Genomic DNA, 71,844 nt, shown 5'->3' on the forward strand with positions numbered 1-71,844 from the left:
AGAAGTTTTTCTTTAATTTCCCACGCCGGTTGTTAAGCTGCCTTTCTGAGGCCTCAGGCTTCACTGATTGATGCAGCTCATTTTTTGCGCGGATCCTCGCGTCCCGCCGGCTCCGAGCTCTCTGTTAATCGCGAGCCAGCACTGCTGAAAAGTGTGTTCGGAGTGCCGACCTCCACCCCTCATTAAAACACGAGACCTGAGGGGCACAGGCCACGCAAGTCCCCAGCTGACGTCCCTGAAGTGTCCCACATTCAGCACCATCGGAGTCCTGGAGTCGTAGAACACTGCCGCACAGAAACAGGCCCTTCGGCCCATCTAACACCTGCCCACCCGGACCACAGCCCTCCATATCCCTCCCACCCACGTCCCTCTCCAAACTTCTCTTCAACGTTGAAGTCTGGGTGTCGAAGCTTCCCCTCCTGTTCCCCTTGAACAGTTTACCTTTCACCCTCAACCCACGGCCTCTCGTCCTAGCCCCACCTCGGATCTGCGGAAGTGAATAAACACTCGGCATTTCAGGCCGAGACCCTCCTTAAAGGACTGAAAAGGAAGTGGGGGGAACAGTACTGCATGAAAAGATTTCTCTCTAGTCTTCCTTTTGAATTAGATTTAGTCATAGTCATACTTTATTGACCCCCGGGGGGAAATGGTTTTTGTTACAGTTGCACCATAAATAGTTAAATAATAATATGTAAATTATGCCAGATGGAAATAAGTCCAGGACCAGCCTATTGGCTCAGGGTGTCTGACCCTCCAAGGGAGGAGTTGTAAAGTTTGATGGCCACAGGCAGGAATGACTTCCTATGATGCTCTGTGTTGCATCTCGGTGGAATGAGTCTCTGGCTGAATGTACTCCTGTTCCCACCCAGTCCATTATGTAGTGGATGGGAGACATTGTCCAAGATGGCATGCGACTTGGACAGCATCCTCTTTTCAGACACCACCGTCAGAGAGTCCAGTTCCATCCCCACAACATCACTGGCCTTACGAATGAGTTTGTTGATTCTGCTGGTGTCTGCTACCCTCAGCCTGCTGCCCCAGCACACAACAGCAAACATGATAGCACTGGCCACCACAGACTCGTAGAACATCCTCAGCATCGTCCGGCAGATGTGGTGTGTGGTTAGGGAACATACCCTCACCAAGAGATGGGTTTTCATCTGCAAAGCCTCTTCTCCCTGACACATTTGTGTTGGGCATGTGGCCAAGTGGTTAAGGCGTTTGTCTAGTGATCTGAAGGTCGCTAGTTCGAGCCTCAGCTGTGGCAGCGTGTTTGTGCCCTTGAGCAAGGCACTTAACCACACATTGCTCCAGTCTGTGCAAGGAGTGGCGCCCCACACAGACTTCCAATCTGTGCCTTGTAAGGCATGAAAATGCCTGATGCAGGCCTCTCATGGTCTGAGTCGACATTCCCATCCCCACCGACACATATTCCCTCCAACAATAGAGCGAGGCATCAAATTAAAGTTTCAAAATTGAGATGCTTGGATTTTTGTTAGCCGGAGAGGTTAGGGGTTATGAATCAGAATCAGAATTATGGTGGGAAAAGACTGTTTGCATTTACCCTATCTATACCCCTCATAATCTTGTGTACCCCTCTCAAATCTCCCCTCGTTCTCCTACACTTTCAGGGAACTAAGTCCGAACCTGTCCAACCTTTCCTGCTAACCCAGGTCCTCCAGTCACGGCAACGCTCTTGTAAAGTTTCCCCGCACTCTCCCAGTCTCGTTGAAGGCAGTCTCGAGTCATGGGGGGCTCTCAGCTCAGTTCAGGTCGAGAGGGTCTTCATTAAAAAAAATCCCAGGGATCAATAAACCTGTTGCGAATGTGATGGTGTCTACAGATCCCAGTCTGAATCCTCTGTCGAGTAGAGAGAGAGAGAGAGAGAGAGAGAGAAGGAGAGGGGATAGAGAGTGGGAGAAAAAGAGGGACTGAGTGGGGGTGAGGGAGAGAGAGAGCGAGCGAGAGCCGGAGGGCGGGGACTGAGTGAGAGGGAGAATGAGACAGAAAGAGAGGGAGAGAGAGAAAATGAGTGAGTGAAGGAGAGGGGGAGGGAGAGGGGTTAGTGAGAAGGAGACAGAGAGAGGGGGAAGAGAGAGGGACTGTGGAAGGAAGAGGGAGAATGAGAGAGAGTGAATGAGCGAGGGGAAGAGAGAGTGAGTGGAAAGAGAAAGGCGATAGAGAGGGAGAGAGGGAGCAGGTAATTGAGAGGGGTAGAGAGAGTGTGAGTGAGAGAGAAGAGATAGACAAGGGGAGAAAGACAGACTCTGAGAGTGAGTGAGAGAGACAGAGAGGGGATAGAGAGGAGGAAAGACAGGGATAAAGGGAGTGAGAAGGGACTGAGTGAGAGAGAGAGAAGGGATAGAAAAGGGGAGAGAGAGGCTTAGTAGAAGGAAAAGAGTGAGAATGAGAGGGGGGATGGAGAGGTAGAGAGAGAGAAAGAGGGGGATTGAGAGAGGAGGGGAGAGAGAGAGAAGGGATAGGCGAGAGGAGAGAGAGGGACTGAGAGTGGAAGAGAGAGTGAGAAAGAAAGAGAGAGAGATGGGTTGGGGGGAACAACGGAAATTTTTGAGGAAGGTGGGATTAACACAGAAGAGGTGGGGAACAGGAGATGTGGATGAGGCAACAGGAAATATATGTGGTGGAGACTAACAGGGCTGAATGTCTTCGACTTCCCTGTGTAGTCATGTTGGAAACTTTTTCACGTTGGGAAGGAGGTGCAGGAGCCTCAGGTCCCACACCACCAGGTTCAGGAACAGTTATTACCCCTCAACCATCAGGAAGGAGGTACAGGAGCCTCAGGACCCACACCACCAGGTTCAGGAACAGTTATTACCCCTCAACCATCAGGAAGAAGGTACAGGACCCTCAGGACCCACACCACCAGGTTCAGGAACAGTTATTACCCCTCAACCATCCGGAAGAAGGTACAGGAGCCTTAGGACCAGGTTCAGGAACAGTTATTACCCCTGAAGCATCAAGATAGAAGTCGGGGTGAGAGAGGGTGTGAGAGAGAAAGAGAGACGGGGGTGGAGGTCTCAGTGTGTCCAGTCTCCTCACAGATGAGGCTGGAATCCAGAGCATCCAGGGGAGAATGCACACATCCAACGGTGAGGGGAGAGGGGGGAGAAAATGGGAGAGAGAGAGATGGAGATAGAGATGTGGGGAAAGAGGGAGAGAGCGAGATAGTGGGGGAGGGAGAGAGACAGGGTGGTGGGTGGGACAGCGAGGGAGTGAGAAGGAGAGAGAGAGGGGGTGGTGTGGGTACCGGACCCCTCACAGATGATGCTGGAATCGCACGCAGAGGAGAGGGAGTGATCGAGATCGAGGTGGGGGGAGAATGGGAGTGAGAGGGGGAGAGAGGGAGGGAGTGTGAGGGAGAGAGGGAGGGAGTGTGAGGGAGAGAGGGAGGGAGTGAGAGGGAGAGAGGGAGGGAGTGTGAGGGAGAGAGGGAGGGAGTGTGAGGGAGAGAGGGAGGGAGTGTGAGGGAGAGAGGGAGGGAGTGTGAGGGAGAGAGGGAGGGAGTGTGAGGGAGAGAGGGAGGGAGTGTGAGGGAGAGAGGGAGGGAGTGTGAGGGAGAGAGGGAGGGAGTGAGAGGGAGAGAGGGAGGGAGTGAGGCGAGAGAGAGGGAGGGAGTGAGGGGGGAGAGAGGGAGGGAGTGAGAGGGGAAGAGAGGGAGTGAGTGAGGGGAGAGAGGGAGGGAATAAGGGGGCAGAGAGGGAGGGAGTGAGAGGGAGAGAGAGGGAGGGAGTGAGAGGGGAGAGAGGGTGCGAGAGGGAGAAGGGGGAGTGGGTGGGGGAGAGGCAACAGATTCCTCCCAGAGATACTGGGATCTGCAGCACCCGGTGAGGGGAGACGGGGGAGAGAGGGGGAGAGATGGAGACAGAGCTCCCAATGCCCTGAGCTGCCATCACACCACGCTAATGGCTGCGTTGCCGTGGTGACCATGGTTAGGCCGCTAACAATCCAACACAAGCACCCTTAATGTCAGCACTAATTTCCGTAAACAGGGTGTCCCTGCTCTCTGCAGCTTGGACCCCATCCACGGCACCAGGGTGCTGGATATAAAATATGGCCATGTTATCAGTAAGTTATAATAACAGCAGTAAGCCTTCATAATACCCGGGCACCTCTGATCCATCGCGGTCCCCCTCACATACATCATGCGCAGGGTACGCTCTGGTTTGAGACTGATGGATGAGGGAATGCCATCGTCTTGTCAGGATCTTCAAGACGTGCTTGTAAACAGACAGAGCGGCGAAAGGCAACAGATAAAAGCACCTGCAAAACTACAAGTATTTATCAGCCATTTTCCACCTGGCAACCTGGTTAGGAAAACATACACGGAGACACAGACACACAGACACACACACACACACACACACACACACACACACACACACACACACACACAATGCTGGATGAACAGCAGGTCGGGCAGCATCTATGGAGAGGAATAAACAGTTTTGTGCTGAGACATTCTTTGGGACGGGGGTGGTGGGTGGAGAAAGCAGGGTAGTGAGTTTGGGGGAGGGGGGATTCTAGTCGGACATAAGAAGCTGGGAGGTGGTAGGTGGCAAAAGTAAAATGGCGAGAGATAAGGAATCTGATTCGAGGGGAGAGCGGACCATAGGAGAGAGGGAAGGAGGAGGGACACCAGGGGGAGGTGATGGGTGGGAAAGGTAAAGGGCTGGAGAGGAAGGAATCTGATCGGAGAGGAGAGTGGACCGTGGGAGAAAGGGAAGGAGGAGGGACACCAGGGGGAGGTGATGGGTGGGAAAGGTAAAGGGCTGGAGAGGAAGGAATCTGATCGGAGAGGAGAGTGGACCGTGGGAGAAAGGGAAGGAGGAGGGACACCGGGGGGAGGTGTTGGGCGGGAAAGGTAAAGGGCTGGAGAGGAAGGAATCTGATCGGAGAGGAGAGCGGACCGTGGGAGAAAGGGAAGGAAGAGGGACACCAGGGGGAGGTGATGGGTGAGAAAGGTAAAGGGCTGGAGAGGAAGGAATCTGATCGGAGAGTAGAGCGGACCGTGGGAGAAAGGGAAGGAGGAGGGACACCAGGGGGAGGTGATGGGTGGGAAAGGTAAAGGGCTGGAGAGGAAGGAATCTGATCGGAGAGGAGAGTGGACCGTGGGAGAAAGGGAAGGAGGAGGGACACCAGGGGGATGTGATGGGTGGGAAAGGTAAAGGGCTGGAGAGGAAGGAATCTGATCGGAGAGTAGAGCGGACCGTGGGAGAAAGGGAAGGAGGAGGGACACCAGGGGGAGGTGATGGGTGGGAAAGGTAAAGGGCTGGAGAGGAAGGAATCTGATCGGAGAGGAGAGTGGACCGTGGGAGAAAGGGAAGGAGGAGGGACACCAGGGGGAGGTGATGGGCGGGAAAGGTAAAGGGCTGGAGAGGAAGGAATGTGATCGGAGAGGAGAGTGGACCGTGGGAGAAAGGGAAGGAGGAGGGACACCAGGGGGAGGTGATGAGCGGGAAAGGTAAAGGGCTGGAGAGGAAGGAATCTGATCGGAGAGGAGAGAGGGAAGGAGGAGGGACACCAGGGGGAGGTGATGGGTGGGAGAGGTAAAGGACTGGAGAGGAAGGAATGTGATCGGAGAGGAGAGTGGACCATGGGAGAAAGGGAAGGAGGAGAGACACCGGGGGGAGGTGATAGGCAGGATGAGAAGAGGTAAGAGGCCAGAGTGGGGAATGGAAGAAAAAGGGAGGAGTGGGGTAAAAGAGCAATAGAAAAATAAAAAGAAAATCATTACCAGGAGAAATTGATGTTCCTGACATCAGTTTGGAGGTTTTGGCTACCCAGGAGTAATCGGCGGCCCGTCACTTAGCAACCTGGCCACTGCGGTGCTTTGACAGTGTAGTTTTCTGACGAGCCTGCCTTCGACTTGGGGGTGCTTTTGTCCTCCCCGTTAACGGCGGGAGGCCTCCCCTCCCCCCCACCCCGCAGCGGGGAGCCGGCAGTCGAGAGAGAACCCGGGGGGGGGGGTGGTGTCTGGCCAACGACCCCGGTGAGACCAGCACCAATGACGATCCCCACCTGAGCCCGGTAGATTACCAACATCGAGTGTAATTAGCCAGCGTCTGCAGTGCACCGTGCCTGGGACCCGGAGGCTCTCGATTTCCCCTGTCGTGTGGCTGCTGCCCTGGCCCAGAGCTGTCAGGGAGCATCATTCCAAACTCCATGGCAATCTGCTTGTTCCTTTCTTTCCCAGATATTCATTCCAGTTCTGAGCTATATATATTGCTGGGACCACCTGTCTGGTCAAGTCACTTAGGTCACATTTCTTCCCCATTCTGATGTTTGGTCAGAACAACAGCTTACTTGGAACTTTGGACTTGAACCTCTTGACCGTGTCGACATGCTTTTATGCATTGAGTTGCTGCCACGTGACTGGCTGATTAGCTGGTTCCATTGACGAGCATTCTTCTAGGGTGCATCACAACCTGGTATGGAAGTTGTCCTGTCCAAGACCGGAAGAAGCTGCAGAAGATCGTGAACATGGCGCAGCACATCACACAAACCAATCTTCCGTCCGTGGACTCACTTTACACCGCACGCTGTCGGAGCAGTGCTGCCAGGATAATCAAGGACACGACCCACCCAGCCAACACACTTTTCGTCCCTCTTCCCTCTGGGAGAAGGCTCAGGAGCTTGAAGACTCGTACGGCCAGATTTGGGAACAGCTTCTTTCCAACTGTGATGAGACTGCTGAATGGATCCTGACCCGGATCCGGACCGTACCCTCCAAATATCCGGACCTGCCTCTCAGTTTTTTTTGCACTACCTTACTTTCCATTTTTCTATTTTCTATTTATGATTTATAATTTAAATTTTTAATACACACTATCGATTTGTAATCCAGGGAGCAGGAAGCGCAGAATCAAATATCGCTGTGATGATTGTACGTTCTAGTATCAATTGTTTGGCGACAATAAAGTATGAAGTATAAAGCACATGGGTGTACCTAGCAACATGGCCACAGACTGTATAACTGTGTAGGTCTATGTATACTGTGTGTGCACATATGTATCTGTGTGGGGGGTTGTGTGTCATTTTTTTATTGTGGCAACAGTACGGTGCAATACACAAAATTAGTACAGTACTGTGTAAAAGTCTCAGACACACACACACATATATATATATATATATATATATATATATATATATATATATATATATATAGCCAGGGTGCCTAAGACTTTTGCACAGTGCTGCAGTAATTTTATGTATTGCACCATACTGCTGCCGCAAAAATAAAACAAGTTTCATGACACATGTGAGTGATGATAAACCTGATTCTGATATGGGTCTCTATTGTGGATCTATCTCTATTATTCCCTGGTCTATATCAAAGAAGTGAAAAGCGAGCCAAAACAGGAGCAGAGGCTGGCGAGTGGAGGGGGAGAGGAGCCAAAAATAAAGATGGCCCGTATGTTCAGCTCTCTTTTTACATAAGAAACATTCCTTTCAAATTTGTAGACAAGAGTCAAATTTGTAGACAAGAGTCAACCAATCAGATAGCCCCTATGCAAATGAGACTGCGCCAGAGAAGCCTCCAGGGCTTTCTAGAATCATGTAAGTGTGAGCACTGAACAACTTCATATACAGTCTGTGACTACTAGGAAGCATACTGAGCAAGTACGTGGATGTGGGAGCCATGCATCTATTTTCTGTCTGTATTTGTATTTTGTGTGTGGCTTTTTTATCGTGGGTGATCTGTCACGTGGGTTGGCACGTGGTAGATGTGAAGAATATAGTTACATATTCACGCTTTGCCTGTAGTTCAGTTTTTAGTCTGGTTGGAGTTAGCAGCTACCAGGAATTCTAATTTTTTTTTGTTTTTGCTTTGGTTATGCTTCATTTATCGTTTTAATACATTTCAGAAGGCTTGGCCTGAGTGTGTTTTGAAGGCTCTAGGACCACCTATTTCGTTGTGTTGCTAGCTTTATTAGCTTTTATCGTTGCAAGGTAGTTCGGCCTCTCTATAAAGGATCGAACGTTCGGACTCTTAGAAACTTTGTTATTTGGAGAGCGCGTCACGCGGTGTCAGTTTCCCGTGCTTGTCTCTGAGCGGCTGTGGCTGTCAAACATTCTGGTTCCGTCGGCGGCGTAAGTCTAGGGAAAGACGATCTCCGGCCCTGCCAAACGTGTGAGATCGAGGCGCGAGCCCAACCCCCGAAACCCCCTTGTTTGTGTGGAAGCTGCGTGATTGTATATAAGTGCCACAAAACAACAGACTAAAAATTAGACTACGCAACAACAGGAATTCTGCAGATGCTGGAAATTCAAGCAACACACATCAAGGTTGCTGGTGAACGCAGCAGGCCAGGCAGCATCTCTAGGACGAGGTACAGTCGACATTTCGGGCCGAGACCCTTCGTCAGGACTAACTGAAAGAAGATCTAGTAAGGGATTTGAAAGTGGGAGGGGGAGGGGGAGATCGGAAATGATAGGAGAAGACGGGAGGGGGAGGGATGGAACCAAGAGCTGGACAGGTGATTGGCAAAAGGGATATGAGAGGATCATGAGACAGGAGGCCCAAGCAGAAAGAAAAGGGGGAGGGGGGAAAACCCAGAGGATGGGCAAGGGGTATAGTCAGAGGGACAGAGGGAGAAAAAGGAGAGTGAGAGAAAGAATGTGTGTATAAAAATAAATAACGGATGGGGTACGAGGGGGAGGTGGGGCATTAGCGGAAGTTAGAGAAGTCGATGTTCATGCCATCAGGTTGGAGGCTACCCAGACGGAATATAAGGTGTTGTTCCTCCAACCTGAGTGTGGCTTCATCTTTATAGTAGAGGAGGCCGTGGATAGACATGTCAGAATGGGAATGGGATGTGGAATTAAAATGTGTGGCCACTGGGAGATCCTGCTTTCCCTGGCGGACAGAGCGTAGGTGTTCAGCAAAGCGGTCTCCCAGTCTGCGTCGGGTCTCACCAATATATAAAAGGCCACATCGGGAGCACCGGACGCAGGTGCTCCCGATTTCACGCACATCTGCTCTCACTCCATCCTCCCGCCACCCCACTAGGAATAGGGTTCCCCTGGTCCTCACCTACAACCACACCAGCCTCCGGGTCCAACATATTATTCTCTGTAACTTCCGCCACCTCCAACAGGATCCCACCACTAAGCACATCTTTCCCTCCCCCACTCTCTCTGCTTTCCGCAGGGATACACCCTACACGACTCCCTTGTCCATTCGTCCCCCCATCCCTCCCCACTGATCTCCCTCCTGGCACTTATCCTTGTAAGCGGAACAAGTGCTACACATGTCCTCACACTTCCTCCCTTACCACCATTCAGGGCCCCAGACAGTCCTTCCAGGTGAGGCGACACTTCACCTGTGAGTCGGCTGGGTTGATATACTGCGTCCGGTGCTCCCGATGTGGCCTTCTATATATTGGTGAGACCCGACGCAGACTGGGAGACCTTGTGCAGTAGTACCCCCCCCACACCTCCCCCAAATAGACAGTGATGCAGCCATTCAGAATGTTCTCCATGGTACATCTGAAAAAGTTCAGGTAATATTGTAGATATATTGTTTGATTAAGCATCCGTATTCATTTAAATTATTCATTACGAGTGAGATGTAAAACTACGTGAATTGCACACGTTATCACACTACCAGGCCACAGGCACGCGCCTCACTTAAACACGGCATTGATGGATTTCAGTCGCCCTGGTATCTTTTCTCCATGACCGCAAAGTCCTGGTGAAACTTTTCACTGTGCTCGTCACTGAAAGCACCAAGATTTGCAGGGAAGAAGTCTAAATGGGAATGCAGGCAATGATTCTAGAGTGACATGTTGCACTTCATGATCTTGTGTGCTCGAAGCATGCTGCCAACCAGCTACATGTAGTTTGGTGCTCTGCAGTTGCCAAGAAAAATTTCAACTACATCCTTGAATGCTTTCCATGTGATTTTCTCCGGTCCCACTAGAAGCTCTTCGAACTACCTGTTTGATTTGTGGACCAACACCACTCTCCTGGATGGTAGCATAGTGGTTAGCACAAAGCTTTACAGTACCGGCAACCCGGGTTCAATTCTGGCCGCTGTCCATAAGGAGTTTGTACGTTCTCCCCCGTGAACGCGTGGGTTTCCTCCGGGTGTTTCAGTTTCCTCCCACAGTCAAAAGATGAATGGATTGGTGATGGAAAGATGAATGGGTTGGTCTTTCAACCCATGGGAAAGATGAATGGAAAGATGAATGGGTTGGTCTTTCAACCCATGGGAAAGATGAATGGGTTGGTGATGGAAAGATGAATGGGTTGGTCTTTCAACCCATGGGAAAGATGAATGGAAAGATGAATGGGTTGGTCTTTCAACCCATGGGAAAGATGAATGGAAAGATGAATGGGTTGGTCTTTCAACCCATGGGAAAGATGAATGGAAAGATGAATGGGTTGGTCTTTCAACCCATGGGAAAGATGAATGGAAAGATGAATGGGTTGGTCTTTCAACCCATGGGAAAGATGAATGGGTTGGTGATGGAAAGATGAATGGGTTGGTGATGGAAAGATGAATGGGTTGGTGATGGAAAGATGAATGGGTTGGTCTTTCAAAGACGTACGGGTTGGTGGGGTAATTGGCCATTGTAATTTGTCCCGTGATTGGGCATCAGTTATTCTGACCTGAATTGTGAATTGAAATAGCAAATATAGGCAATTTCAAAAACAATAGTGTGTGATCGGGAAATTTCATGGTGGTCTTCATGATCAGCAGCCAAAGGTACTCAGTAAGCTATACCTTTGTTGTCCAGTGTTATTACTGAGGGGTAATCCCTGTAACAGCTTGAACCCACGACTTGCCAGATCAGTGGTCGAAAACTGTTTTGAGAAATTGCCGTCTTTGTTCTTTCCGTTCAGGACTACAACTCCTTTGGATGGTGGGTTGGTGAGCTGGACGGAACCATAGGGATCGTACCAAAGGATTATCTGATGGCTGCCTTTGACATCTGAAGGACCGGTCAGTATTCCCAAGCGCATTCTCAGCTGTTCTCATCAAGTCTAATTGTCAATAAACCACACACAAAAGTACAGCCGAACGGAACAGCATTCCTCTGGGGCCACATTGGAGATGACAGCGCCAGCAGTCACACACCGAACATGTGGCACCCATAGTCATGGTAGCAGACAATCACCGTGCGTTTGTTCGTTATGTTCAGATGAGGTGGGCCGTCCCTAACCTTAACCGTGACCATGATTGCTCATGGCAAATTTTTCTGCAGAAGTGGTTTGCCATCGCCTTCTTCTGGGCAGTGACTTTACAAGATGGGTGACCCCCCCCGCCCCAGCCGTTATCAATACTCTTCAGAGACTGTCTGCCTGGTGTCAGTGGTCACATCACCGGGACTTGTGATCGGTACCGGCTGCTCGTACGACCGTCCACCACCTGATCCCATGGTTTCACCTGACCCTGATCGGGGAGCTAAGCAGGTGCTACACCTTGCCCGAGGGTGACCCACAGGCTAAAGGAGGGAAGGAGCGTCTCACACCTCCTTTGGTAGAGACATATCTCCACCCTGCCACCCATAATGCCACAAGGGATTCAAAAGAACGTTCTCTGGAAGCCTGGGGAACGTGGGACTTACCCCCACAGGGAGGGGTAGAGGTGGGCTTCACAGGAGCGAGAGGGGAGTGAGGGAGGAGGTGGAGGGGAGGAAGGAGAGGGGAGTGAGGGAGGAGGGGGAAGGGAGTGAGGGAGGAGGGGGAGGGGAGTGAGGGAGGAGGGGGAGGGGAGTGAGGGAGGAGGTGGAGGGGAGGAAGGAGAGGGGAGTGAGGGAGGAGGGGGAAGGGAGTGAGGGAGGAGGGGGAGGGGAGTGAGGGAGGAGGGGGAGGGGAGTGAGGGAGGAGGGGTTCTGTTGTGCCTCTATTAACCATCATTTCTGCTCTACCCTCTTCTCCAGCTGCCTTTGTGAGCCAGCGACCCTCCAGAATCAGGGGGCGGCCTCGGAAGCAGACCACTGGCGCGAGGAGGCTCCTGTGAGACCCCGAACCCGCTCGGCGGAGGGTGCGCGACCGCCTGCCCCGGCTGAAGTTGCACAGCCGGGAATTCTCGCTTTCGCTCAGTCATTAAAGACGTGCTTCAGCCCAAGCCGTGGATCACTGCAATTGTTTTCGTGCATTCGCGGAGAGAGACAGAACGCTACACCGAGCCTCCCAGCCATCCACCGATTTAACCCTAGACAACAACACAGAACATCAGACAGTGCAGCACAGGAACAGGCCATTCGGCCCACAATGTTGTGCTGACCCGGCTAAAGAGCAAATCAAAAACACCCAAACACTACACCACGTCCACATCCCTCCATCTTCCTCACATCCACGTGCCTAACTGAACATCTCTTAAAAGTCTCTAATGTGTTTACCTCTACCACCATCATACCAGGAAGTGCATACCAGGCATCCACCACTCTCTGAGTGAAAAAACTTACCCCTCTCACCTTCAATGCCTGTCCTCTGGTGTTAGACATTTCAACCCTGGGAAACAGACTCCAGTGTGAGATATCCCAGAGACGCAGCGGGAGCCCCTTGTTCTACTCTCAGGTTTATCGAACGCCCTCACTCCCAACCACCGCCCATCCCCGTCCCCGTCCCCGACCCCAACCCATGCATTCTCCCCGTTTACAGCTAAACCAGAGAGGGCTGGAAACACACAGCAGGTCAGCCCGCATCTGCGGGAGAGAAACAGGATCTCTGGGCTGAGATGTTGTCTCCATTCATCTTCTCACAGGCACAGACTGATACACTCATTACTTCCAGCATTTTCTTCCAGTTTGGTTCTAGATTTCCAGTATCTGCAGGTTTTTATTTTGATTTTCACAGTCTCCCAGAGCTAGCTGTGTATAAGACTGTGTGTGTGCGTGTGTGTGTGTGCACGCGTGCATGTGTGTATACGTGTCTGTGTGTGTGTGTCTGCGAGAGAGCGTGTCAGTGCGTGTGTGTCTGAGTGTGTGTGAGTGAGTGTCTGTGTGTGTATGTGTCAGTCTGTGTGTGTTAGTGTGTTTGTGTGTGAGTGTCTGTCTGTGGTGTGTGTATGTGTATGTCCCTGTGTGTCTATGTGTGTGAGTGTGTGTGTGAGTGTGAGTGTGTGTGTCTGTGTGTGTATGTACAAGTGTGCGTGTGTGTGTGTGTGTATGTCTGTGGTCTGTGTGTGCGTCTGTGGTGTGTGTGTGTGTGAGTGTCTGTGTCTGAGTGTGTGTGTGTGTGTGTGTCTGTGTATGTGTGTGTGTGAGTGTGTGTGTGTCTGTGTATGTGTGTGTGTGAGTGTGTGTGTGTATCTGTGTGTGTCTGTGTGAGTGAGTGTGTGTGTGTGTCTGTGTGTGTATGTGTGTGTGTATGAGTGTGTGTGTGTATCTGTGTGTGTGTGTGAGTGTGTGTGTGTATCTGTGTGTGTGAGTGTGTGTGTGAGAGTGTTTGTGTAAGAGTGTCTGTGTGTGTCTCTGTGTGAGTGTGTGTGTGTGTGTGTGAGTGTGTGTGTGTGTATCTCTGTGTGTGTGTGAGTGTGTGTGTGTGTGTATCTGTGTGTGTGTGTGTGAGAGTGCGTGAGTGTGTGTGTGAGAATGTTTGTGTAAGAGTGTCTGTGTGTGTCTCTGTGTGAGTGTGTGTGTGTATATATATCTGTGTGTGTATGTGTGTGCGTGAGAGTGTGTGAGTGTGTGTGTGAGAGTGTTTGTGTAAGAGTGTCTGTGTGTGTCTCTGTGTGAGTGTGTGTGTGTATCTGTGTGTGTGTGTGAGTGTGTGTGTGTGTATCTGTGTGTGTGTGAGAGTGTGTGAGTGTGTGTGTGAGAGTGTTTGTGTAAGAGTGTCTGTGTGTGTCTCTGTGAGTGTGTGTGTGTGTGTGTGTATATGTGTATCTGTGTGTGTGTGTGAGTGTGTGTGTGTGTGTATCTGTGTCTGTGTATGTGTGTGTGTGAGAGTGTTTGTGTAAGAGTGTCTGTGTGTGTCTCCGTGTGAGTGTGTGTGTGTGTGTGAGTGTGTGTGTGTGTATCTGTGTGTGTGTGTGTGAGTGTGTGTGTGTATGTGTGTGTGAGAGTGCGTGAGTGTGTGTGTGAGAGTGTTTGTGTAAGAGTGTCTGTGTGTGTCTCCGTGTGAGTGTGTGTGTGTGTGTGAGTGTGTGTGTGTGTATCTGTGTGTGTGTGTGTGTGAGTGTGTGTGTGTATGTGTGTGTGAGAGTGCGTGAGTGTGTGTGTGAGAATGTTTGTGTAAGAGTGTCTGTGTGTGTCTCTGTGTGAGTGTGTGTGTGTGTGTGTCTGTGTGTGTATGTGTGTGTGTGAGAGTGTGTGAGTGTGTGTGTGAGAGTGTTTGTGTAAGAGTGTCTGTGTGTGTCTCTGTATGAGTGTGTGTGTGTATCTGTGTGTGTGTGTGTGTATGTGTGTGTGTGAGAGAGTGTTTGTGTAAGAGTGTCTGTGTGTGTCTCTGTGTGAGTGTGTGTGTGTGTGTATATGTGTATCTGTGTGTGTGTGTGTGAGTGTGTGTGTGTGTGTATCTGTGTCTGTGTATGTGTGTGTGTGAGAGTGTTTGTGTAAGAGTGTCTGTGTGTGTCTCCGTGTGAGTGTGTGCGTGTGTGTGAGTGTGTGTGTGTGTATCTGTGTGTGTGTGTGTGAGTGTGTGTGTGTATGTGTGTGTGAGAGTGCGTGAGTGTGTGTGTGAGAGTGTTTGTGTAAGAGTGTCTGTGTGTGTCTCCGTGTGAGTGTGTGTGTGTGTGTGTGTGTGTGTGTATCTGTGTGTGTGTGTGTGAGTGTGTGTGTGTATGTGTGTGTGAGAGTGCGTGAGTGTGTGTGTGAGAATGTTTGTGTAAGAGTGTCTGTGTGTGTCTCTGTGTGAGTGTGTGTGTGTGTGTCTGTGTGTGTATGTGTGTGTGTGAGAGTGTGTGAGTGTGTGTGTGAGAGTGTTTGTGTAAGAGTGTCTGTGTGTGTCTCTGTATGAGTGTGTGTGTGTATCTGTGTGTGTGTGTGTGTATGTGTGTGTGTGAGAGAGTGTTTGTGTAAGAGTGTCTGTGTGTGTCTCTGTATGAGTGTGTGTGTGTGTATCTGTGTGTGTGTGAGTGTGTGTGTGTATCTGTGTGTGTGTATGTGTGTGTGTGAGAGTGTGTGAGTGTGTGTGTGAGAGTGTTTGTGTAAGAGTGTGTGTGTCTCTGTGTGAGTGTGTGTGTGTGTATGTGTATCTGTGTGTGTGTGTGTGTATCTGTGTGTGTGTGTGAGTGTGTGTGTGTATCTGTGTGTGTGTATCTGTGTGTGTGTGAGTGTGTGTGTGTATCTGTGTGTGTATGTGTGTGTGAGAGTGTGAGTGTGTGTGTGAGAGTGTTTGTGTAAGAGTGTCTGTGTGTGTCTCTGTGTGAGTGTGTGTGTGTATGTGTATCTGTGTGTGTGTGTGTGCATCTCTGTGTGTGTGTGTGAGAGAGTGTGTGTGTGAGAGAGTGTGTGTGTGTATCTGTGTGTGTATGTGTGTGTGTGAGAGTGTTTGTGTAAGAGTGTCTGTGTGTGTCTCTGTGTGAGTGTGTGTGTGTGTGTGTGTGTGAGAGAGAGTGTGTGTGTGTATCTGTGTGTGTGTATGTGTGTGTGTGAGAGTGTGTGTGTGTGTGAGAGTGTTTGTGTAAGAGTGTCTGTGTGTGTCTCTGTGTGAGTGTGTGTGTGTGTATCTGTGTGTGTGTATGTGTGTGTGAGAGTGTGTGTGTGTGTGAGAGTGTTTGTGTAAGAGTGTCTGTGTGTGTCTCTGTGTGAGTGTGTGTGTGTGTGTGTGTGTCTCTGTGTGAGAGTGTCTGTGTGTGTGTGTGAGTGTGTGGATGTGTGGTTGTCTCTTGCTGGTCAATGGCCGTGTATTCAGGAAAGGATTACAGAGAAATAAGTGGGCAGTGAGACTGATGGGAGCACAGTGAGCTAGCACAAACTCAATGGGCTGAATGGTCTCCTTGACTGTTATGAGAGATTTTGGAACCTGAGGTCACCCATCGATGCCCGGGCTCTGACCTGCTCCAGCTCTGGCACAGCCTTGAGTGGGCAAGCTGTCTCTGAGGATTGGACCGGAGGGCGCTGGGTAGACACGGGTCCTCTTCGGCTGCGCGGTCTCCTTCTCCACTCTACCTGTGCCGCGAGCTGGCTGGCTAGACGTCTGCGCCGACCAGCGGGTTTGCGGGTGGTGCCTCGTAAAGATGCGGCAGAACGCAGAGCTTCGAACGGGACAGTGCCCCTCCCCCAGGACGGGGATGATTCTGGGGGTGGGGGCGGGGTACAGCGAAGTGCCAGAAAGAACATATAATATCAAACAATATCAGGGTGGTGTTCTGGGACCGGTGGGCACCACAGCGGATAATCGCCCCCCAAGATTAGGATGGAAAAACTTTAAATTACTTGTTTTAGAGATACAGACACAGACAATGAGGGGAAAATCTACAATGACCAATTCACCACAAAGACCATAAGCCTCAGGACCAGAATTAGGCCATGTGGCCCGTCGAGTCTGCTCAGCCATTCAATCATGGCTGATACTTTATTTCCCCCGCTCTCCCCAGCCTTCTCCTTTGATAGAAACAGAGAAAACCTACAGCACAATACAGGCCCTTCGGCCTGCAAAGCTGTACCGAACATGTCCTTACCTTTAGAAATTACCTAGGCTTACCCGTAGCCCTCCGTTTTTCTAAGCTCAATGTACCTGTCCAGGAGTCTCTTAAAAGACCCTATCATATCCACCTCCATCACCGTCACCGGCAGCCCATTCCACACACTCACCACTCTCTGAGTGAAAAACTTACCCCTGACATCTCCTCTGTACCCACTCCCCAGCACCTTAAAACTATGCCCTCTTGTGTTCACCATTTCAGCCCTGGAAAAAGCCTCTGACTATCCACACGATCAATGCCTCTCATCATCTTGTACACCTCTATCAGGTCACCTCTCATCCTCCGTCGCTCCAAGGAGAAAAGACCGAGTTCACTCAACCTATTCTCATAAGGCACGCTCCCCAATCCAGGCAACATCCTTGTAAATCTCCTCTGCACCCTTTCTATGGTTTCCACATCCTTCCTATGGTGAGGCGACCAGAACTGAGCACAGTACTCCAAGTGGGGTCTGACCAGGGTCCCATATAGCTGCAACATTACCTCTTGGCTCTTAAACTCAATCCCACGATTGATGAAGGCCAATACACCGTACGCCTCCTTAAACACAGAGTCAACCTGCGCAGCTGCTTTGAGTGTCCTATAGACTCGGACCCCAAGATCCCTCTGATCCTCCACACTGCCAGGAGCCTTACCATTAATATCATATTCATGTCATCGTACTTGCCCTACCAAAATGAACCGCCTCACACTTATCTGGGTTGAAATCCTTCTGCCACTTCTCAGCCCAGTTTTGCATCTTGATGCCGTGTCCAGTCAAGAACCTATCAATCTCTGCCTTAAATCACCCAACGACCTGACCTCCACAGCTCCCTGTGGTCACAAATTCCACAAATTCACCACCCCCTGGCTAAAGAAAATCATCCGTGTCTCTGCTTTAAATAGATGCCCCTCTATCCTAAGGCTGTGCCCTCTTGTCCTAGACTCCCCCACCATGGGAATCGTCCTTTCCACATCTACTCTGTCTAGCCTTTCAACAATTGCAAGGTTTCAATGAGATAAACTTACTAATCAGTACATCTTTCGACTGTGTGAGGAACCCCTCGCATTCAGGGAAGGACGTACGAACACGCTTACAGAGGATGCCGGAATTGAACGCCAAACTTCGATGGGCCAAGCTGTGAATGCGTAGGTCGAACAGCTCCACGACCATGGGGCACCAACTATGTGCGTTACTGTGGGTCATTGTTATAGAAACATAGAAAATAGGTGCAGGAGTAGGCCATTCGGCCCTTCGAGCCTGCACCGCCATTTATTATGATCATGGCTGATCATCCAACTCAGAACCCCGCCCCAGCCTTCCCTCCATACCCCCTGACCCCTGTAGCCACAAGGGCCATATCTAACTCCCTCTTAAACATAGCCAATGAACTGGCCTCAACAGTTTCCTGTGGCAGAGAATTCCACAGATTCACCACTCTCTGTGTGAAGAAGTTTTTCCTAATCTCGGTCCTAAAAGGCTTCCCCTCTATCCTTAAACTGTGACCCCTCATTCTGGACTTCCCCAACATCGGGAACAATCTTCCTGCATCTAGCCTGTCCAATCCCTTTAGGATCTTATACGTTTCAATCAGATCCCCCCTCTATCTTCTAAATTCCAACGAGTACAAGCCCAATTCATCCAGTCTTTCTTCATATGAAAGTCCTGCCATCCCAGGAATCAATCTGGTGAACCTTCTTTGTACTCCCTCTATGGCAAAGATGTCTTTCCTCAGATTAGGGGACCAAAACTGCACACAATACTCCAGGTGTGGTCTCACCAAGGCCTTGTACAACTGCAGTAGTACCTCCCTGCTCCTGTACTCGAATCCTCTCGCTATAAATGCCAGCATACCATTCGCCTTTTTCACCGCCTGCTGTACCTGCATGCCCACTTTCAATGACTGGTGTATAATGACACCCAGGTCTCGTTGCACCTCCCCTTTTCCTAATCGGCCACCATTCAGATAATAACCTGTTTTCCTATTTTTGCCACCAAAGTGGATAACTTCACATTTATCCACATTAAATTGCATCTGCCATGAGTTTGCCCACTCACCCAACCTATCCAAGTCACCCTGCATCCTCTTAGCATCCTCCTCACTGCTAACACTGCCACCCAGCTTTGTGTCATCCGCAAACTTGGAGATGCTGCATTTAATTCCCTCATCCAAGTCATTAATATATATTGTAAACAACTGGGGTCCCAGCACTGAGCCTTGCGGTACCCCACTAGTCACCGCCTGCCATTCTGAAAAGGTCCCGTTTATTCCCACTCTTTGCTTCCTGTCTGCTAACCAATTCTCCACCCACACCAATACCTTACCCCCAATACCGTGTGCTTTAAGTTTGCACACTAATCTCCTGTGTGGGACCTTGTCAAAAGCCTTTTGAAAATCCAAATATACCACATCCACTGGTTCTCCCCATCCACTCTACTAGTTACATCCTCAAAAAATTCTATGAGATTCGTCAGACATGATTTTCCTTTCACAAATCCATGCTGAATTTGTCCGATCATTTCACCGCTTTCCAAATGTTATTGTTGCTGTGTCTTCCTGGAGCCTTGTAGAATCCTAACTAGCAATAAACCAACTATTGAAATTTTAGAAAGGAACGGCAACAGCAGAGGGGACAGGCAAGGTGCCATTCTCTCTGCATTGTCCCATCACTCTCATACAGGAATGCAGAGGGACTGCCACAGACTGAATCTCCCTCTACACCGTCCCATCACTCTCAGTATAGAAACATGGGGGGTCAGAGACAGGGTGAATCTCCCTCTACACCATCCCATCACTCTCAGTATAGAAACATGGGGGGTCAGAGACAGGGTGAATCTCCCTCTACACCATCCCGTCACTCTCAGTATAGAAACATGGGACTGACACAGACTGAAGCTCCCTCTACACCGTCCCATCACTCACAGTACAGAAACATGGGGGGACAGAGACAGGATGAATCTCCCTCTACACCGTCCCATCACTCTCAGTATAGAAACATGGGACTGACACAGACTGAAGCTCCCTCTACACCGTCCCATCACTCTCAGTATAGAAACATGGGGGGTCAGAGACAGGGTGAATCTCCCTCTACACCGTCCCATCACTCTCAGTATAGAAACATGGGACTGACACAGACTGAAGCTCCCTCTACACCGTCCCATCACTCTCAGTATAGAAACATGGGGGGACAGAGACAGGGTGAATCTCCCTCTACACCGTCCCATCACTCTCAGTATAGAAACGTGGGACGGAGACAGGGTGAAGCTCCCTCTACACCATCCCATCACTCTCAGTGTAGAAATATGGGGGACAGAGACAGGGTGAAACTCCCTCTGCACCGTCCCATCACTCTCAGTATAGAAACATGGGGGGACAGAGACAGGGTGAATCTCCCTCTACACCGTCCCATCACTCTCAGTATAGAAACGTGGGACGGAGACAGGGTGAAGCTCCCTCTACACCATCCCATCACTCTCAGTGTAGAAATATGGGGGACAGAGACAGGGTGAAACTCCCTCTGCACCGTCCCATCACTCTCAGTATAGAAACATGGGGGGACAGAGACAGGGTGAATCTCCCTCTACACCGTCCCATCACTCTCAGTATAGAAACATGGGACAGAGACAGGGTGAAGCTCCCTCTGCACCGTCCCATCACTCTCAGTGCAGAAACATGGGGGACAGAGACACGGCGAAACTCCCTCTGCACCGTCCTATCACCTTCAGTACAGGAACAGGGTGGGACTGAGAGAGGGTGAAGTTCCCTCTACACTGCCCCATCACTCTCAGTATAGAAACATGGGGGACAGAGACAGGGCGAAACTCCCTCTACACCGTCCCATCACTCTCAGTATAGAAACATGGGGGGACAGAGACAGAGTGAAACTCCCTCTGCACCATCCCATCACTCTCAGTATAGAAACGTGGGACGGAGACAGGGTGAAGCTCCCTCTACACCATCCCATCACTCTCAGTGTAGAAATATGGGGGACAGAGACAGGGTGAAACTCCCTCTGCACCGTCCCATCACTCTCAGTATAGAAACATGGGGGGACAGAGACAGGGTGAATCTCCCTCTACACCGTCCCATCACTCTCAGTATAGAAACGTGGAACGGAGACAGGGTGAAGCTCCCTCTACACCATCCCATCACTCTCAGTGTAGAAATATGGGGGACAGAGACAGGGTGAAACTCCCTCTGCACCGTCCCATCACTCTCAGTATAGAAACATGGGGGGACAGAGACAGGGTGAATCTCCCTCTACACCGTCCCATCACTCTCAGTATAGAAACATGGGACAGAGACAGGGTGAAGCTCCCTCTGCACCGTCCCATCACTCTCAGTGCAGAAACATGGGGGACAGAGACACGGCGAAACTCCCTCTGCACCGTCCCATCACCTTCAGTACAGGAACAGGGTGGGACTGAGAGAGGGTGAAGTTCCCTCTACACTGTCCCATCACTCTCAGTATAGAAACATGGGGGCACAGAGACAGGGCGAATCTCCCTCTACACTATCCCATCACTCTCAGTATAGAAACATGGGACAGAGACAGGGTGAAGCTCCCTCTACACCATCCCATCACTCTCAGTGTGGAAACATGGGGGACAGAGACAGGGCGAAACTCCCTCTACACCGTCCCATCACTCTCAGTATAGAAACATGGGGGACAGAGACAGGGTGAAACTCCTTCTACACCGTCCCATCACTCTCAGTATAGAAACATGGGGGGAGAGAGACAGGGTGAATCTCCCTCTACACTGTCCCATCACTCTTAGTGTAGAAACATGGGGGAACAGAGACAGTGTGAAACTCCCTCTACACCGTCCCATCACTCTCAGTGTAGAAACATGGGGGGACGGAGACAGGGTGAATCTCCCTCTACACCATCCCATCACTCTCAGTATAGAAACATGGGACAGAGACAAGGTGAATCTCCCTCTGCACCGTCCCGTCACTCTCTGTACAGGAATAGAGCAGGACACTCTGAGAGAAGCTCCCTCTGCACCGTCTGTCGCTCACAGTACATGAATAGTGTGGGAGACGCGGAGTGCAGCTCCCTCTGCACGGTCCTTTCAGTGCAGGAAGAGGGTAGGACAGATACAGGGTGAAGTTCCCTCTGCACTGTCCTCTCACTCTCAGGACGAGACAGGTACTGAGTGAAGATCCCTCTGCATCATCCCCTCGCCCCCACAACACAGGAATAATGTCTGATAGGCGCAGGGTGGACGTCAAACAAGGGAAAAATCCGCAGCCGCAGGAAACCCGAGCAACACGCGAAAAATGCTGGCAGAACTCAGCGGGACGGCAGCCCGGTCGGAGAAGAGTCAACAGTCGACGTTTCAGGCCGAGACCCTTCATCAGGACTGGAGAAAAGGAAGATGAGGAGTCAGGGTTAGAAGGTGGGGGGAGGGGAGGAAGAAGCACAAGGAAACTGGGAGGGGTAAGGGGAAAGTAAGGAGCTGGGAAGTCGATTGGTGAAAGAGATACAGGGCTGGAGAAGGGGGATCTGATGGGAGAGGACAGAAGGAAGATGCAACAGAGAGAAGCAATGGCCAGGTGAGGAGATGAGGTGAGAGAGCGGAACAAGGGCCACGCCCGCCCCTACACCCCCTCCCTCACTACCATTCAGGGCTCCAAACCGTCCTGCCAGGTGAGGCGACACTTTACCCCTGAGTCTGTTGGGGTCATCCACTGTGTTCTGGTGCTCCCGGTCTGGCCTCCCATCAGTGAGACCCAACGTAGATTGGGAGACCGCTTCGCTGGTCACCTACGCTCCGTCCGCAAGAACAAGCGTGATCTCCCAGAGGCCGGCCATTTTAATTCCACTTCCCATTCCCATTCCGACATGCCGACATTAAGAGGGAGTTAGATATGGCCCTTGTGGCTACGGGGGTCAGGGGGTATGGAGGGAAGGCTGGGGTGGGTTCTGAGTTGGATGATCAGCCATGATCATAATAAATGGCGGTGCAGGCTCGAAGGGCCGAATGGCCTACTCCTGCACCTATTTTCTATGTTTCTATGTCAGTCCACGGCCTCCTCGACTGCCGCGATGAGGCCACACTCAGGTTGGAGGAGCAACACCTTATATTCCGTCTGGGTAGCCTTCAACCCAATGGCATGAACATTAACTTCTCAAACTTCCAGTAATAATGCCCCCTCCCCCACTTCACCATTCCCCACCCCCTTTTCCCTCTCTCACTTTATCTCCTTGCTCACCCATCACCTCCCTCTGGTGCTCCTCCCCCCTTTCTTCCATGGTCTGCTGTCCTGGCCTACCCTCCCCACACCTTCTTACCTTTTTCCAGTCCTGATGAAGGGTCTCGGCCAGAAACGTCGACTGTGCTCTTTTCCGTGGATGCTACCTGGCCTGCTGAGTTCCGTCAGCATTTTGTGCGTGTTACAGGGTGAGGCTCCCTCTGCACCGTCCCATAGATGGTGGATGTAACTTGAACGTAAGGAAGGACAAGCCAGGGATTGGGTACACACGCAGACAGAGCAAAGAGTTAAATTGAACCACACGGGGGCAAAAAAGGAAGGACTAATAGCGCTGTATTTAAATGCACGTAGCATTCGGAGTTGGGTGGACGAACTCGCGGCACAATTAGAGACTGGTCGGTCTGACATTGTGGCATCACTGAGTCGTGGCTGAAAGAAGATCACAGTTGGGAGCCTAACATCAAAGGATATACTTTGTATTGAAAGGACAGGCAGGAAGGCATAGGTGGTGGTGTGGTCCTGTTGGTAAGAGATGGAATTACATCTTTAGAAAGAGGTGCCATCGGGTCTGAGAATGGTGAATCTTTGTGGGTGGAGTTAAGAAACTACAAGGGTAAAAAAAGAGCATTATGGGAATCATATACAGGCCTCCAAATAGTAGTCAAGGTGTGGGGTTGGGATTGCAAAGGGGGCTGGAAAGGGCATGTAATAAGGGTAATGACATAATTGTAATGGGGGACTTCAACATGCAAGGGGTTTGGGAAAATCAGGTTGGTGTCGGATCGCAAGAGAGGGAATTTGTTAAATGTCTACAACAAGATAATTTATTAGGGCAGCTTGTGCTTGCGCCTACTCAGGAACTGGCTATCTTAGATTGGGTGTTGTGTAATACCCCAGACCTTATTAGGGAGCTTAGTGTAAAGGAACCCTTAGGAGGCAGTGATCATAATATGATTGAATTCATGCTGCAATTTGGGAGGGAGAAGCAGAACTCACGTGTATCAGTATCGCAATGGAATAAAGGGAATTGCAGAGGCATGAGAGAGGAGCTTGCCCAGGTGGAGTGGAGGAGGATACTGGCAGGGATGACGGCAGAGCAGAGATGGCTGAAGTTCCTGGGAATAGTTCACAAAGTGCAGGATAGATACTTCCCACCGAGGAAGAAACTCTCAAATGGCAGGGGTAGACAACCTTGGCTGACAAGGGAAGTTAAGGACTGCATAAAAGTCAAGGAAAGGGCATATAAGGTAGCAAAAGTGAGTGGGAGGTTGGATGATTGGGAAGCCTTTAATATCCAACAAAAGGCAACTAAAAAAGTTATAAGGGAAAAGATGAAATGCAAGGGCAAACTAGCCAATAATATAAAGCTGGATACTAAAAGTTTTTTCAGTTTTATAAAGAGTAAAAGGGAGCTGAGAGTTGATATTGGACCACTGGAAAATTATGCCTGTGAGGTAGTCATGGGGACAAGGAAATGGCAGATGAATTTAATGGGTACCTTACATCTGTCTTCACTGTGGAAGGCACTAGCAGTGTGCCGGAGGTCTGTGAGTGTCTGGGAGCAGGAGTGAATGCCATTGCTTTTACAAAGGAAAAAGTGCTACACAAACTCAGAAGTCACCTGGACCAGATGGACTACATCCCAGAGTCCAGTGGAAGATTGCTGAAGAGATAACAGATGCATTAGTCATGATCTTTCACGAATCACTTGATCCTGGCATGGTCCTGGAGGGCTGGAAGGTTGCAAATGTCACTCCAGGAAGGCAAAAGAAAGGAAATTATAGGCCAGTAAGCCTAACCTCAGTGGTTGGGAAAGTGTCGGAGACTATTATTAAGGATGAGGTTTCGGGGTACTTGGAGACCAATGATAAGATAAGTCGAAGTCAGCATGGTTTCTGTAAAGGGAAATCTCGCCTGACAAATCTGTTAGAGTTCTTCGAGGAAGTAACAAGCAGGGTGGACAAAGGAGAGACAGTGGATATCATTTACTTGGATTTTCAGAAGGTGTTTGATAAGGTGCCACACATGAGGCTGCTTAACAAGATAAAATCCTGTGGCGTTACAGGGAAGATACTGACATGGATAGCGGAATGGGTGACAGACAGGTAACAGTGAGTGGGAATAAAGGGGGCTTTTTCTGGTTGGCTGCCAATGACTAGTGGTGTTCCTCAGGGGTCAGTACTGGGACTGCAACCTTTCACATTGTTTGTCAATGATTTGGATAATGGAATTGATGGCTTTGTGGCAAAGTTTGCGGATGATACGAAGATAGGTGGAGGAGTAGGTAGTGTTGAGGAAGCAATGAAATTACAGCAGGACTTAGACAAATTGGAAGAATGGGCAAAAAATTGGCAGATGGAATACAGTGTTGTGAAATGTACGATAATGCATTTTGGTAAAAGGAAAAAACATAGAAACATAGAAAATAGGTGCAGGAGTAGGCCATTCGGCCCTTCGAGCCTGCACCGCCATTCAGTGCGATCATGGCTGATCATCCAACTCAGAACCCTGTACCTGCCTTCTCTCCATACCCCCTGATCCCTTTAGCCACAAGGGCCATATCTAACTCCCTCTTAAATATAGCCAATGAACTGGCCTCAACTGTTTCCTGTGGCAGAGAATTCCACAGATTCACCACTCTCTGTGTGAAGAAGTTTTTCCTAATCTCGGTCCTAAAAGGCTTCCCCTCTATCCTCAAACTGTGGCCCCTCGTTCTGGACTTCCCCGACATCGGGAACAATCTTCCTGCATCTAGCCTGTCCAATCCCTTTAGGATTTTATACGTTTCAATAAGCTCCCCCCTCAATCTTCTAAATTCCAACAAGTATAAGCCTAGTCGATCCAGTCTTTCATCATATGAAAGTCCTGCCATCGCAGGAATCAACCTGGTGAACCTTCTTTGTACTCCCTCTATGGTAAGGATGTCTTTCCTCAGATTAGGGGACCAAAACTGCACACAATACTCCAGGTGTGGTCTCACCAAGGCCTTGTACAACTGCAGTAGAACCTCCCTGCTCCTGTACTCAAATCAATCGGAACAATAATGTGGACTATTATCTAAATGGGGAGAAACATCAGAGATGTGGAGGGACTTAGGAGTCCTCGTGAAGGTTAATTTACAGGTTGAGTCTGTGGTAAAGAAAGCAAATGCAGTGTTGGCATTTATTTCAAGGGGAATAGAATATAAAAGCAAGGAAATAATGCTGAGGCTTTATAAGACACTAGTCAGGCCGCACTTGGAGTACTGTCAACAGTTTTGGGCCCCATATCTCGGAAAGGATGTGTGCCATTGGAGAGAGTCCAGAGGAGGTTCACGAAGATGATTCTGGGAATGAAGGGGTTACCATATGAGGGATATTTGGCAGTTTCATGCCTGTACTCGCTGGAATTTAGAAGGATGCGTGGAGATGTCATTGAAACCTGCCAAATGTTGAAGGGGCTAGATCAGGTGGATGCGGAGAGGATGTTTCCTCTGGTGTGGGAGTATCCAGAACTAGAGGGCACAGTCTCAAGATTACAGAACGGAGGTAAGGAGGAAATTTTTAGCCAGAGAGCAGTAAATCTGTGGAATGCTCTGCCGCAGACTGCGGTGGAGGCCAAGTCAAACCGTATATTTAAGGCGGAGGTTGATCATGTTCTGATCGGTCGGGACATCAAAGGATACGGCGAGAAGGCAGGTGTATGGGGTTGAGTGGGAGCCAGGATCAGGCATGATGGAACAGACTCGATGGGCTGAATAGCCTAATTCTGCTCCTATGTCTTATGGTCTTAGACGCCCAGTATAGAAACAGGGTGGGACTGTTACAGGGTGATGTTTCACTCTCAGTACAGCAGAAGTGTGGGACTGATCAAGAAAGAATTCCCTCTGCACTGTCCCATCATTCTCGGAACAGGAATTGGGTGGGAGGGTTACGAAAGGAAGCTCCCGTCACTCTCAGTAGAGAAACATACATATATATAAAAGCCCTTAACTCCGAGTGGAGTCATCGGGATGCCATCATTTTTACGGCTTTTTTTTAGCAGGCTTTCTTATTTTGATGAGGCCAAGTTGCTAGCTCGACGCTCAACCCAGCACGGATGGCAGTTTTGGTCCCCTAATCTGAGGAAAGACATCCTTGCCATAGAGGGAGTACAAAGAAGGTTCACCAGATTGATTCCTGGGATGGCAGGACTTTCATATGATGAAAGACTGGATCGACTAGGCTTATACTCGCTGGAATTTAGAAGATTGAGGGGGGATCTTATTGAAACCTATAAAATCCTAAAGGGATTGGACAGGCTAGATGTAGGAAGATTGTTCCCGAAGTTGGGGAAGTCCAGAACGAGGGGTCACAGTTTGAGGATAAAGGGGAAGCCTTTTAGGACCGAGGTGAGGAAAAACTTCTTCACACAGAGAGTGGTGAATCTGTGGAATTCTCTGCCACAGGAAACAGTTGAGGCCAGTTCATTGGCTATATTTAAGAGGGAGTTAGATATGGCCCTTGTGGCTACGGGGATCAGGGGGTATGGAGGGAAGGCTGGTACAGGGTCCTGAGTTGGATGATCAGCCATGATCGTACTGAATGGTGGTGCAGGCTCGAAGGGACGAATGGCCTACTCCTGCACCTATTTTCTATGTTTCTATGTTTCTATGAAAGCAAGGGAGTCGGCTGGATTCGAACTCAGGAGCCTTCGCTCCGAAGTCCGGCGCTGATGCCATTACGCAACATGGTGGGACTGATACACAGTGAAGGTCACTCTGCCCAATACTGTCGCTCTGAATACAGGAATTGAGCGGGACCGACACAGGGTGAGGCTCCCCCGTCACGGTCCTGTCACTCTCAGCTAGGAACAGGGTGCGACTGATACGAAGCAAAGCTGTCTCTACGTTCCCGAGATAGGGTGGGAGAAAGACAGTGAGGCTCCCTCTGGACTGTCAGTACAGGAATAATGTGGGACTGGTACCGAGCAGATCTCCCTCTGCACCGTCCCGTCACTCTCAGTACGGGGGTAGGGTGGGACAGGTACTGAGTGAAGCTCCCTCTGCACCGTCCCGTCACTCTCAGTACGGGGGTAGGGTGGGGCTAATAAGGGTGAAGCTCCCTCTGCACCGTCCCGTCACTCTGAGTACTGGACAAGGGTGGAACAGCTACTGAGTGAAGCTCCCTCTGCAATGTCTCCTCGCTCTCAAACGGGGATAGGGTGGCGCTCGGTGCAGGAAAAGGTTAGATTTTTCTTAGATTAGATTATGAGGACATGCGGTCCTCTTTTATTGTCATTTAGTAATGCATGCATTAAGAAATGATAAAATGTTTTTCCAGAATGATATCACAGAAACACATGACAATCCGACTTAAAAACTAACAAAAACCACATAATTATAACATATAGTTACAACAGTGCAAAGCAATACCATAATTTGATAAAAACAGACCATGGCATGGTAAAAGTCTCAAAGTCTCTCGAAAGTCTCATCATCTCACGCAGACGGTGAACTTCCAGTGCCGCCAACTTGCTGATGCAGCATCCTGGAAGCATCCGACCACAGTCCGACTCCGAGTCCGTCCGAAAGCTCCGAGCCTCCGACCAGCTCTCTGACACCGAGCACCTAGCACCATCTCTGCCGAGCGCTTCGACCCCGGCCCCGGCAATAGGCAAAGCACAACACAAAGTGAAACTCCCTCTGCACTGCCCCGTTACTCTCAGTACCAAAACAGGAATGGGAGAGATGCAGGGTGGAACTCATTCTACACCAGGGTTTCTGAACCGGGGATTTCCAAGGGTTCTGCAAGAGGTTGGCAGGGGTTCTACGGGAGATTGTGATTTTAAAAAAAACATAGTTGTTTTAACTGAGCTCGCAGTGGTGGGGAGTCACCGAGCACCCCTGACAGCAATCTCACTCGAGGTCTCTCAGCCCAGAATGGCCGTGCGCGGTAGGACCACGTTTATTTGGTTGAGTCCATTCTCACTCAGCTTCCGACGCGAGATAGGGGAAGGCGGTTGATAACTGGTGAGCGCTGTGCTGCACGGAGGACAGGACAGTCTGAGAACTTGGCTTTGAGAGAGAAGAGGAAGGACTTTGTGAGCTGTAGTCTGATCGTGCACTGAAGATGAGATTTACCTTCCTGCCCCCGGGACAAGTTCTGGATTTCTGTGAAAAAAAGAGCATCCTGCCATTCACAAGAAAGCAATGAACATTCTACTGCACTTTTCAACTTCTTACGTGGGTGAGCAAGCTTTTCCTTGTTTAACAAGCATCCTGAGCAAGGATAGGGAACGCCTCATTTCAGTTGAAGGCAAAATCCGGGGGTCCTCATCTCAAGTTCAAACCAGACCCGAGTATTTGTGCAGCAAAACACAAGCACAGCTTTCACATGCAAGGCCTATATTTGAGCCTGATCGTGTCACTTAGTAAGAAAATGTTTTTTCAAAGTCTTGTATAAAATTGTCTTCCGCTATATTTTCATTCAAATTGCTTTTGCTGGTGGTTTTTAGTAACTTTACTATTCAACATTGTCAATAAATTCTCATGTTGTAAATAGCATTAATTAAAATTAATTTACAGGCTTTATTTAAATTAAATCTTCCGAGCCGACCTTTAGAAAAATTAAATCCCATCGCGTCTGAAGCCAGTTATTTAACAGAAATTTATTAAGTTTGCCTTATGAGTTTTTAAAATTTATGAAAGGGAAAGAAAGAAATTAACTTCAAGGAAGGTAAGCATAGCATTACAACCATCTTTTCAAGAAAGGTTGGCTAAAAATTCATTCTCTGCCGAAAAGATCGTTAACAATTATTTCTGGATTATTATGTCTACAACTTACTGATCACACTAATGTAGCATCAGCTGCAGAGATAATATTTTTTACGCAGCGGTTCCTTGAGACCTGAAAAATTAATTCAAGGATTTATCCAGGGCAAAAAGGTTGAGAAAGACTGAACTACGCAGTCCCATCACACTCATTACCAAAAAAGGGGAAACAGACGGGGTAAAGCTCCCGTGACACTGTCCCATCACTCTCAGTGTAGAAACATGGGGGGACAGAGACAGGGTGAATCTCCCTCTACACTGTCCCATTACTCTCAGTATAGAAACATGGGGGACAGAGACAGGGTGAAACTCCCTCTACACTGTCCCATCACCCTCAGTGTAGAAACATGGGGGGACAGAGACAGGGTGTATCTCCCTCTACACCATCCCATCACTCTCAGTATAGAAACATGGGGGGACAGAGACAGGGTGAAACCCCCTCTACACCATCCCATCACTCTCAGTATAGAAACATGGGGGGACAGAGACAGGGTGAATCTCCCTCTACACTGTCCCATCACTCTCAGTATAGAAACATGGGGGACAGAGATAGGGTGAACCTCCATCTACACTGTCCTATCACTCTCAGTATAGAAACATGGGGGGACAGAGGCAGGGTGAAACTCCCTCCACACCGTCCCATCACTCTCAGTATAGAAACATGGGGGGACAGAGACAGGGTGAATCTCCCTCTACACTGTCCCATCACTCTCAGTATAGAAACATGGGGGACAGAGACAGGGTGAACCTCCCTCTACACTGTCCCATCACTCTCAGTATAGAAACATGGGGGACAGAGACAGAGTGAAACTCCCTCTACACTGTCCCATCACTCTCAGTATAGAAACATGGGGGGACAGAGACAGGGTGAAACCCCCTCTACACCATCCCATCACCCTCAGTGTAGAAACATGGGACAGAGACAGGGTGAATCTCCCTCTACACCATCCCATCACTCTCAGTATAAAAACATGGGGGGACAGAGACAGGGTGAATCTCCCTCTACACTGTCCCATCACTCTCAGTATAGAAACATGGGGGACAGAGATAGGGTGAACCTCCATCTACACTGTCCTATCACTCTCAGTATAGAAACATGGGGGGACAGAGGCAGGGTGAAACTCCCTCCACACCGTCCCATCACTCTCAGTGTAGAAACATGGGGGGACAGAGACAAGGTGAAACTCCATCTACACCGTCCTATCACTCTCAGTATAGAAACATGGGGGACAGAGACAGGGTGAATCTCTCTCTACACCGTCCCCTCACTCTCATGGTAAAAACAAGGTGAGACTGATATTGAGTGAAGCTCCTTCTGCACTCCCCCGTCACTCTCAGACAGGAGCAGGGTGGGACAGATGCAAGGGGAGGCTCCTTCTCCACTGTCAGTTCGCTTTCAGTACAGTGCAGGGTGGGACAGACACTGAGTAATTGCCCTCTGCCCTGTCCCGTTAGCATGCCACGGTGATATTGGGGTTTGCATGATGCTCTTACAGATCGCGTCATCGAAGTCCGGAGGTCAGTGCCAGGTGATTCTGGAGTTTGGATTTCAGTTCTGTCACCTGAAAGGACTTTGCACCAGCTCACCGCGACCCCTTGCGTGTTTCCCTCTGGGTCTCCAGTACCTTCCCACAATCTTTCAACGAATGTGACTGTCGGTCAGTTGGTTACTTGGGTGTATTATTTGGGCCGCATTGGGCCAGAGTGACCAGTTACTGGGTTAGTTGGTTATTAGAAACATAGAAAACTTATGGCACAATACAGGCCCTTTGGCCCACAAGGCTGTGCCAACCATGCCCTTACCTTAGAATTACCTGGGCTTTACCCATAGCCTGCTACTTTTCTGAGGTCCATGTACCTGTCCAGGAGTCTCTTAAAAGACCCTATCGTTTCCGCCTCCCACCACCATCACCGGCAGCCCATTCCACACATTCACCACTCTGTGCATAAAAAACTTACCCCTGACATCTCTTCTGTACCTACTTCCAAGCACCTTAAAACTGTGCCCTCTCATGTAAGCCATTTCAGCCCTGGGAAAAAGCCTCTGACTATCCACACGATCAATGCCCCTCATCATCTTGTACACCTCTATCAGGTCACCTCTCATCCTCCGTCGCTCCAAGGAGAAAAGGCCGAGTTCACTCAACCTATTCTCATAAGACATGCTCCCCAATCCAGGCAACATCCTTGTAAATCTCCTCTGCACCCCTTCTATGGTTTCCACATCCTTCCTGTAGCAAGGCGACCAGAACTGAGCACAGTACTCCAATTGGGGTCTGACCAGGGTCCTATATAGCTGCAACATTCCCTCTCGGCTCTTAAACTCAATGCCACGATTGATGAAGGCCAATGCACCGTATTGTAAACTGCCCTTCGATTCGGACGGTGTTAAACAAGAGGACCACAGCCTTGTCGTTGGGTTCGGAAGCTCCCAGAGAACCATGTTGGCCGGGGGGTGTCAGGGCTTCAGGCTTTGACTCTTGATAGGGTCACCCATGCCAAACAGGTCCAAAAGGCAGGGACCAGACTGCATAACAGCGGGTTGTCTGCAAGGGCCAGCACTGTGATTGGCCCTGTGGTTTAGCTTCCTGCTCGGAGAGTGGCAGAGACAGGGATCTATCCTCTCTCACCAGTACCCCGTGCTCGTTCTCAGTTCTGTGCCAACGCCTTGGGCAGCCAAGATTTTTTTGCCCTGATCTCAGCATCAGGACTGTCTGGGATCACGCAGAGAGACCCAGAAGCAAGCGAGGCAGCCAAGGTCCGCAGAAGAACGGTGGCAAGTTCTCCAAGGCGCTCGGAACGGCCTGCCAGCTGATTTTCTTATAGAACGGAGTGACGGAGTACCTTAAGCGAACAGACGCGGTTTTGAAGGCAAAGCGACGCGGCCTCCTTCACGTCGCCGAGACCCGTCGTGAATTGATGGGGGTGGGGAGGAACCGCTTCGTCGAGCACCTCCACTACCATTCGCCACAAGCGGGACTTCCCATTCCGACGTCTCAGTCCTTTGTCTCCTCCTGTGCCACCCTCAGGGTGGAGGAGCAACACCTTATATTCCATCTGGGTAGCCTCCAACCTGATGGCATGAACATCGATTTCTCCTCCTGGTGAATAAATTTTTCTCCCTCCACCTCCACCACCACTTCCTTTATTTCCTATTCTGACCTCTTACCTCTTCTCACCTCCCCCTGGTGTCCCACCTCCTTCCCCTTCTCCCACGGTCCACTCTCCTCTCCAATCAGATTCCTTCCTCTCCAGCCCTTTACCTTTCCCACCCATCACCTCCCCCTGGTGTCCCTCCTCCTTCCCTTTCTCCTATGGTCCACTCTCCTCTCCGATCAGATTCCTTCCTCTCCAGCCCTTTACCTTTCTCACCCATCACCTCCCCCTGGTGTCCCTCCTCCTTCCCTTTCTCCCACGGTCCACTCTCCTCTCCGATCAGATTCCTTCCTCTCCAGCCCTTTACCTTTCCCACCCATCACCTCCCCCTGGTGTCCCTCCTCCTTCCCTTTCTCCCACGGTCCACTCTCCTCTCCGATCAGATTCCTTCCTCTCCAGCCCTTTACCTTTCCCACCCATCACCTCCCCCTGGTGTCCCTCCTCCTTCCCTGTCTCCCACGGTCCGCTCTCCTCTCCGATCAGATTCCTTCCTCTCCAGCCCTTTACCTTTCTGACCCATCACCTCCCCCTGGTGTCCCACCTCCTTCCCTTTCTCCCACGGTCCACTCTCCTCTCCTGTCAGATTCCTTCCTCTCCAACCCTTTACCTTTCCCACCCATCACCTCCCCCTGGTGTCCCTCCTCCTTCCCTTTCTCCCCTGGTCCACTCTCCTCTCCTGTCAGATTCCTTCCTCTCCAACCCTTTACCTTTCTCACCCATCACCTCCCCCTGGTGTCCCTCCTCCTTCCGTTTCTCCCCTGGTCCACTCTCCTCTCCTGTCAGATTCCTTCCTCTCCAGCCCTTTACCTTTCCCACCCACCACCTCCCCCGGTGTCCTTCCTCCTTCCCTTTCTCCCATGGTCCACTCTCCTCTCCGATCAGATTCCTTCCTCTCCAGCCCTTTACCTTTCCCACCCACCTGGCTTCACCCATCACCTTCCAGCTCTCCTCCTTCCCCTCACCCCCACCCCACCACCCTCTCCCCCGGCAACCCGAACCTTTTTTTTATTCTGGCATCTTCCCCCTTCCTTCTCGGCCTGAAACGTCAACTGTTCATTCGTTTTCATGGATGCTGCCTGGCCTGCTGAGTTCCTCCAGCATTGTGTGTGTGTGTGAGTGTGAGTTTGTGTGTGTTAACTCTGAATTTCACTTTGTTACCACCGCAAAGAAGGCAACACAGTGGCCATATTCCTTCAAATCCTTCCCCATCTTTCATTCTTCAGTCCTGACGAAGGGTTCCGGCCCGAAACGGCGACTCATCGTTTCTGACTGATGCTGCCGACCTGCTGAGTTCATCCAGTGTACTGAAAGTGTTGCTTTGATCTTTTACAGCATCTGCAGATTATTTTGTGGCTATATTCGGAGTGTGAGGAGATCTAGTTTGCCACCTAAAACACTCGAAGACTTCTACAAATGTACCATGGACAGCATTCTGACCGGCTGCATCACCGCCTGGTTTAGCGGGGAGGGAGCGGTACGGGTTGGGGGTGGGGGAGGAGATGGCTACTGCACAGAATCGAAGGAAGTTGTAGAAACTTGTAAAGTTGGTCATCTTCATCACGGGTGCCAGCCTCTGTAGCATCCGAGACATCTTCAGGGAACTGTGCTTCAGAAAGGCGGCGTCCGTCATTAAGGACCCCCATCACCCAGGACATGCCCTGTTCTCATTGCTACCATAAGGGAGGAGGTACAGGAGTCTGAAGACACACACTCAACGATTCAGGAACAGCTTCTTCCCCTCTGCCATCAGGGAGGAGGTACAGGAGCCTGAAGACACACACTCAACGATTCAGGAACAGCTTCTTCCCCTCTGCCATCAGGGAGGAGGTACAGGAGCCTGAAGACACACACTCAACGATTCAGGAACAGCTTCTTCCCCTCTGCCATCAGGGAGGAGGTACAGGAGCCTGAAGACACACACTCAACGATTCAGGAACAGCTTCTTCCCCTCTGCCATCAGGGAGGAGGTACAGGAGCCTGAAGACACACACTCAACGATTCAGGAACAGCTTCTTCCCCTCTGCCGTCCGATTTCTGAATGGACATTGAACCCGTGAACGTCACCTCACCACAATGATTTACAAGGATGTTGCCTGGATTGGGGAGCATGCCTTATGAGAATAGGTTGAGTGAACTCAGCCTTTTGTCCTTGGAGTTCACGGAGGTTGAGAGGTGACCTGATAGAGGTGTATAAGATGATGAGAGGCATTGATCGTGTGGATAGTCAGAGGCTTTTACCCCAGGGCTGAAATGGTTCACATGAGGGGGCACAGTTTTAAGGTGCTTGGAAGTAGGTACAGAGGAGATGTCAGGGGTAAGTTTTTTACACAGAGGGTGGTGAGTGCGTGGAATGGGCTGCCGGTGACGGTGGTGGAGGCAGATACAATAGGGTCTTTTAAGAGACTCCTGGACAGGTACATGGAGCTTAGAAAAATAGAGGGCTGTGCGGTAGGGAAATTCTCGGCAGTCTCTCATGGTCGGCACAACATTGTGGGCCGAAGGGCCTGTAATGTGCGTAGGTTTCTATGTTTTATGTTAACTACTTTTTTAATAATTTACAATTTATAGTTAAGTTGCAATACTTATTTTAACTTAACTATTTAATAGACATTAGTAATTTAGTTTTCCCCCCTCTTTATTTACAAACCCCATTTCCAGAAAAGTTGGGATATTTTCCAAAATGCAATAAAAACAAAAATCTGTGATATGTTAATTCACGTGAACCTTTATTTAACTGACAAAAGTACAAAGAAAAGATTTTCAATAGTTTCACTGACCAACTTAATTGTATTTTGTAAACATACACATACACAAATTTAGAATTTGACGGCTGCAACACACCCAACTAAAGTTGGGACAGAGGCATGTTTACCATTGTGTTACATCACCTTTCCTTTTAATAACACTTTTTAATCGTTTTGGAACTGAGGGTACTAATTGTAGTAATTTTGCAATTGGAAATTTTGTCCATTCTTGCTTGATATAAGACTTCAGCTGCTCAATAGTCCGTGGTCTCCGTTGTCTGATTCTCCTCTTCATGATGCGCCATACATTTTCAACAGGAGATAGATCTGGATCGGCACCAGGCCAGTCAAGCACACACACTCTGTGTCTACAAAGCCACGCTGTTGTAGCCCGTGCAGAATGTGGTCCGGCATTGTCCTGCTGAAATAAGCATGGACGTCCTGGGAAGAGACGTCGCCTTGATGGCAACATATGTCTCTCTAAAATCCTAATATACGCCTCAGAGTCAATGGTACCTTCACATACATGCAACTCACCCATGCCGTGGGCACTGATGCACCCCCATACCATCACAGATGCTGGCTTTTGCACCTTTCGCTGATAACAATCTGGATGGTCGTTTTCATCTTTGGCATGGAGAACTCGACGCCCGTTTTTTCCGAAAACTAGCTGAAATGTGGACTCATCTGACCATAGCATACGGTTCCACAGTCTTTCGGTCCATCTGAGATGAGCTCGGGCCCAGAGAACTCACCGGCGTTTCTGCATAGAGTTGATGTATGGCTTCCTCCTTGCGTGATACAGTTTCAAGTTGCATTTCTGGATGCAGCGATGGACTGTGTTGAGTGACAATGGTTTTCCGAAGTACTCCCGAGCCCAGGTGGCTATAATTGTCACAGTAGCATGACGGTTTCTTAGACAGTGCCGCCTGAGGGCTCAAAGATCACCCGTATTCAACAGTGGTTTCCGACCTTGCCCTTTACGCACTGAGATGTCTCTGAATTCTCTGAATATTTTCACAATATTATGTACTGTAGATGTTGAAATTCCTAAATTCTCTGCAATCTTGCATTGAGAAATGTTCCTTTTGAACTGACCAACAATTCTCTCACGAATTTTGGCACAAAGGGGTCTGTCCCAACTTTTGTTGAGTGTGTTGCAGCCATCAAATTCTAAATTTGTGTATATTTACAAAATACAGTTAAGTTGGTCAGTAAAACTATTGAAACTCTTTTCTTTGTACGCTTGTCAGTTAAATAAAGGTTCACGTGAATTAACATATCACAGATTTTTGTTTTTATTGCATTTTGGAAAATATCCCAACTTTTCTGGAAATGGGGTTTGTATTTCTAAAGTATTTCGTTGTACGGTTGCCGTAAAGTTCACCTGATTCCGATTCAGTTCACTGCACTTTATGGTAAATTATTTTGATATTTAGCAACTTTTCAGTTCATTATTTTTGAAAGCATCTCCGCTTTACAGAATATTTTTTATAAATATACATGTGCCGCAGACTTTTTGCCCAGTGCTGTAAGCTATGTGCCAGCTCCCGGCGTTAGGGGTTCCTGCAGAGCGATTGTGGTGGAAATCATATCCAGATCGCTCGTAATCGGCCGTCAGCGGCTTTCGGCAGCCGAGGAGCAGCTGGTCTCGCCCTCCAAACCCAAATAAAGTACCCACAAACCGAGCGTAAATCATGAATCAGATCGCCTCTCAGGGAGTGATTGTCGGGCCGCTGCCTTCTCCCAGCGCCCGGAGCTCGCCGGAGGTCCTGGCTGAACCCCGCTCTCTCAATCCCCACACGCTGTCGTCTCGCCAGCGCTTACAGCTACCAGAGGACGCGGTGAGAGAGAGAGCCGCCGATGTCGCCGCTGCCTGTCCTGGGGCGGCACTCATGTCTGCCTTGCTTCACTGGCATCGGTCTGGAATATGCGCCGAGCCACTGCAGGGGACCGCAAAACTATTTCCCGATTTAACGCGGGAAGCCATCACAGGCTGGCGTGGACGCCGGCGATCGCCTCGAACCGAAGAGTCTCCAAAAAGCACTGGAAGCGGTCTCTGTAAACTCCAGGGCCCACACCACCAGGCTCAGGAACAGTTATTATCCCCTCAACCATCAGGAAGGAGGTACAGGAGCCTCAGGACCCACACCACCAGGTTCAGGAACAGTTATAACCTCTCAACCATCAGGAAGGAGGTACAGGAGCCTCAGGAACAGTTATTACCCCTCAACCATCAGGAAGGAGGTGCAGGAGCCTCGAGACCCACACTACCAGGTTCAGGAACAGTTATTACCCCTCAACCATCAGGAAGGAGGTACAGGAGCCTAAGGACCCACACCACCAGGTTCAGGAACAGTTATTACCCCTCAACCATCAGGAAGGATGTATAGGAGCATCAGATCCCACACCTCCAGGTTCAGGTACTGTTATTACCCCTCAACCATCAGGAAGGAGGTGCAGGAGCCTCGAGACCCACACTACCAGGATCAGGAACAGTTATTATCCCCTCAATCATCAGGAAGGCGGTACAGGAGTCTCAGGACCCACACTACCAGGTTCAGGAACAGTTATTACCCTTCAACCATCAGGAAGGAGGTGCAGGAGCCTCGAGACCCACACCACCAGGCTCAGGGACAGTTATTACCCCCTCAACCATCAGGACGGATGTACAGGAGCCTCAGATCCCACACCACCAGGTTCAGGAACTGTTATTACCCCTCAACCATCAGGAAGGAGGTACAGGAGCCTCAGGACCCACACCACCAAGTTCAGGAACAGTTACTATCCCTCAACCATCAGGAAGGATGTACAGGAGCCTCAGATCCCACACCACAGTTTCAGGAACTGTTATTACCCCTCGACCATCAGGAAGGAGGTGCAGGAGCCTCGAGACCCACACTACCAGGTTCAGGAGCAGTTATTATCCCCTCAATCATCAGGAAGGAGGTACAGGATCCTCAGGACCCAAACCACCAGGTTCAGGAACAGTTATTACCCCCTCAAACATCAGGAAGGAGGTACAGGAGCCTCAGGACCTGCACCACCAGGTTCAGGAACAGTTACTGCCCCTCAACCATCAGGAAGGAGGTACAGGAGCATCAGGACCCACACTACCAGCTTCAGGAACTGCTATTACACCTCAACCAAAAGGAAGGAGGTGCAGGAGCCTCTAGACCCACACTACCAGGTTCAGGAATAGTTATTACCCCTCAACCACCAGGAAGGAGGTACAGGAGCCTCAGGACCCACACCACCAGGTTCAGGAACAGTTATTACCCCCTCAACCATCAGGAAGGATGTACAGGAGCCTCAGATCCCACACCACATGTTCAGGAACTGTTATTACCCCTCAACCATCCGGAAGGAGGTGCAGGAGCCTCGAGACCCACACTACCAGGTTCAGTAACAGTTATTATCCCCTCAATCATCAGGAAGGAGGTACAGGAGCCTCAGATCCCACACCACCAGGTTCAGAAACAGTTATTACTCCTGAACCATCAGGAAGGAGGTACAGGAGCCTCAGGACCCACACCACCAGGTTCAGGAACAGTTACTATCCCTCAACCATCAGGAAGGAGGTACAGGAGCCTCAGGACCCACACTACCAGGTTCAGGAACAGTTATTACCCCTCAACCATCAGGAAGGAAGTACAGGAGCTTCAGGTCCCACACCACCAGGTTCAGGAACAGTTATTACCCCCTCAACCATCAGGACGGATTTACAGGAGCCTCAGATCCCACACCACCAGGTTCAGGAACGGTTATTACCCCTCAACCATCAGGAAGGAGGTACAGGAGCCTCAGGACCCACACCACCAGGTTCAGGAACAGTTACTATCCCTCAACCATCAGGAAGGATGTACAGTAGCCTCAGATCCCACACCACAGTTTCAGGAACTGTTATTACCCCTCAACCATCAGGAAGGAGGTGAAGGAGCCTCGAGACCCACACTACCAGGTTCAGGAACAGTTATTATCCCCTCAATCATCAGGAAGGAGGTACAGGATCCTCAGGACCCAAACCACCAGTTTCAGGAACAGTTATTACCCCCTCAAACATCAGGAAGGAGGTACAGGAGCCTCAGGACCTGCACCACCAGGTTCAGGAACAGTTACTGCCCCTCAACCATCAGGAAGGAGGTACAGGAGCATCAGGACCCACACTGCCAGCTTCAGGAACTGTTATTACACCTCAACCAACAGGAAGGAGGTGCAGGAGCCTCGAGACCCACACTACCAGGTTCAGGAATAGTTATTACCCCTCAACCACCAGGAAGGAGGTACAGGAGCCTCAGGACCCACACCACCAGGTTCAGGAACAGTTATTACCCCCTCAACCATCAGGAAGGATGTACAGGAGCCTCAGATCCCACACCACATGTTCAGGAACTGTTATTACCCCTCAACCATCCTGAAGGAGGTGCAGGAGCCTCGAGACCCACACCACCAGGTTCAGTAACAGTTATTATCCCCTCAATCATCAGGAAGGAGGTACAGGAGCCTCAGGACCCACTCCACCAAGCTCAGGAACAGTTATTACCCCCTCAACCATCAGGAAGGAGGTACAGGAGCCTCAGGACCCACACTACCAGGTTCAGGAACAGTTACTACCCCTCAACCATCAGGAAGGAGGTACAGGAGCTTCAGGACCCACACCACCAGGTTCAGGAACAGTTATTATCCCCTCAATCATCAGGAATGAGGTACAGGAGCCTCAGGACCCACACTACCAGGTTCAGGAACTGTTATTACACCTCAACCAACAGGAAGGAGGTGCAGGAGCCTCGAGACCCACACTACCAGGATCAGGAACAGTTATTATCCCCTCAATCATCAGGAAGGCGGTACAGGAGTCTCAGGACCCACACTACCAGGTTCAGGAACAGTTATTACCCTTCAACCATCAGGAAGGAGGTGCAGGAGCCTCGAGACCCACACCACCAGGCTCAGGGACAGTTATTACCCCCTCAAGCATCAGGAAGGAGGTACAGGAGCCTTGAGACCCACACCACCAGGTTCAGGAACAGTTATTACCCTTCAACCATCAGGAAGGAGTTACAGGAGCCTCAGGACCCACACTACCAGTTTCAGGAACTGTTATTACCCCTCAACAGTCAGGAAGGAGGTGCAGGAGCCTCGAGACCCACACTACCAGGTTCAGGAACAGTTATTACCGCTCAACCATCAGGAAGGAGGTACAGGAGCTTCAGGACCCACACCACCAGGTTCAGGAACAGTTATTACCCCCTCAACCATCAGGAAGGATGTACAGGAGCCTCAGATCCCACACCACCAGGTTCAGAAACAGTTATTACTCATGAACCATCAGGAAGGAGGTACAGGAGCCTCAGGACCCACACCACCAGGTTCAGGAACAGTTATTACCCCTCAACCATCAGGAAGGAAGTATAGGAGCTTCAGGACCCACACCACCAGGTTCAGGAACAGTTATTACCCCCTCAACCATCAGGACGGATGTACAGGAGCCTCAGATCCCACACCACCAGGTTCAGGAACTGTTATTACCCCTCAACCATCAGGAAGGAGGTACAGGAGCCTCAGGACCCACGCCACCAAGTTCAGGAACAGTTACTATCCCTCAACCATCAGGAAGGATGTACAGGAGCCTCAGATCCCACACCACCAGGTTCAGGAACTGTTATTACCCCTCAACCATCAGGAAGGAGGTACAGGAGCCTCAGGACCCACACCACCAGGTTCAGGAACAGTTACTATCCCTCAACCATCAGGAAGGATGTACAGTAGCCTCAGATCCCACACCACAGTTTCAGGAACTGTTATTACCCCTCAACCATCAGGAAGGAGGTGAAGGAGCCTCGAGACCCACACTACCAGGTTCAGGAACAGTTATTATCCCCTCAATCATCAGGAAGGAGGTACAGGATCCTCAGGACCCAAACCACCAGGTTCAGGAACAGTTATTACCCCCTCAAACATCAGGAAGGAGGTACAGGAGCCTCAGGAACTGCACCACCAGGTTCAGGAACAGTTACTGCCCCTCAACCATCAGGAAGGAGGTACAGGAGCATCAGGACCCACACTACCAGCTTCAGGAACTGTTATTACACCTCAACCAACAGGAAGGAGGTGCAGGAGCCTCGAGACCCACACTACCAGGTTCAGGAATAGTTATTACCCCTCAACCACCAGGAAGGAGGTACAGGAGCCTCAGGACCCACACCACCAGGTTCAGGAACAGTTATTACCCCCTCAACCATCAGGAAGGATGTACAGGAGCCTCAGATCCCACACCACATGTTCAGGAACTGTTATTACCCCTCAACCATCCGGAAGGAGGTGCAGGAGCCTCGAGACCCACACCACCAGGTTCAGTAACAGTTATTATCCCCTCAATCATCAGGAAGGAGGTACAGGAGCCTCAGGACCCACTCCACCAAGCTCAGGAACAGTTATTACCCCCTCAACCATCAGGAAGGAGGTACAGGAGCCTCAGGACCCACACTACCAGGTTCAGGAACAGTTACTACCCCTCAACCATCAGGAAGGAGGTACAGGAGCTTCAGGTCCCACACCACCAGGTTCAGGAACAGTTATTATCCCCTCAATCATCAGGAATGAGGTACAGGAGCCTCAGGACCCACACTACCAGGTTCAGGAACTGTTATTACACCTCAACCAACAGGAAGGAGGTGCAGGAGCCTCGAGACCCACACTACCAGGATCAGGAACAGTTATTATCCCCTCAATCATCAGGAAGGCGGTACAGGAGTCTCAGGACCCACACTACCAGGTTCAGGAACAGTTATTACCCTTCAACCATCAGGAAGGAGGTGCAGGAGCCTCGAGACCCACACCACCAGGCTCAGGGACAGTTATTACCCCCTCAAGCATCAGGAAGGAGGTACAGGAGCCTTGAGACCCACACCACCAGGTTCAGGAACAGTTATTACCCTTCAACCATCAGGAAGGAGTTACAGGAGCCTCAGGACCCACACTACCAGTTTCAGGAACTGTTATTACCCCTCAACAGTCAGGAAGGAGGTGCAGGAGCCTCGAGACCCACACTACCAGGTTCAGGAACAGTTATTACCGCTCAACCATCAGGAAGGAAGTACAGGAGCTTCAGGACCCACACCACCAGGTTCAGGAACAGTTATTACCCCCTCAACCATCAGGAAGGATGTACAGGAGCCTCAGATCCCACACCACCAGGTTCAGAAACAGTTATTACTCATGAACCATCAGGAAGGAGGTACAGGAGCCTCAGGACCCACACCACCAGGTTCAGGAACAGTTATTACCCCTCAACCATCAGGAAGGAAGTATAGGAGCTTCAGGACCCACACCACCAGGTTCAGGAACAGTTATTACCCCCTCAACCATCAGGACGGATGTACAGGAGCCTCAGATCCCACACCACCAGGTTCAGGAACTGTTATTACCCCTCAACCATCAGGAAGGAGGTACAGGAGCCTCAGGACCCACGCCACCAAGTTCAGGAACAGTTACTATCCCTCAACCATCAGGAAGGATGTACAGGAGCCTCAGATCCCACACCACAGTTTCAGGAACTGTTATTACCCCTCGACCATCAGGAAGGAGGTGCAGGAGCCTCGAGACCCACACTACCAGGTTCAGGAACAGTTATTATCCTCTGAATCATCAGGAAGGAGGTACAGGATCCTCAGGACCCAAACCACCAGGTTCAGGAACAGTTATTACCCCCTCAAACATCAGGAAGGAGGTACAGGAGCCTCAGGACCTGCACCACCAGGTTCAGGAACAGTTACTGCCCCTCAACCATCAGGAAGGAGGTACAGGAGCATCAGGACCCACACTACCAGCTTCAGGAACTGTTATTACACCTCAACCAACAGGAAGGAGGTGCAGGAGCCTCGAGACCCACACTACCAGGTTCAGGAATAGTTATTACCCCTCAACCACCAGGAAGGAGGTACAGGAGCCTCAGGACCCACACCACCAGGTTCAGGAACAGTTATTACCCCCTCAACCATCAGGAAGGATGTACAGGAGCCTCAGATCCCACACCACATGTTCAGGAACTGTTATTACCCCTCAACCATCCGGAAGGAGGTGCAGGAGCCTCGAGACCCACACTACCAGGTTCAGTAACAGTTATTATCCCCTCAATCATCAGGAAGGAGGTACAGGAGCCTCAGATCCCACACCACCAGGTTCAGAAACAGTTATTACTCCTGAACCATCAGGAAGGAGGTACAGGAGCCTCAGGACCCACACCACCAGGTTCAGGAACAGTTACTATCCCTCAACCATCAGGAAGGAGGTACAGGAGCCTCAGGACCCACACTACCAGGTTCAGGAACAGTTATTACCCCTCAACCATCAGGAAGGAAGTACAGGAGCTTCAGGTCCCACACCACCAGGTTCAGGAACAGTTATTACCCCCTCAACCATCAGGACGGATTTACAGGAGCCTCAGATCCCACACCACCAGGTTCAGGAACTGTTATTACCCCTCAACCATCAGGAAGGAGGTACAGGAGCCTCAGGACCCACACCACCAGGTTCAGGAACAGTTACTATCCCTCAACCATCAGGAAGGATGTACAGTAGCCTCAGATCCCACACCACAGTTTCAGGAACTGTTATTACCCCTCAACCATCAGGAAGGAGGTGAAGGAGCCTCGAGACCCACACTACCAGGTTCAGGAACAGTTATTATCCCCTCAGTCATCAGGAAGGAGGTACAGGATCCTCAGGACCCAAACCACCAGGTTCAGGAACAGTTATTACCCCCTCAAACATCAGGAAGGAGGTACAGGAGCCTCAGGACCTGCACCACCAGGTTCAGGAACAGTTACTGCCCCTCAACCATCAGGAAGGAGGTACAGGAGCATCAGGACCCACACTACCAGCTTCAGGAACTGTTATTACACCTCAACCAACAGGAAGGAGGTGCAGGAGCCTCGAGACCCACACTACCAGGTTCAGGAATAGTTATTACCCCTCAACCACCAGGAATGAGGTACAGGAGCCTCAGGACCCACACCACCAGGTTCAGGAACAGTTATTACCCCCTCAACCATCAGGAAGGATGTACAGGAGCCTCAGATCCCACACCACATGTTCAGGAACTGTTATTACCCCTCAACCATCCGGAAGGAGGTGCAGGAGCCTCGAGACCCACACCACCAGGTTCAGTAACAGTTATTATCCCCTCAATCATCAGGAAGGAGGTACAGGAGCCTCAGGACCCACTCCACCAAGCTCAGGAACAGTTATTACCCCCTCAACCATCAGGAAGGAGGTACAGGAGCCTCAGGACACACACTACCAGGTTCAGGAACAGTTATTACCCCTCAACCATCAGGAAGGAGGTACAGGAGCTTCAGGACCCACACCACCAGGTTCAGGAACAGTTATTATCCCCTCAATCATCAGGAATGAGGTACAGGAGCCTCAGGACCCACACTACCAGGTTCAGGAACTGTTATTACACCTCAACCAACAGGAAGGAGGTGCAGGAGCCTCGAGACCCACACTACCAGGTTCAGGAATAGTTATTACCCCTCAACCATCAGGAAGGAGGTACAGGAGCCTCAGGACCGACACCACCAGGTTCAGGAACAGTTACTATCCCTCAACCATCAATAAGGAGGTATAGGAGCTTCAGGACCCACACCACCAGGTTCAGGAACAGTTATTACCCCCTCAACCATCAGGAAGGATGTACAGGAGCCTCAGATCCCACACCACAGGTTCAGGAACTTTTATTACCCCTCAACCATCTGGAAGGAGGTGCAGGAGCCTCGAGACCCACACTACCAGGTTCAGGAACAGTTATTATCCCCTCAATCATCAGGAAGGAGGTACAGGCGTCTCAGGACCCACACCACCAGGTTCAGGAACAGTTATTACCCCTCAACCATCAGGAAGGAGGTGCAGGAGCCTCGAGACCCACACCACCAGGCTCAGGAACAGTTATTACCCCCTCAAGCATCAGGAAGGAGGTACAGGAGCCTCAGGACCCACACCACCAGGCTCAGGAACAGTTATTACCCCTCAACCATCAGGAAGGAGGTACAGGAGCCTCAGGACCCACACTACCAGGTTCAGGAACTGTTATTACCCCTCAACCATCAGGAAGGAGGTGCAGGAGCCTCGAGACCCACACTACCAGGTTCAGGAACAGTTATTACCCCTCAACCATCAGGAAGGAGGTACGGGAGCCTCAGGACCCACACCACCAGGTTCAGGAACTGTTATTACCCCTCAACCATCAGGAAGGAGGTGCAGGAGCCTCGAGACCCACACTACCAGGTTCAGGAACAGTTATTACCCCTCAACCATCAGGAAGGAGGTACGGGAGCCTCAGGACCCACACCACCAGGTTCAGGAACAGTTATTACCCCTCAACCATCAGGGAGGAGGTGCAGGAGCCTCGAGACCCACACCACCAGGCTCAGGAACAGTTATTACCCCCTCAAGCATCAGGAAGGAGGTACAGGAGCCTCAGGACCCACACCACCAGGCTCAGGAACAGTTATTACCCCCTCAAACATCAGGAAGGAGGTACAGGAGCCTCAGGACCCACACCACCAGGTTCAGAAACTGTTATTACCCCTGAACCATCAGGAAGGAGGTACAGGAGCCTCAGGACCCACACTACCAGGTTCAGGAACTGTTATTACCCCTCAACCATCAGGAAGGAGGTGCAGGAGCCTCGAGACCCACACTACCAGGTTCAGGAACAGTTATTACCCCTCAACCATCAGGAAGGAGGTACGGGAGCCTCAGGACCCACACCACCAGGTTCAGGAACAGTTACTATCCCTCAACCATCAGGAAGGAGGTATAGGAGCTTCAGGACCCACACCACCAGGTTCTGGAACAGTTATTACCCCCTCAAACATCAGGAAGGAGGTACAGGAGCCTCAGGACATGCACCACCAGGTTTAGGAACAGTTACTACCCCTCAACCAAAGAGGATAACTTCTTTCATTTTCACTCGCCCCATCACTGAAATATTCCCACAACCAACGGCCTCACTTTCAAGGACTCTTCATCTCACGTTCTTGATATTTATTGCCTATTTATTTATTATTGTTATTATTATTATTTCTTCCTTTTTGTACTTCCGTAGTGTGCTTTCTTTTGCCAACTGGTGTGACCTTTCATTGATTCTGTTATGGTAATTATTCAATTATGGGTTTATTGAGTATGCCCGCAAGAAAAGGAATCGCAGGGTTGTATATGGTGACGTATATGTACTTTGAACTTTGAACTGAGTCACCAATAAAGGGCAAAGAGTCTGAAACTGGAAAAGTCTTCAGCCAGAATCTTACGGCACACCATGGTCAAAGTAAATTTCTGATCAAAATCTTATTAGGTACACCTGTACACCTGCTTGTTTTTGCAAAGACCTAATCAGCCAATCGTGTGGCAGCAACTCAATGCATAAAGGCAGGCAGATATGGTCAAGAGGTTCAGCTGTTGTTCAGACCAAACATCTGAATGGGAGAAGAAATGTGATCTGAGTGACTTTGACCGTGGATTGATTGTTGGTGCCAGATGGGATGGTTTGAGTATCTCAGAAACTGCTGGGATTTTCATGCACAACGGTCTCTGGAGTTTGCAGAGAGTGGTGCACGAAACAAAAAGAATCCAGTGAGCAGCAGTTCTGTGGAGGTAAATGCCTTGTTAATGAGAGAGGTCAGAGGAGAATGGCCAGACTGGTTCAAGCTGACGGGAAGGTGACAGTAACTCAAATAACCAGGTGTTACAACAGTGGTGTGCAGAAGAGCATCTCTGAATGCACAGCACGTCGAACTTTGAAGTGGACAGGCTACAGCAGCAGAAGAGCACGCCGGGTCCCACTCTTGTACCTAACGAAGAAGCCGCTGTGTGTAAGTTCAAGTTACAGGTCCATTTACAGCCATTCTTCAAGCGTTAAAGACAACTCCAGATGCAGTGCAGCAGTACAGAACACAGCAAGCATAGTTGAGACGAATGCCATTGGGAGCATCTAATAGACAGTGGGAGCTTATCCTCACTACCCACCCCAGGGAACCACTCAGTGTAGGAGCTGGAACATTAAGTTGCGGTTGTGTTGTCCTTTGGTGAGGTCGCACTCGAAGTACCGTGTTCAGCTCTGGTCACCCTGTTGCAGGAAAAATGAGGTTAAACTGGAACGAGCGCGGTGCTGACTCAGGAGGACGTCGCCAGGACTAGAGGTGCCTGAGTTATAGAGGGAGATTGGCCGGGCTGGGTCTTTATTCCTCGAACCACGGGGGGGAATTGAAGAAGCAATCTTGTAGAAATGTTTGAAATTAGGAGAATCACGGAAGAGTACAGCACAGAAACAGGCCCTTCGGCCCATCTAGTCCATGCTGAACCATTTAAACTGCCTCCTCCCGTCGACCTGTACTGGGACCACAGCCACCCCCCCATACCCCACCCATCCATGTACCCATCCAAACTTCTCCTAAACGGTGAAACCGAGCTCGCGTCCACCACTTGCGCTGGCAGCTCGTTCCACAATCTCACCACCCTCAGAGTGAAGAAGTTTCCCCTCATGTTCCCCTTAAACTTTTCACCTTTTACCCTTAACCCATGACCTCTAGTTGTGGTCACACCCACCTCGGTGGAAAAAGCCTGCTTGCATTTACCCCCTCTATATGCATGCATGCATTTCTAAATGACAATAAACGAGGACTGAGTGTCCTCATAATCTAATCTAATCTAATACCCTTCATAATTTTTTATACCTCCATCGAATCTCCCCTCAATCTTCTAGGTTCTAAGGAGTACAGTCCAAACTCTATTCAATCTTTCCTTATAACTCTGGTCCTGCAGATCCGGCAACATCCTTGTAAATTTTCTCCGTACTCTTTCGAGCTTATTTACACCTTTCTTGTAGGCAGTGGTGGGAGTATGGAATGAGCTGCCAGACGAGGTGGTAAATGCGGGTTCTTTTTTAACATTTAAGAATAAATTGAACAGATACATGGATGGGAGGTGTATGGAGGGATATGGTCCGTGTGCAGGTCAGTGGGACTAGGCAGAAAATGGTTCGGCACAGCCAAGAAGGGCCAAAGGGCCTGTTTCTGTGCTGTAGTTTCTATGGTTCTATGGTAATGCACACAAAATGCTGGAGGAACTCAGCAGACCAGGCAGCACCTATGGAAAAAGAGGGAAAACAGCTCACATATCGGACAGGGAACCTTCATCAGGACCGGAGGAAAACAAGGGTGAGAGGACAGAGTGAGAAGGTACGGGGAGGGGAGGAAGAAAGACAAGGTAGCAGGTGACAGGTGAAGCCAGGAGAAGAAGAGGGGGTGAAGTAAAGAGCTGGGAAGTAGATTGGTGAAAGAGATATAGGGCTGGAGAAGGGGGAATCTGATGGGAGAGGACAGAGGTTGTGTATTAGATGATGAGAGGCATTGATCATGTGGATAGTCAGAGACTTTTTGCCTGGGCTGGAATGGCTAGCACGAGAGGGCACAGTTTTAAGCAGGTACAGAGGAGATGTCAGGGGTACGTTTTTGACACAGAGAGTGGTGAGTGTGTGGAATGGGCTGCCAGCGATGGTGGTGGAGGCGGATATGATAGGGTCTTTTAAAGAGACTCCTGGATAGGTACATGGAGCTTAGAAAAATAGAGGGCTATGGGTAACCCTAGATAAGTTCTAAAGGTAAGGACATGTTCGGCACAGCTTTGTGGGCCGAAGGGCCTGTATTGTGCTGTAGGTTTTCTGTGTTTCTAGAAAGCCATGGAAGGAAGGGAAGGGGGAGGAGCACCAGAGGGAGGTGATGGGCAGGTAAGGTGATAAGGTGAGAGAGGGAATCAGGAATGGGGAATTGGTGCTTCCACCAATCTGGGACCCTCCGTCGGATCCAAGCTTCCAACCGTTGGCTCTTTGCCTTTCTCACATCCAGCAGGAATCGGAAAATCGCCCGTCTACAGGCCACGCCCTCACCGTTTCCCCAATCCCATCTCCCTCCCTCACCTCATCTCCTTCCCTGGCCCACCATCTCCCTGTCTCTTTTCGCCATTTTCCCCCCGCCCCGGTTTCACCTATCTCCTACCATCTTGTACTTCCCACCTTCTAACTCTGACCTTAACCTCTTTTTCCCTGGTGAAGGGTCTGGTCCTGAAACATCAACCGTGTATTCATTTCCAACAGAGTTCCACTGGCGTCTTGTGTGCTGTTGCTTTGGATTTCCAGTGCCTGAAAATTTTCCCATGTTTGAGACATGGTTCCCAAAATTAAACCTCACCAACATCTTCTACGACTTCAACATGACATCCCATCCCTTGTACTCAATACTTCGATTTTATAGATAGATAGATGCTTTAGATCAGATTGGATTAGATTCAACTTTATTGTCATTGTGCCGAGTACAGATACAAAGCCAATGAAATGCAGTTAGCATCTGACCAGAAATGCAAAGAATAGTGTTATTTACAAAATAACTGCGAATAAAAAGTAAGTGCTACAACACACAGATATAAAAGTACTGAGACAGTACAATATGGGTGCAATACTGCTTAGCGCTGTGATGTGAGGTTCAGCAGGGTCACAGCCTCAGGGAGGAAGCTCTTCCTGTGCCTGCTGGTGCGGGAGCGGAGGCTCCTGTAGCGCCTACCGGATGGGAGGAGAGTAAAAAGTCCATGGTTAGGGTGAGATGCATCCCTGATAATGCTTTTCGCCCTGCCCAGGCAGCGTTTATGGTAGATGTTCTCAATGGTGGGCAATTGGGTGCTGATAATCCGCTGGGCAGTTTTCACCACACGCTGGAGTGCTTTGCGGTCCGATACGGGACAATTGCCATACCACACTGAGATGCATTTGGTGAGTATGCTCTCAATGGTACAGCGGTAAAAGTCCGTCAGTACCCTGAGACAGAGGTGAGCTTTCTTCACGCTCCGCAGGAAATAAAGGCGCTGTTGGGCCTTTTTGATCAGGATGGAGGAGTTCAGGGACCAGGTGAGATCCTCGGAAATGTGGACACCAAGGAATTTGAAACTTGATACACGCTCCACTACAGCACCTTTGATGTAGATGGGGACGTGAGCGTGGCTCCTGGCACGCCTGAAGTCCACAATGATCTCCTTGATTGACTCCCCAAAGGAAATGGCAGTCACAGTAACATTGCAAGTGAACAGATATACAAATATTAGACGAGAAGTAAGAAAGAATTAAAACGAAATAAAGTTGCCTCGAAGAGCCTGACAGGACGGGGAGGGGTCATCACTTCCCCGGCTATAGGTTGACTCATCATGACCTCGTAGAGCGCCCTTTGGAGAAATGACCTATGGACGGGACGGGCCGATTTCTCTGCTGTGTTTCTCCACGGCAGCGCCGAGAGCACGAGTTGCGGAGTGAAAGTGAGTCTCGGGGCGGGTGGGGGGTGGAGCTGTGCCGTCAGTTCAGTGCGGAGGCAGGTGGTAATGCCGATCAGCGCACCAACAGGCCCTTCAGCCCGCAATGCTGTTCCGGACCGATAAAAACGAGGAGACTTGTTCCCTTTCAGACACAGCCCCCTCCCAGACCTCTGCGGGCTCACTTCCATCCCGTGCGGCCGTTTAAACCCCCTGATCCGTACCCCTTTGGAAGGTGGGAGGAAACCGGGGGTGGGGGAACACCCCGGAGGAAACCCAGGGGCCGTCACGGGGAGAACGAGCTTACGGGCAGCCGGGGTCGTACGAGTGTTGCTCTGACCGCTACCCTACCTAGCGCCTAACTCAACTGATCCCTTCCGGAAACGGACTGGGCAGTGCGCCGACCCCCGCCTTCTCGGCACGCTCGTTCGCTCGCCCCTCGCACACCTCCGTCGCACCTTCAAAAGTCCAAAGCTCTGTGCAAAAGCCTTGGGCACATATATAACACTTGGGAACCATAAGACCATAAGACAAAGGAGCAGAAGTCGGCCATTCGGCCCGTCGAGTCTGCTCCGCCATTTTATCATGAGCTGATCCATTCTCCCATTTGGTCCCGCTCTCCCGCCTTCTCACCATAACCTTTGATGCCCTGGCTACTCAGATACCTATCAATCTCTGCCTTAAGTACACCCAATGACTTGGCCTCCACTGCTGCCCGTGGCAACAAATTCCATAGATTCACCACCCTCTGACTAAAAAAATTTCTTCCACATCTCTGTTCTGAATGGGCGCCCTTCCATCCTTAAGTCATGCCCTCTCGTACTAGACTCCCCCATCATGGGAAACAACTTTGCCACATCCACTCTGTCCATGCCTTTCCACATTCGAAATGTTTCTATGACATCCCCCCTCATTCTTCTAAACTCCAAGGAATACAGTCCAAGAGCTCTTAACTTGATAAACAGCCTGACGTGTGGCACCTCGTCAAAGGCCTTCTGAAAGTCCAAATATACAACATCCACTGCATCCCCTTTATCTCTCCTACTTGTAATCTCCTCAAAGAATTCCAGCGGGTTCATCAGGCAGGATTTTCCCTTAAGAAAACCATGCTGACTTTGTCCTATCTTGTCCTGTGTCACCAAGTACTCTGTACCCTCATCCTTAATCAACTCCAACATCTTCCCAACCACTGAGGTCAGGCTGACTGGTCTATAATTTCCTTTCTGCTGCCTTCCTCCTTTCTTAAAGAGTGGAGTGACATTTGCAATCTTCCAGTCCTCTGGCACCATGCCAGAGTCCAATGGTTTTTGAAAATTCATTACTAATGCCTCCACAACCTCTACTGCTACCTCTTTCAGACCCCTAGGGTGCAGTTCATCTGGTCCTGGTGACTTATGTACCCTTAGGTCTCTCAATTTCTCCCTCGTAATAGTAACTGCACACACTTCTCTTCCCTTGCACCCTTCAACATCTGACAGATTGCTGGAGTCTTCCACAATGGAGACTGATGCAAAATACTCATTTAGTTCATCTGCCATCTCCTTGTCCCCTGTTATTATTTCTCCAGCCTCATTTTCTAATGGTCCTATATCCACTCTCATCTCTCTATTTTTAATAAATTTGAAAAAAGCTTTTACTATCCTTTTTGATATTGTTTGCTAGCTTGCTTTCATATTTCATCTTTTCCCTCCTAATGATTCTTCTAGTTGCTTTCTGTAGGTTTTAAAAAACCTTCCAATCCTCCATCTTCCCACTAATTTGTTGCTTTGTTGTATGCCATATGTATTATCATATTATATTATATCCCATATGCCATATGCCCTCTCTTTTGCTTTTACAATAGCTTTGACTTCCCTTGTCAGCCACGGTTGTACTATTTTACCAGTTGAGTATTTCTTCATTTTTGGAATACACATGTCCTGCACCTTCCTCATTTTCCCCAGAAGCTCATGGCATTACTACTCTGCTGACATCCCTGCTCGCAGCTCCTTCCAATTTACTTTGGCCTCACACCACTGTAATTTCCTTCACTCCACTGAAATATTGTTTCATCAGGTTTTACTTTCTCCCTATCAAATTTCAAGTTGAACTCAGTCATACTGTGATCACTGGTTCCTAAGGGTTCCTTTACCTTAAGCTCTCTAATCGCCTTTGGTTCATTACATAACACCCAATCCGGTACAGCTGATCCCCTAGTCGGCTCAACGACAAACTGCTCTAAAAATCCATCTCGTAGGCATCCAACAAACTCACTCTCTTGAGATCCATTACCAACCTGATTTTCCCAATAGACCTGCATGTTGAAATCTCCCATGACTACTGTAACATTGCCCTTTTGACTCTCCTTTTCAGAGGGTGGTGGTGGAGGGAGTACATTCAGATTGGAGGATTGTGACTAGTGGTGTCCCACAAGGATCTGTTCTGGGACCTCTACTTTTCGTGATTTTTATTAACGACCTGGATGCGAAGGTAGAAGGGTGGGTTGGCAAGTTTGCAGACGACACAAAGGTTGGTGGTGTTGTAGATAGTGTAGAGGATTGTCGAAGATTGCAGAGAGACATTGATAGGATGCAGAAGTGGGCTGAGAAGTGGCAGATGGAGTTCAACCCGGAAAAGTGTGAGGTGGTACACTTTGGAAGGACAAACTCCAAGGCAGAGTACAAGGTAAATGACAGGATACTTGGTAGTGTGGAGGAGCACAGGGATCTCGGGGTACATGTCCACAGATCCCTGAAAGTTGCCTCACAGGTGGATAGGGTAGTTAAGAAAGCTTATGGGGTGTTAGCTTTCATAAGTCGAGGGATAGAGTTTAAGAGTCGCGATGTAATGATGCAGCTCTATAAAACTCTGGTTAGGCCATACTTGGAGTACTGTGTCCAGTTCTGGTCACCTCACTATAGGAAGAATATGGAAGCATTGGAAAGGGTACAGAGGAGATCTACCAGGATGCTGCCTGGTTTAGAAAGTATGGATTATGATCAGGGATTAAGGGAGCTAGGGCTTTACTCTTTGGAGAGAAGGAGGATGAGAGGAGACATGATAGAGGTGTACAAGATAATAAGAGGAATAGATAGAGTGGATAGCCAGCACCTCTTCCCCAGGGCACCACTGCTCAGTACAAGAGGACATAGCTTTAAGGTAAGGGGTGGGAAGTTCAAGGGGGATGTTAGAGGAAGGTTTTTTACTCAGAGAGTAGTTGGTGCATGGAATGCACTGCCTGAGTCAGTGGTGGAGGCAGATACACTAGTGAAGTTTAAGAGACCACTAGACAGGTATATGGAGGAATCTAAGGTGGGGGCTTATATGGGAGGCAGGGTTTGAGGGTCGGCACAACATTGTGGGCCGAAGGGCCTGTACTGTGCTGTACTATTCTATGTTCTATATGTTTTCTATTTCCTGTTGTAACCTGTGGTCCACCTCCCAGCCACTGTTGGGAGTCCTGTATATAACTGCCTCATGGTCCTTTTACCCTTGCAGTTTCTGAACTCAACCCTCAAGGATTCAACATCTTCTGATCCTATGTCACATCTTTCTACTGATTTGATGCCATTCTTTACCAGTAGAGCCACAACACCCCCTCTGCCTACCTTCCTATCCCTCCGATACAACGTGTAACCTTAGACATTCAGCTCCCAATTACAACCATCCTTCAGCCACGATTCAGTGATGGCCACAACATCATACCCGACAATCTGTAATAGTGCAACAAGATTATCTATCTTATTTCTTATACATTGTGATATAAGACTCTGAGTATTGTATTTGAACCCTTTTTGATTCTGCATCCCTAATGCACTGATACTCACCCTGCTGGCTGTATTGTGTCCTTTCATCAGCCTGCACTTCCTGAGAGTCTGACTGTACACTATCTTTGCTTTTTTACCATCCATCCTATCCTGAGTCCCTTTACTCTGGTTCCTATCTCCCTGCCAAATTAGTTTAAACCCTCCCCAACAGCTCTTAACATACTTTCCCGCAAGGATATGGCAGAAAAAATAAACGGGCAGACTATTATCTAAATGGGGAGAGAATTCAAAGTTCTGAGATGCAACGGGACTTGGGAATCCTCGTACAGGATTCCCTTAAAGTTAACCTCCAGGTTGAGTCGGTGGTGAAGGAGGCAAATGCAATGTTGGCATTCATTTCTAGAGGAATAGAGTATAGGAGCAGGGATGTGATGTTGAGGCCCTATAAGGCGCTGGTGAGACCTCACTTGGAGTACTGTGGGCAGTTTTGATCTCCTTATTTAAGAAAGGATGTGCTGACGTTGGAGAGGGTACAGAGAAGATTCACTAGAATGATTCCGGGAACGAGAGGGTTAACATATGAGGAACTTTTGTCCCCTCTTGGACTGTATTCCTTGGAGTTTAGAAGAATGAGGGGAGACCTCATAGAAACATTTCAAATGTTGAAAGGCATGGACAGAGTCGATGTGGCATAGTTGTTTCCCATGATGGGGGAGTTTAGTACGAGAGGGCATGACTTAAGGATTGAAGGGCGCCCATTCAGAACAGAAATGCGAAGAAATTTTTTTAGTCAGCGGGTGGTGAATCTATGGAATTTGTTGCCACGGGCAGCAGTGGAGGCCAAGTCATTGGGTGTATTTAAGGCAGAGATTGATAGGTATCTGAGTAGCCAGGGCATCAAAGGTTATGGTGAGAAGGCGGGGGAGTGGGACTAAATGGGAGAATGGATCAGCTCATGACAAAATGGTGGAGCAGACTCGATGGGCCGAATGGCCGACTTCTGCTCCTTTGTCTTGTGGATATTGGTCCCCCTCGGGTTCAGGTGCAACCCGTCACTTTTGAACAGGTCATACCTCCCCCCAGTGGGCATGTGGGCAAATGGTTAAGGCATTCAACTAACGATCTGAAGGTCGTGATTTCGAGCCCCAGCCGAGGGAACGTGTTGTGTCCTTGAGCAAGGCACTTAACCACACATTGCTCTGCGACGACACCAGTGCCAAGCTGTATGGGTCCTAATGCCCTTCCCTTGGACAACATCAGTGTTGTGGAGAGGGGAGACTTGCAGCATGGGCAACTGCCGGTCTTCCATACAACCAGGCCTGCGCCCTGGTGAGTGAAGACTTTCCAGATGCAGATCCGTGGTCTCGCAAGACTAGCGGATGCCTTTATATACCTCCCCCAGAAGAGATCCCAATGATCTAGGAACCTGAAGCCCTGCCCCCTGCACCAACTTCACTGCCGCACATTAATCTGCCAAGTCATCCTGTTTCTACCCTCACTGACATGTGGCACAGGCAGCAATCCGCAAGTTACTGCCCGGGAGGCCCTGCTTCTCAGCTTTCTACCTAGCTCTCTAAATCCCCTTCTTCAGGACCTCATTGGTTTTCTTTTCTATGTCATTGGTACCAAAGCATCTGGCTGCTCCCCTCCTCCTCCAAAATGTTGTGGACACGATCCGAGACGACCCTGACCCTGGCACCTGGGAGAGAACATACCATCCGGGTGTCCCGTTCACGTCCACACAATCTCCTGTCTGTTCCCCTCACTATCGAGTCCGCTATCAGTACCGCTCCCCTCTCCTCCCTCTTTCCCTTCTGCACCACGGACCCATAGTCAGTGCCAGTAATCTGGTCTCCGTGGCATTCCCCTGGGAAGTCGTCCCCCACAACAGTATCCAAAGCGGTATACTTATTATTTAGGGGAATGCCCACCCAGGGGCGCTCTGCTCTAACTGCCTATTCACCTTCCCATTCTTTCCCCTGACGGTCACCCAGCTACTCGCCTCCTGCAGCCTGGGGGTGACTGCTTCCCTGTAACGCTGATCAATTAGCTCCTCACTCCCGCCCCCCGGACAAGCCGAAGGTCATCCAGCTGCCGTTCCAGATCCCTAAACACGGTCTTCAAGCAGCTGCAGCCAGATGCACTTCACGCAGATGTGGTTCCCCAGGGAGACTCTGGGCCTCCCAGGTCTCCGCCGTCCGGCAAACCGATTGTTTTCGGAATCAGATGACCCTGCCTGGTGTCTCAGGGCTGGGTGTGTCTGCACCCCCCCCCCACAACCCCTGACACTCCTTCTCTGCCACCTGTCCCCCACACCCCTCCCGCGGCGCCCCACCACTCACCATTCCCAATGCCCTTTGCTCCCGCCAGATTTACAAACTCGCTCTCCGCTCCACGCAGGCAAACACAGTGCTGTGTGCAAAAGTCTTAGGCACCCCAGCTAGATACTGTATACGTGAGCCTCAGACGTTCGCACAGTACTGTCAATTTAACCACCATGTACGACCCTCAGATTCACTTCCTTGTGGGCATTCTCAGTAGAACGAAGGAGCACGACAGGATCGGTGAAAAGCTGCACACAAAGACCGACAAGCCACCAGCCTGCGAAAGAAGACAAACTGTGCAAGTATGCAAAATAAATATATTTATAAATAGTACTGAAAACATGAGATGTACAGCCCTGGAAGGTGAGTCCATAGGTTGCATTCAGCGTAGACTGAAGATGAGGGAAGTTTTCTTTTACACACCGATCTCTGTGTAAAACAAAAACTTGCCCGACAAATCTGCCTTGAATCTACCGGTCCAGGCTCCTTATTCCAGGTTTTCCAGTTTTCCCCCATTTCTCTAGAGGCAGCTGATTCTCGTTTGGGCCGGCTTCATAAATAGCTTCAGGTCTCAGCCTCTGGTGGCTGGACTGTTCCTGTACTCGCCCCCTGTCTGAATCCCTTCTCTGCCCCTTCCTCCTGAAGTCTTGTCATGCCCCCTGCAACCTGTGTCTGAAGCCTTGTCTCGCCTCGCCTCCTCTGAAGTCCACTCACCTCGAAGAACCCAAGCCTCGTCATGTCCTCACCTTGAAGAACCCAAGCCTCGTCATGTCCTCCCCTTGAAGAACCCAAGCCTTGTCATGTCCTCCCCTTGAAGAACCCAAGCCTTGTCATGTCCTCACCTTGAAGAACCCAAGCCTCATCATGTCCTCGCCTCGAAGAACCCTAGCCTTGTCATGTCCCCACCTTGAAGAACCCTAGCCTTGTCATGTCCTCACCTTGAAGAACCCTAGCCTTGTCATGTCCTCACCTTGAAGAACCCAAGCCTCGTCATGTCCTCACCTCGAAGAACCCAAGCCTCGTCATGTCCTCACCTTGAAGAACCCAAGCCTCGTCATGTCCTCGCCTTGAAGAACCCAAGCCTCATCATGTCCCCACCTTGAAGAACCCAAGCCTCGTCATGTCCTCGCCTTGAAGAACCCTAGCCTCATCATGTCCTCGCCTCGAAGAACCCTAGCCTTGTCATGTCCCCACCTTGAAGAACCCTAGCCTTGTCATGTCCTCACCTTGAAGAACCCAAGCCTTGTCATGTCCTCACCTCGAAGAACCCTAGCCTCATCATGCCCTTGCCTCAAAGAACCCAAGCCCCGTCATGTCCTCACCTTGAAGAACCCTAGCCTCATCATGCCCCCACCTCAAAGAACCCAAGCCCCGTCATGTCCTCACCTCGAAGAACCCTAGCCTCATCATGCCCCCACCTCGAAGAACCCAAGCCTCATCATGTCCTCGCCTCGAAGAACCCAAGCCTCATCATGTCCTCGCCTCAAAGAACCCAAGCCTCATCATGTCCTCGCCTCGAAGAACCCTAGCCTCATCATGTCCTCGCCTTGAAGAACCCTAGCCTCGTCATATCCTCGCCTCGAAGAACCCTAGCCTCATCATGTCCTCGCCTCAAAGAACCCAAGCCTCATCATGTCCTCGCCTCGAAGAACCCTAGCCTCATCATGTCCTCGCCTTGAAGAACCCTAGCCTCGTCATATCCTCGCCTCGAAGAACCCAAGCCTCATCATGTCCTCGCCTCGAAGAACCCTAGCCTCATCATGTCCTCGCCTCAAAGAACCCTAGCCTCATGTCCTCGCCTTGAAGAACCCAAGCCTCCTCATGTCCTCGACTTGAAGAACCCAAGCCTCATCATGTCCTCGCCTTGAAGAACCCAAGCCTCATCATGTCCTTGCCTCGAAGAACCCTAGCCTCATCATGTCCTCGCCTCGAAGAACCCTAGCCTCATCATGTCCTCGCCTTGAGGAACCCAAGCCTTGTCATGTCCTTGCCTAGTTCTGGGATCCGAGCCCGAGGCAAGACCCAGGTTTCGGGTCCTTGTCCAGTCTCTGGCTCGGAATCCAAGCCCAGGCTCCTCGTTCCAAGTTCCACGTCCTGGTTCCGCTATCCTAGTCAAGTCCTAGCCCCAGGCCCTGTATCCTTGTCTCATCCAGGTCCTGTGTCATGTCCAGTGTCCTTTCTTCCCCTCTCCCCTTATTTCTTTGACTAACCCAGTCCTGTTCCTTGTACTTCCGTGTCATGTCTTGCAGTTGGGTTCACCTCCACCCAGCGACCCCACTAAGACACTCTGGTATTGGATATTTCGACCCTAGGGAAACAGATTCTCCCTGTCCACCCTGTCTATGCCTCTCACGATCTTGAAAAGCCCCACTCAGACTCCAGCACCCCAGGGAAAAGAACCCAAGTTTGTCCGGTCACCCCGTTACGGGCACATGCTCTCCGAGCCAGGCAGCAGCGTGGCGAACCTCTTCCGAGCCCTCGCCGAAGCCTCCACACTCCCCCCGTGGTTGTCCGGCAGCCTAGTTATTGGGGGGTGGGAGGGTTACATGTGATTTCGCTGTCCCGCACGTGGAGACGTCTGTCCTGGGTTTAAAACGTTCCCAGTGAGGGACAGTTGACAGGACGGGTCGTGAACTTGGCTGGGTCAGGGGAGGGTGCAGAGGGTGACGGGGGTTCCCAACCTGGTGGGTTCAGGAACGCCTTGCTCAATGTTATCGGTCCATGGCATAAAATAAAAGCTGGGAGCCCCAGAGAATGGGGCCGAGCTCCACAGTTTACCCCCGCCCATGTTACATCGCGGTGAATTATCGGGGAAAGTCTGCGTCAGGGTAACCCTGAGCAGTTTCTGCGGTCCAAGACTGCCCTCTGCAGGCCGGGACGGGAGGTGCAGGAGAGTGGAGACATATCGAAGCTCAAGATTGCCTCGCCTCCTGTGTGAAGGACAAGATAATTGTTTCTCCGGATCCGACGCGGCCCCCCGCCCCAAAAAAATCCCACAAAAGATAAACTACACAGTCTAATAATTTAAAATAAATAAATACAAATATAGGAGATTCAGCAACAGCTTCTTCCCCTCGCCCATCCGATATCTGAGTGGACATTTAACCCATGAACACCACCTCACTGTATATTTTGCAGGACATTTAATTAATTCAAATTAATTAAATATGTAAATAATAATAAATTATATATACATAACAATTAAAAGATTAAACTAGTAGTTAAATTATATATATACTCTGTGTGTGTGTCTGTGTGTGTGTGTGAGTGTGTCTGTGTGTGTGTCTGTGTGTGTGTGTGTCTGTGTGTCTGTGTCTGTGTGTGTGTGTGTGTGTGTGTGTGTCTGTGTGTCTGTGTGTGTGTGTCTGTGTGTGTGTCTGTGTGTGTGTGAGTGTCTGTGTGTGAGTGTGTCTGTGTGTGTGTGTCTGTGTGTGTGTGTATGCGAGTGTCTGTGTGTGAGTGTGTCTGTGTGTGTGTGTCTGTGTGTGTGTGTGTATGCGTGTGTCTGTGTGTGAGTGTGCGTGTGTGTGCCTGTGTGTGTCTGTGTGTGTGTGTGTGAGAGTGTGTGTCAGTGTGTGTCTGTGTGTGTGTGTTTCTGTGTGTGTGTGTGTGTGTGTGTGTGTGTGTGTGTGTATGTGTGTATGTCTGTGTGTCTGTGTGTGTGTGTGTGTGTGTATGTCTGTGTGTGTCTGTGTGTGTGTGTGTGTGTCTGTGTGTGTGTGGGTCTGTGTGTGTCTGTGTGTGTCTGTGTGTGTGTGTAAGTCTGTGTGTCTGTCTGTCTGTCTGTGTGTGTGTGTGTGTGTGTGTGTGTGTCTGTGTGTGTGTGGGTCTGTGTGTGTCTGTGTGTGTCTGTGTGTGTGTGTAAGTCTGTGTGTGTGTGTGTGTGTGTGTGTGTGTGTGTGTGTGTGTGAGTGTTTGTGTGTGTGTGTGTGTGTGTGTGTGTGTCTGTCTGTGTGCGTGTTTGTGTGTGTGTGTGTGTGTGTGTCTGTGTGTGTGTGTAAGTCTGTGTGTCTGTCTGTCTGTCTGTGTGTGTGTGTGTGTGTGTGTGTGTGTGTCTGTGTGTGTGTGGGTCTGTGTGTGTCTGTGTGTGTCTGTGTGTGTGTGTAAGTCTGTGTGTGTGTGTGTGTGTGTGTGTGTGTGTGTGTGTCTGTGTGCGTGTTTGTGTGTGTGTGTGTGTGTGTGTGTGTCTGTCTGTGTGCGTGTTTGTGTGTGTGTGTGTGTGTGTGTGTCTGTGTGTGTGCGTGTTTGTGTGTGTCTGTGTGTGTGTGTGTGTGTCTGTCTGTGTGCGTGTTTGTGTGTGTGTGTGTGTGTGTGTGTGTGTGTCTGTGTGTGTCTGTGTGTGTGTGTGTGTGTGTGTCTGTGTGTGTGGGTCTGTGTGTGTCTGTGTGTGTGTGTGTGTGTGTGTCTGTGTGTGTGTGTCTGTGTGTGTCTGTGTGTGTGTGTCTGTCTGTGTGCGTGTTTGTCCGTTTTTTAGTCTTGGTCTGTCTTGTGTTTCTGTGCTATCACACCGGAGGAACATTGCATCATTTCTTAATGCAAGCATTACTAAATGACAATAAAAGAAGACTGCCAGTCCTCAGAATCTAATCTAATCGAATCGAATATTTACTGTAATTCACGGGTTTTTCTCCTGTATTATGTATTTCATTGTGCTGCTTCCGCAAATACCATGACAGATGACAGTGATATTGAACCCAATTCTGATTCTAACTCTGACACAAGATAGCTTATACACACAGATTGATTGTGTGTATATAAAGTGTCGCTGGGCACAGGAGTGTCTGTACATGAGGCGACTCTGACAGGAAATGATAAAGTAGTGGTGATTCAGGGGTTGTGGAGGGGTGGGTCAGTGGGTGATTGTGGGTGTGGAGGGGTGGGTCAGTGGGTGATTGGGGGTGTGGAGGGGTGGGTCAGTGGGTGATTTGGGGTGTGGAGGGGAGTGTCAGTGGGTGATTGTGGGTGTGGAGGGGTGGGTCAGTGGGTGGTTGGGGGTGTGGAGGGGTGGGTCAGTGGGTGATTGGGGGTGTGGAGGGGTGGGTCAGTGGGTGATTGGGGGTGTGTGGAGGGGTGGGTCAGTGGGTGATTGGGGGTGTGGAGGGGTGGGTCAGTGGGTGATTGGGGAGTGGAGGGGTCGGTCAGTGGGTGATTGGGGGTGTGGAGGGGTGGGTCAGTGGGTGATTGGGGGTGTGGAGGGGTGCGTCAGTGGGTGATTGGGGGTGTGGAGGGGTGGGTCGGTGGGTGATTGGGGGTGTTGAGGGGTGGGTCAGTGGGTGGTTGGGGGTGTGGAGGGGTGGGTCAGTGGGTGATTGGCGGTGTGGAGGGGTGGGTCAGTGGGTGATTGGGGATGTGGAGGGGTGGGTCAGTGGGTGATTGGGGATGTGGAGGGGTGGGTCAGTGGGTGATTGGGGGTGTGGAGGGGTGGGTCAGTGGGTGATTGGGGATGTGGAGGGGTGGGTCAGTGGGTGATTGGGGAGTGGAGCGGTGGATCAGTGGGTGATTGGGGTGTGGAGGGGTGTGTCAGTGGGTGATTGGGGGTATGAAGGGGTGGGTCAGTGGGTGATTGAGGGTGTGGAGGGGTGGGTCAGTGGGTGATTGAGGGTGTGGAGGGGTGGGTCAGTGGATGATTACGGGTGTGGAGGGGTGGGTCAGTGGGTGATTGGGGGTGTGGAGAGGTGGGACGGTGGGTGATTGGGGGTGTGGAGGGGTGGGTCAGTGGGTGATTGGGGTGTGGAAGGGTGGGTCAGTGTGTAATTGGGGGTGTGGAGGGGTGCGTCGGTGGGTGCTTGGGTGTGTGGAGGGGTGGGTCAGTGGGTGATTGGGGGTGTGGAGGGGTGGTTCAGGGGGTGATTCGGTGTGTGGAGAGGTGGGTCAGTGGGTGATTGGGGTTGTGGAGGGGTGGGTCGGTGGGTGATTGGGGATGTGGAGGGGTGTGCAGTGGGTGATTGGGGGTGTGGAGGGGTGGGTCAGTGGGTGATTGGGGTTGTGGAGGGGTGGGTCAGTGGGTGACTGGGGTGCGGAGAGGTGGGTCAGTGGGTGGTTGGGGGTGTGGAGGAGTGGGTCAGTGGGTGATTGGGGGTGTGGAGGGGTGGGTCAGTGGGTGATTGGGGGTGTGGAGGGGTGGGTCAGTGGGTGAATGGGGGTGTGGAGGGGTGGGTCAGTGGGTGATTGGGGGTGTGGAGGGGTGGGTCAGTGGGTGATTGGGGGTGTGCAGGGGTGGGTCAGTGGGTGATTGGGTGTGTGGAGGGGTGGGTCAGTGGGTCATTGGGGGTGCGGAGGGGTGGGTCAGTGGGTGATTGGGGTGTGGAGGGGTGTGTCAGTGGGTGATTGGGGGTATGAAGGGGTGGGTCAGTGGATGATTGGGAGTATGGAGGGGTGGGTCAATGGGTGATAGAGGGTGTGGAGAGGTGGGTCAGTGGGTGATTGGGGGTGTGGAGGGGTGGGTCAGTGAGTGGGAGTGTGGAGGGGTGGGTCGGTGGGTGATTGGGGGTGTGGAGGGGTGGGTCAGTGGGTGATTGGGGATGTGGAGGGGTGGGTCAGTGGGTGATTGGGGGTGTGGAGAGGTGGGTCAGTGGGTGATTGGGAGTATGGAGCAGTGGGTCAGTGGGTGATTGGGTGTGTGGAGGGGTCGGTCAGTGGGTGATTGGGGGTGTGGAGGGGTGGGTCAGTGGGTGATTGGGGGTGCGGAGAGGTGGGTCGGTGGGTGATTGGGGGTGTGGAGGGGTGGGTCAGTGGGTGATTGGGGTGTGGAAGGGTGGGTCAGTGGGTAATTGGGGGTGTGGAGGGGTGCGTCGGTGGGTGCTTGGTGTGTGGAGGGGTGGGTCAGTGGGTGATTGCGGGTGTGGAGGGGTGGGTCAGTGGGTGATTCGGTGTGTGGAGAGGTGGGTCAGTGGGTGATTGGGGTTGTGGAGGGGTGGGTCGGTGGGTGATTGGGGATGTGGAGGGGTGTGTCAGTGGGTGATTGGGGGTGTGGAGGGTTGGGTCAGTGGGTGATTGGGGTTGTGGAGGGGTGGGTCAGTGGGTGATTGGGGTGCGGAGAGGTGGGTCAGTGGGTGGTTGGGGGTGTGGAGGAGTGGGTCAGTGGGTGATTGGGGGTGTGGAGGGGTGGGTCAGTGGGTGATTGGGGGTGTGGAGGGGTGGGTCAGTGGGTGAATGGGGCTGTGGAGGGGTGGGTCAGTGGGTGATTGAGGGTGTGGAGGGGTGGGTCAGTGGGTGATTGGGGGTGTGGAGGGGTGGGTCAGTGGGTGATTGGGGGTGCGGAGGGGTGGGTCAGTGGGTGATTGGGGGTGTGGAGGGCTGGGTCAGTGGGTGATTGGGGAGTGGAGCGGTGGGTCAGTGGGTGATTGGGGTGTGGAGGGGTGTATCAGTGGGTGATTGGGGGTATGAAGGGGTGGGTCAGTGGATGATTGGGAGTGTGGAGGGGTGGGTCAGTGGGTGATTGAGGGTGTGGAGAGGTGGGTCAGTAGGTGATTGGGGGTGTGGAGGGGTGGGTCAGTGGGTGATTGGGGGTGTGGAGGGGTGGGTCAGTGAGTGATTGGGGGTGTGGAGGGGTGGGTCGGTGGGTGATTGGGGGTGTGGAGGGGTGGGTCAGTGGGTGATTGGGGGTGTGGAGGGGTGGGTCAGAGGGTGATTGGGGGTGTGGAGCAGTGGGTCAGTGGGTGATTGGGTGTGTGGAGGGGTGGGTCAGTGGGTGATTGGGGGTGTGGAGGGGTGGGTCAGAGGGTGATTGGGGGTGTGGAGGGGTGGGTCGGTGGGTGATTGGGGGTGTGGAGGGGTGGGTCAGTGGGTGATTGGGTGTGTGGAGGGGTGGGTCAGTGGGTGATTGGGGAGTGGAGCGATGGATCAGTGGGTGATTGGGGGTATGAAGGGGTGGGTCAGTGGGTGATTGGGGTGTGGAAGGGTGGGTCAGTGTGTAATTGGGGGTGTGGAGGGGTGCGTCGGTGGGTGCTTGGGTGTGTGGAGGGGTGGGTCAGTGGGTGATTGGGGGTGTGGAGGGGTGGTTCAGGGGGTGATTCGGTGTGTGGAGAGGTGGGTCAGTGGGTGATTGGGGTTGTGGAGGGGTGGGTCGGTGGGTGATTGGGGATGTGGAGGGGTGTGCAGTGGGTGATTGGGGGTGTGGAGGGGTGGGTCAGTGGGTGATTGGGGTTGTGGAGGGGTGGGTCAGTGGGTGACTGGGGTGCGGAGAGGTGGGTCAGTGGGTGGTTGGGGGTGTGGAGGAGTGGGTCAGTGGGTGATTGGGGGTGTGGAGGGGTGGGTCAGTGGGTGATTGGGGGTGTGGAGGGGTGGGTCAGTGGGTGAATGGGGGTGTGGAGGGGTGGGTCAGTGGGTGATTGGGGGTGTGGAGGGGTGGGTCAGTGGGTGATTGGGGGTGTGCAGGGGTGGGTCAGTGGGTGATTGGGTGTGTGGAGGGGTGGGTCAGTGGGTCATTGGGGGTGCGGAGGGGTGGGTCAGTGGGTGATTGGGGTGTGGAGGGGTGTGTCAGTGGGTGATTGGGGGTATGAAGGGGTGGGTCAGTGGATGATTGGGAGTATGGAGGGGTGGGTCAATGGGTGATAGAGGGTGTGGAGAGGTGGGTCAGTGGGTGATTGGGGGTGTGGAGGGGTGGGTCAGTGAGTGGGAGTGTGGAGGGGTGGGTCGGTGGGTGATTGGGGGTGTGGAGGGGTGGGTCAGTGGGTGATTGGGGATGTGGAGGGGTGGGTCAGTGGGTGATTGGGGGTGTGGAGAGGTGGGTCAGTGGGTGATTGGGAGTATGGAGCAGTGGGTCAGTGGGTGATTGGGTGTGTGGAGGGGTCGGTCAGTGGGTGATTGGGGGTGTGGAGGGGTGGGTCAGTGGGTGATTGGGGGTGCGGAGAGGTGGGTCGGTGGGTGATTGGGGGTGTGGAGGGGTGGGTCAGTGGGTGATTGGGGTGTGGAAGGGTGGGTCAGTGGGTAATTGGGGGTGTGGAGGGGTGCGTCGGTGGGTGCTTGGTGTGTGGAGGGGTGGGTCAGTGGGTGATTGCGGGTGTGGAGGGGTGGGTCAGTGGGTGATTCGGTGTGTGGAGAGGTGGGTCAGTGGGTGATTGGGGTTGTGGAGGGGTGGGTCGGTGGGTGATTGGGGATGTGGAGGGGTGTGTCAGTGGGTGATTGGGGGTGTGGAGGGTTGGGTCAGTGGGTGATTGGGGTTGTGGAGGGGTGGGTCAGTGGGTGATTGGGGTGCGGAGAGGTGGGTCAGTGGGTGGTTGGGGGTGTGGAGGAGTGGGTCAGTGGGTGATTGGGGGTGTGGAGGGGTGGGTCAGTGGGTGATTGGGGGTGTGGAGGGGTGGGTCAGTGGGTGAATGGGGCTGTGGAGGGGTGGGTCAGTGGGTGATTGAGGGTGTGGAGGGGTGGGTCAGTGGGTGATTGGGGGTGTGGAGGGGTGGGTCAGTGGGTGATTGGGGGTGCGGAGGGGTGGGTCAGTGGGTGATTGGGGGTGTGGAGGGCTGGGTCAGTGGGTGATTGGGGAGTGGAGCGGTGGGTCAGTGGGTGATTGGGGTGTGGAGGGGTGTATCAGTGGGTGATTGGGGGTATGAAGGGGTGGGTCAGTGGATGATTGGGAGTGTGGAGGGGTGGGTCAGTGGGTGATTGAGGGTGTGGAGAGGTGGGTCAGTAGGTGATTGGGGGTGTGGAGGGGTGGGTCAGTGGGTGATTGGGGGTGTGGAGGGGTGGGTCAGTGAGTGATTGGGGGTGTGGAGGGGTGGGTCGGTGGGTGATTGGGGGTGTGGAGGGGTGGGTCAGTGGGTGATTGGGGGTGTGGAGGGGTGGGTCAGAGGGTGATTGGGGGTGTGGAGCAGTGGGTCAGTGGGTGATTGGGTGTGTGGAGGGGTGGGTCAGTGGGTGATTGGGGGTGTGGAGGGGTGGGTCAGAGGGTGATTGGGGGTGTGGAGGGGTGGGTCGGTGGGTGATTGGGGGTGTGGAGGGGTGGGTCAGTGCGTGATTGGGTGTGTGGAGGGGTGGGTCAGTGGGTGATTGGGGAGTGGAGCGATGGATCAGTGGGTGATTGGGGGTATGAAGGGGTGGGTCAGTGGGTGATTGGGGGTGTGGAGGGGTGGGTCAGTGGGTGATTGGGTGTGTGGAGGGGTGGATCAGTGGGTGATTGGTGTGTGGAGGGGTGGGTCAGTGGGTGATTGGGGAGTGGAGCGGTGGATCAGTGGGTGATTGGGGTGTGGAGGGGTGTGTCAGTGGGTGATTGGGGGTATGAAGGGGTGGGTCAGTGGGTGATTGAGGGTGTGGAGGGGTGGGTCAGTGGAATATTGGGGGTGTGGAGGGGTGGGTCAGTGGGTGATTGGGGGTGTGGAGGGTTGGGTCAGTGGGTGATTGGGGGTGAGGAGAGGTGGGTCGGTGGGTGATTGGGGGTGTGGAGGGGTGGGTCAGTGGGTGATTGGGTTGTGGAAGGGTGGGTCAGTGGGTAATTGGGGGTGTGGAGGGGTGCGTCGGTGGGTGCTTGGGTGTGTGGAGGGGTGGGTCAGTGGGTGATTGGGGGTGTGGAGGAGTGGGTCAGTGGGTGATTCGGTGTGTGGAGAGGTGGGTCAGTGGGTGATTGGGGTTGTGGAGGGGTGGGTCGGTGGGTGATTGGGTATGTGGAGGGGTGTGTCAGTGGGTGATTGGGGGTGTGGAGGGGTGGGTCAGTGGGTGATTGGGGTTGTGGAGGGGTGGGTCAGTGGGTGATTGGGGTGCGGAGAGGTGGGTCAGTGGGTGGTTGGGGGTGTGGAGGAGTGGGTCAGTGGGTGATTGGGGGTGTGGAGGGGTGGGTCAGTGGGTGATTGGGGGTGTGGAGGGGTGGGTCAGTGGGTGATTGGGGGTGTGGAGGGGTGGGTTAGTGGGTGATTGGGGGTGTGGAGGGGTGTGTCAGTGGGTGATTGGGGGTGTGGAGGGGTGGGTCAGTGGGTGATTGGGTGTGTGGAGGGGTGGGTCAGTGGGTGATTGGGGGTGCGGAGGGGTGGGTCAGTGGGTGATTCGGGGTGTGGAGGGGTGGGTCAGTGGGTGATTGGGGAGTGGAGCGGTGAGTCAGTGGGTGATTGGGGTGTGGAGGGTTGTGTCAGTGGGTGATTGGGGGTATGAAGGGGTGGGTCAGTGGATGATTGGGAGTGTGGAGGGGTGGGTCAGTGGGTGATTGAGGGTGTAGAGAGGTGGGTCAGTAGGTGATTGGGGGTGTGGAGGGGTGGGTCAGTGGGTGATTGGGGGTGTGGAGGGGTGGGTCAGTGGGTGATTGGGGGTGTGGAGCAGTGGGTCAGTGGGTGATTGGGTTGGTGGAGGGGTGGGTCAGTGGGTGATTGGGGGTGTGGAGGGGTGGGTCAGAGGGTGATTGGGGGTGTGGAGGGGTGGGTCGGTGGGTGATTGGGGGTGTGGACGGGTGGGTCAGTGCGTGATTGTGTGTGTGGAGGGGTGGATCAGTGGGTGATTGGGGAGTGGAGCGGTGGATCAGTGGGTGATTGGGGTGTGGAGGGGTGTGTCAGTGGGTGATTGGGGGTATGAAGGGGTGGGTCAGTGGGTGATTGAGGGTGTGGAGGGGTGGGTCAGTGGAGGATTGCGGGTGCGGAGAGGTGGGTCGGTGGGTGATTGGGGGAGTGGAGGGGTGGGTCAGTGGGTGATTGGGGTGTGGAAGGGTGGGTCAGTGGGTAATTGGGGGTGTGGAGGGGTGCGTCGGTGGGTGATTGGGTGTGTGGAGGGGTGGGTCAGTGGGTGATTGGGGGTGTGGAGGGGTGGGTCAGTGGGTGATTCGGTGTGTGGAGAGGTGGGTCAGTGGGTGATTGGGGTTGTGGAGGGGTGGGTCGGTGGGTGATTGGGGATGTGGAGGGGTGTGTCAGTGGGTGATTGGGGGTGTGGAGGGGTGGGTCAGTGGGTGATTGGGGTGCGGAGAGGTGGGTCAGTGGGTGTTTGGGGGTGTACAGGAGTGGGTCAGTGGGTGATTGGGTGTGTGGAGGGGTGGGTCAGTGGGTTATTGGGGGTGTGGAGGGGTGGGTCAGTGGGTGATTGGGGAGTGGAGCGGTGGGTCAGTGGGTGATTGGGGTGTGGATGGGTGTGTCAGTGGGTGATTGGGGGTATGAAGGGGTGGGTCAGTGGATGATTGGGAGTGTGGAGGGGTGGGTCAGTGGGTGATTCGGGGTGTGGAGAGGTGGGTCAGTAGGTGATTGGGGGTGTGGAGGGGTGGGTCAGTGGGTGATTGGGGTGTGGAGGGGTGGGTCAGTGGGTAATTGGGGGTGTGGAGGGGTGTGTCAGTGGGTGATTGGGGGTGCGGAGAGGTGGGTCAGTGGGTGATTAGGGGTGTGGAGGGGTGGGTCGGTGGGTGATTGGGGGTGTGGTGGGGTAGGTCAGTGGGTGATTGGGGGTGTGGAGGGCTGGGTCAGTGTGTGGTTCGAACTGTGGAGGGGTGGGTCAGTGCGTGAATGGCACTGTGGAGGGGTGGGTCGGTTGGTGATTCGGGGTGTGGAGGGGTGGGTCAGTGGGTGAGTGGGGGTGTGAGTAGGGGTGGGTCAGTGGGTGACTCGGGGTGTGGAGTGGTGGGTCAGTGGGTGATTGGGGGAGTGGAGGGGTGGGTCAGTGGGTGAATCGGGGTGTGGAGGGGTGGGTCAGTGGGTGATTGTGGGTGTGGAGGGGAGTGTCGGTGGGTTATTGGGCGAGAGGAGGAGTGGGTCGGTGAGTGCTTGGGGGTGTGGAGGGGTGGGTCAGTGGGTGATTGGGGGTGTGGAGGAGTGGGTCCGTGGGTGATTCGGGGTGTGGAGGGCTGGGTCAGTGGGTGATTGGGGGTGTGGAGGGGTGTGTCAGTGGGTGATTGGGGGTGTGTAGGGGTGGGTTAGTGGGTGATTGGGGGTGTGGATGGGTGGGTCAGTGGGTGATTGGGGGTGTGGAGGGGTGGGTCAGTTGGTAATTGGGGGTGTGGAGGAGTGTGTCGGGGCGTTATTGGGGGTGTGGAGGAGTGGGTCCGTGGGTGCTTGGGTGTGTGGTGGGTGGGTCAGTGGGTGATTAGGGGTGTGGAGGGGTGGGTCGGTGCGTTATTGGGGGTGTGGTGGGGTAGGTCAGTGGGTGATTGGGGGTGTGGAGGGGTGGGTCAGTGTGTGGTTTGAACTGTGAAGGGGTGGGTCAGTGGGTGATTGGGACTGTGGAGGGGTGGGTCAGTGGGTGATTGGGGGTGTGGAGCAGTGGGTTAGTGGGTGATTGGGTGTGTGGAGGGGTGGGTCAGTGGGTGATTGGGGATGTGGAGGGGTGTGTCAGTGGGTGATTGGGGGTGTGGAGGGGTGGGTCAGTGGGTGATTGGGGTTGTGGAGGGGTGGGTCAGTGGGTGATTGGGGTGCGGAGAGGTAGGTCAGTGGGTGGTTGGGGGTGTGGAGAGGTGGGTCAGTGGGTGATTGGGGGTGTGAAGGGGTGGGTCAGTGGATGATTGGGGGTGTGGAGGGGTGGGTCAGTGGGTGATTGGGGTGTGGAAGGGTGGGTCAGTGGGTAATTGGGGGTGTGGAGGGGAGCGTCGGTGGGTGATTGGGTGTGTGGAGGGGTGGGTCAGTGGGTGATTGGGGGTGTGGGGGGGTGGGTCAGTGGGCGATTCGGTGTGTGGAGAGGTGGGTCAGTGGGTGATTGGGGTTGTGGAGGGGTGGGTTGGTGGGTGATTGGGGATGTGGAGGGGTGTGTCAGTGGGTGATTGGGTGTGTGGAGGGGTGGGTCAGTGGGTGATTGGGGTGCGGAGATGTGGGTCAGTGGGTGTTTGGGGGTGTGGAGGAGTGGGTCAGTGGGTGATTGGGGGTGTGGAGGGGTGGGTCAGTGGGTGATTGGGGTGTGGAGGGGTGGGTCAGTGGGTGATTGGGAGTGTGGAGGCTTGGGTCAGTGGGTGATTGGGGAGTGGAGCGGTGGGTCAGTGGGTGATTGGGGTGTGGAAGGGTGTGTCAGTGGGTGATTGGGGGTATGAAGTGGTGGGTCAGTGGATGATTGGGAGTGTGGAGGGGTGGTTCAGTGGGTGATTCGGGGTGTGGAGAGGTGGGTCAGTAGGTGATTGGGGGTGTGGAGGGGTGGGTCAGTGGGTGATTGGGGGTGTGGAGGGGTGGGTCAGTGGGTGATTGGGGGTGTGGAGGGGTGGGTCAGTGGGTGATTGGGGGTGCGGAGAGGTGGGTCGGTGAGTGATTGGGGGTGTGGAAGGGTGGGTCAGTGGGTCATTGGGGTGTGGAGGGGTGGGTCAGTGGGTAATTGGGGGTGTGGAGGGGTGTGTCGGTGGGTGATTGGGGGAGCGGAGAGGTGGGTCAGTGGGTGATTAGGGGTGTGGAGGGGTGGGTCGGTGGGTGATTGGGGGTGTGGTGGGTTAGGTCAGTGGGTGATTGGGGGTGTGGAGGGGTGGGTCAGTGTGTGGTTCGAACTGTGGAGGGGTGGGTCAGTGCGTGAATGGGACTGTGGAGGGTTGGGTCAGTGGGTGATTGGGACTGTGGAGGGGTGGGTCGGTGGGTGATGGGGGGTGTGGAGGGGTGGGTCAGTGGGTGATTGGGGGTGTGGAGGGGTGGGTCAGTGGGTGAATCGGGGTGTGGATGGGTTGGTCAGTGGGTGATTGTGGGTGTGGAGGGGTGTGTCGGTGGGTTATTGGGCGACAGGAGGAGTGGGTCGGTGAGTGCTTGGGGGTGTGGAGGGGTGGGTCAGTGGGTGATTTGGGGTGTGGAGGAGTGTGTCCGTGGGTGATTCGGGGTGTGGAGGGCTGGGTCAGTGAGTGATTGGGGGTGTGGAGTGGTGGGTCAGAGGGTGATTGGGGGTGTGGAGGGGTGGGTCAGTGGGTGATTGGGGGTGTGAAGGGGTGGGTCAGTGGGTGATTGGGGGTGTGGAGGGGTGGGTCAGTGGGTGATTGGGGGTGTGGAGAGGTGGGTCAGTGGGTGATTGGGGAGTGGAGCGGTGGGTCAGTGGGTGATTGGGGTGTGGAGGGGTGTGTCAGT

The sequence above is a fragment of the Mobula hypostoma genome, chromosome X1 (genome assembly GCF_963921235.1).
Source record: "Mobula hypostoma chromosome X1, sMobHyp1.1, whole genome shotgun sequence".
In the NCBI taxonomy this organism is placed as follows: Eukaryota; Metazoa; Chordata; class Chondrichthyes; order Myliobatiformes; family Myliobatidae; genus Mobula; species Mobula hypostoma.